Raw genomic sequence first — 72,089 nt, 5'->3', positions numbered from 1 at the left:
GCTCTTAGCTACTTTGGAGTGCTTGCCTCTTGAAAGTTTTTCCATTAAGAAAGACATTAAAGCAACCTTTGCGGTATCACTTTCTGCGTCTTTCGAAGTGTTGAAGGATCCAGAGCTCTCAAAAATTTGGTCACCAACGTATGCTTGTTGCCATAAACCGGAAAGTGGCCTCGGGACACCGATCACATTCACAAAAGTACACTCGGCAAACCGAAATTTCTCTCGTCTAGCATATTTCTGCAGTTGCTTCTTGACTGGACAATAGTTTTATATATATACATGAGTGAAATTTCATTAGTCTTAAAAAATTTAAGGGTTCAAAAGAACATTTCTAACAAAGACTAATGTGCTTTAGTTCAATTTTGTGTAACTTATAGAAGTTGACACCATGAACTTTGATAGTTTAAAATAAGAAACACATGAATACTATGGATGATTGCGAGATAATGAAAAATCTAAAATATTAGGACTAAAACATAATACTCTCGAGAAATTAAACTATTGACAATCCCAACAAAAATAACTTCACTTCAATAGATACTACCTAATTACCTTTCTGTATAACATAGAATTATATATACATATACTTTGAAATTATGTACCTTTAGTCTCCTCACCATCACCAACACTGATGCCCAAATCATCTGACTGCATCTTGAGAATCTCCAGTTTTTCTTCGATGCTTCGTTCTCCCTTGTTGGTTTTGATTATTGTTGAAGAATCTAAACCATAATGAAAAGCAAAAGGATGTTACGGCCAACAAATTTCAAAGATAATCTTTACAATCCTTTTTTATTCTATATCAATCTTTCACCACATATAAAGGTACATATGACCTTTTAATAGCAATATGATACTTATAAGAGACATGTTTCTACATCACTAGCCAAAGAAGTACCATCAAAAAATGATATGGTTTATAATCTCGCCTATTGTTTAACTTAACAAGCAATTATTATTATCATTATTTTTTTTTTGGAGTAGTTTCTGAGTATGGTAAATCAAGTTAGCTTAAGAAAGCTTTTAAAAACTTACTAAGTTGAAGCTCCTTACCACTTTTCAAGCCAGAAACATTCGATCGAATATCAAGATTCTGGTTGCTTTCTTCAACCATAGGTGTTGCAACGGCATGTTCGGCCTATGCCATTGATGACACAATCGAATAAGAATCAATATGCTTAATGAAAGAAACTAATTGGGGACAAACCATTATATAACACAAGAAAGAAGGAAAGAAAGTGAACCAGGAGGTGGAGAATTGAAGTGAAGAAAAGCAAGCATGGCACCATGGTTATGGGCTTGTTTGTTGGATTTGAAGACGACGAAAGAGTCAAAAGAAATGCCATTGACTCAAACAAAGAGGCTCCAAAGAGAGGGTTATGATTCGGCCCATATCTCATGAGGTGTACTTTGGTAAACCCCATTGATTCTTTGTGGCAAAGCTCCCGCAATTTCGACTTGTACATTCTTTTTCTTCTCTCGCTTAGTGTTGAAGTATTGAACTTGCTTCTTGAAGAACTCTTTAAGAAGATGAACATCAAATGCATAGTTTCCAAGTTTTTTTGTATGGTTGTTAGTTACCAAAGGACATCAAAGGCTTTTCCCACGTGTTAAAGACAACACACACATATTCTTTGTCTTTGTTTTCCATGTCTAACATATGAATTATATGAGCACCAATAAACTAATCGGTTCTACGAGAAATTAAGAGAATTATATTTCTTTATTCTTTTTAGGTGTACTACTACCTTTTCGCTAATCATGCTTATCAACCAAACGCCTTCACTTCCCATTCAATAAGTATGCGTTACTATACTAGTCTCACTCTTAACATACTTTTATATACAATTATTCCCAACAATTTCCAACCTTTAATTGGAGATGTTATTTAAATAAAGTAAAGGGATTATTAAATAACATTGTGCATTATGTACTATTGTTTTTTTTTTTTTTTTTTTTTTTTTTTTCGAAAGGGCACTTATACTATTGTATTTAAGCAGATTTAGGATAAATTTTATTTTTCTAAAAACTATATATAACATCGAATTAGTTATATTTCTTTAACCAGAGTGGCCTTAAAGCGCTTTCATCAAGTTAAAAAGTACATGTTGAATCAATTAAAATAAAAGGTTAAAAAATACATGACAAAAAGAAGAAAAAAAATTACCCAAAATGTGGTCACTAACTGTCCTTTCAAAAAGTTTTAAGTTTTAAAGTTTTATAATTCAATGAAATTCTGGTCAATTTATCAAACACAAAATTTTGTTAAAAAAAAACAAGAAGTGATATCATTTACAAAGCCCTAGGGGTTTATTTTTTATTGTGTAAAACTGCACACAAACAGTAACATCTCCAAAGGCAAGAGAGGGCATGAGAGGAAGACGACCCGAAAGTAATTTTAACAATCCAGACTCTACAAAAACGACTGAGACCAAAGTCACCAAACCAAGAAGCCATTCAGTTCAACATTCAAAGAAAATGGAAGATGACAACAGAAACTAAGTTTGGTGACTGGCAACAATCTTTCTGAACAAAAAATAATCATTAAATCCAAAACAACCACCCTATTCATGTATAATCTATACATGGCCCTATGACTCATCTATACACTTCCAAAAAGGCCCCAGTTGTTGACTTTAAACGTTGAGACAGCAAGTTTGAAGACCTCAAGCATTGGCACACATCCAGAAAGCTCAGCAGGAGTGGCAGCACCAGCCCCGACGGCGGTAGCACTTTCACTCAATGGACTGAAAACAATAAGGAAAGTGTGAGGGTGTCGGAAATATTAACACAACACAAAACAGTGTTGTTACCATCTATTTCTGTTCAAACATTTGGGAACTGAACCACAATCGGAGAATCTAACACAAGGAGGGTGCAGAGGAGGAAGATTATGCTCTGCCTCTTTACATTACTAAAGCACTGCTGGCAGGAAAATTTATGTTGAGAGGAAATAAATTTGTATCCTTGAAATTCAACATCTTAACATTTGGAAGAAAAAGATGCATTAATTTTACACTTGCAACTAATATGCATAAATTGACTGAATGTTGTAAGTATATTCATATGTGTAGATGCTCTTCTTTTAGGTGTTATTTATTCAAGTATAGGTGATAGCATTTAATCAATGATTTGTACTCTCAGAAAGAAAAGCAAAAAACCGAGAACTTGTTGCAGCAGAACACAAACTCCTAGTACTTACTTTATATGAATCGGCTCATATGCAGAAATTAGGATATCCGTGTTAACTTCTTTAAGACGAACATTTGCAACATATACCCACAAGATAACAATAAAATATTAATAGAGCACAGAAACACTAAACCGTTATTAGCTGGTGGAAAGAAAATCCTAAACTAGATTTAAAAAAGAAGAGAAATAACTTACCCTCACAACATTTTGTGCTTCCCTACCTTGCCGTCCCTTAGAGATAGCCTATGTTCAAGTAACCAAAATAATGAATTGATATGAGCCCAAAAGGTTAATACAGTTTAAATTTGAGATTCTTCAAAGGAAGTTTGATAAACAAAGAATATTTTCCATGCAATGGAGAAACTACAAGCCATGCTTCAAAAAGCACTTCTTGCAATCATCATAGTTCTTCGTAAATGTTTCTAATGGCAGTTCAATACAAATTATTTGGAAAGAAAATATTCAATACCGATAATGATTAATCAGGTGATGAAGCAGCACACTGTTTCACTATTTCTCTTCCATTCCATATCAGTCATCAGGAAAGGAAAAGGATATATTATGTAAGGTTACTTGAAAGAAAATGTTGAAATATATACATATTTGAACACAATTTCCCTTTTGTTTTTTCATCTTTGTCCCTACAGAAGAGGCACATTGAAGGAAGTAGAAGAACAGATACCTAGCATCAATAATCACAAGTTTACGACAGATACAAGGTTGGTGACATTTATGATTCCACACAATAGACCAAAGGCCAATCATCCATTACTTAAATGTGAAGGCAAACTAAAGAAAGTAAAAACCCATAACCAACAGCAAACACAACCTAAAAGATTACTATGGACACATACCATTTGGCCTACTGCAGTTATAATGACAGCAGGTGTGCTCCTATAGCACAGTCCAGGGGCCTAAGTCACTGCTGACTGTTCAATCACCTGAATTTTAATTTGAGGCAAATTAGTCTTTGGCACAATAGTTTGAATCATATCTCAGCTACTATTGGGGAAACTTTTCTCATATCCAAATATTGCGAAAGCTAGTATCATAATATATCGGCATTTAATTACCATCTTACATAGATAGAAACTAGAGAATAAGAACTGAAGAGGACTAAATTAACATGTACGCATTTATACGAAACAAATTGGATAACCCTTTCAAAATAAAACCATAAACAATCTAAGACAAGGAAAATATGATCAAGTTAGCAATTGATAGATGAATACACAATTAATGAGTGTGAACAATAATAGGGAAAAATTTAATTACCACGCAGCCTTCAGATTCTTGTTCAGAGGCAAGGTCTTGAAGAAACCATGAAGCACTTCCATCATCACCAACTTCTTCCTTCAATTCTAATATCTCAAAGATCAAACTTTCATCCCGGGAAGGATCCACAAACACCTCCTTTAAACCCACAAAATAATTAAGAAAAACAATCAATAATGCATAAATAAACAACATAAGTGAAAGAAAAAAAACAAATCTTTAATGCCCAGAAGCTTAAAATGAAAAATTGGGTATTCAAAGAAACGAAGTGAAAACTAGAAAGAAGCATAGCTCCTCAGTCCTCACCTGATGATCTGGAACTTCTCGAATATTACTTTTTTTGTGAGATAAAATTAAAATAAAATAAATAAATAAAAAGAAAAAAATACCTGGAACCTTTGAGGGAAGGTGCTAGTTAAGGCACCGGCGAACAGAGGGCGTTCTAAGTGGAAACCTTCAGGCATTTTATGCTATTTTACGATACAGAAAATGTTATACAGATTTAAATCCTAAAAAAATGGAATGCAACGAGTTAAAAGAAACACGAAGCCAAAAAAAATTAATTCTAAACTTGTATTGTATGATAAACCCAGCGTGAAGGAAGAAAATCAAGCCCTATGAGAACTAATACCGAGCAATAACAAAAATTCATACATAAGGCACGAAGAGATAGACATAGAAAGAAAGAAAGAAAGAAAGGAAAAAAAATACTAAAACGACATACACGGTCTTAGAGGACGAAGCAACTGCGCCGCCGCCGGTGATTGGGTTCCTTGGTCGAGAGGGAAAAAGAGGTTTTTGGTCTCTCTGACTCTGTTGTGCAGTGAGATGAGGAGTGGAGAGTCGGATAGCATCATTTTTACACTAACTGAGAAGAACAACTTTTGATTTGGTTTGGTTTAAGGAAGAAAAAATCCCACATCGACTTGTTATAGCTTTTTTAATATGTTTATATTGATTACTTTATACAGTCCTATCGCCGGGTCCAGTCACGTGGGCCTGTAACCAAGTGGGGCAAAGTAGTTGGGATGCATCTGGTGGGCCGTACTCCCTAGTCATATGGATGGTGCTCTCTCCGCCCACCCTTATAGGGACGTGGTACCATTCCTATAAGATGGTTAGGAGCTTCAAGTGGCTGAAGTCTGAAGCACCGCACGCTGCCAACCTGGGGAGTAGAGTTGACAAGCATGTGACCCTCTGAGGGTTCATTATAAAGCACCATCTCACCCTCAATTAACGATTCACACGTCAGTTTATCATTTTTTATTACATCACTAAATAATATATTTTTTTTTATTACACAAAGACCTTAGTATAATATTAATATTATAGTTTAATTTTGAAATTAACCTTAGGGAGTAGAGGTGTTGGCTTATTAGGAGGCATGCATACGATCGAAGATTCATAATAGAGAAATGCTAATTACAACTTCATAGTTAATCTCTATGTCCGAAATTACATGCCGAAATATTTTGTTTTAATTTTTTTTTTCATAGCAGTGTTCGTTATATTTACAGTATCATCCTTGTAAATTTTTGAAAAATTCTGAATAGTTTACGATGTAGAAAAGAGTTCTTGATATTACAGTTTACCACACGCGTTCAAAAAACTTAAAACGTATATTTTGTTGTACATATTGATCGATCCGTCGCCATGACTATCCGGCGCTAGATATAATCAAATTTGATTAATTAATAATAAAAAAAAAAATATATCTATTATATTATCACAAAATTAATCAAAGTTCATGATTGAAAAAAATGAATTAAAGTTCATTTGTGGTATGGAATTATTATTGCTTCATTCGAGGGTATCGTATATTCCCGAAAACAGAAATTACATATGTCCTAATCGAATTCTTTTTTTTCCCACCTAATATATATTACCAAATATATTGCAATTAATTTAGTTTACAATGCTAAAAAAATTAAATATTTTGTTGCATGCATGATATTTTTTTATATATGTATTAAGCAACTATTTTAACTTTATTTTTCGGCATGGTAAAACTATTCAGAATTTTTTAAAAATTTACGGGTGGTCCTAAATAACTATAACACGAGAGAATCATTAAAAAAATTGGACTAAAAAACTCTCCAAAATATCGAAACAAATAATGGCTTTACCAAAATACTCTTTTATGTTCCTACTACGGATTTTCTCTAATTTTTTTTTATTTTATATTATTTATTTAAATAAGTACATGTTAAGAATTTAGTAGTAGTATATATCTTAAAAAGTATCTACGGTGTAACCCTTAAAAAATGGTGCACCAATACACCCTTTACTGCTTTAATATTTAGAAATATTCTTTAACTATTTTTTTTTCATAATTGTCCACATTATAGTTATTGGGCTAATTAGGACATGCATACGATCGAAGATTCATAATAGAGAAATGCTAATTACAACTTCATAGTTAATCTCTATGTCCGAAATTACATGCCGAAATATTTTGTTTTAATTTTTTTTTTCATACAGTTGTTCGTTATATTTACGGTATCATCCTTGTAAATTTTTGAAAAATTACGAATAGTTTACGATCGAAAAAAGAGTTCTTGATATTACGATTTACCACACGCGTTCAAAAAACTTAAAACGTATATTTTGTTGTACATATTGATCGATCCGTCGCCATGACTACTCGGCGCTAGATATAATCAAATTTGATTAATTAATAATAAAAAAAAAATATAGCTATTATATTATCACAAAATTAATCAAAGTTCATGATTGAAAAAAAAATGAATTAAAGTTCATTTGTGGTATGGAATTATTATTGCTTCATTCGAGGGTATCGTATATTCCCGAAAACGTAAATTACATATGTCCTAATCGAATTCTTTTTTTCCCACCTAATATATATTACCAAATATATTGCAATTAATTTAGTTTACAATGCTAAAAAAATTAAATATTTTGTTGCATGCATGATATTTTTATATATGTATTAAGCAACTATTTTAACTTTTATTTTTCGGCATGGTAAAACTATTCGAAATTTTTAAAAATTTACAGGTGGTCCTAAATAACTATAACACAGAGAATCATTAAAAAAATTGGACTAAAAAACTCTCCAAAATATCGAAACAAATAATGGGTTTACCAAAATACTCTTTTATGTTCCTACTACGGATTTTCTCTAATTTTTTTTTATTTTATATTATTGTATTTAAATAAGTACATGTTAAGAATTTAGTAGTAGTATATATCTTAAAAAGTATCTACGGTGTAACCCTTAAAAAATGGTGCACCAATACACCCTTTCTTGCTTTAATACTTAGAAATATTCTTTAACTATTTTTTTCATAATTGTCCACATTATAGTTATTGGGCTAATTAGGATTTTTGCCCCAAATTTTAACATGTACCGAATCATGTTCCCTTGAACTTTTCTGGCCGTTAAAAATTTCTCCCGAACTATTGAGATTGTTAGATTTAAAGACTTTTGTCTAATTTCATTCAATTTTAGGTGATTGTTTAGGTACTAAACCATGCTCCTGAACTTTGATATCTACCAAATCATGTCCCTCAAACTTTGACATGTACTAAATCATGTCTCATGAACTTTCATCTATGTTAGATTTTTTTTTTACTAAAATTGGACAAAAGTCCTTAAATCTAACAATCTCAATAGTTCAGGGGGCATTTTTAACGACCTTAAAAGTTAAGGGGTATGATTTAGTACGTGTTAAAGCTTCGAGGGCAAAAATCCTAATCAGCCTAATTATTAAAGGTATATTACAAATTTTATTTTTAAAAAAAAGTAGAAAAAAGAAAACAATGTTCAAAAATCTATAATGCCCATTTTAAAGATTTATTCTTACTCTCTTATCTCCAATATAATAATAAATATATAATTTGTACTATAATTAAGATGCAAAATTTACATTATATAAAATTTTGTTACAATTATTTATAAAATAAAAGTTAAGCAAACAAAAAGTATAAATGAAATAAAATAAGAAAAATTACGCTGCATCTAGAATACTCACCTAGTATATATAAAAGATGTACTAGAACTATCTCACGATAAGTTTTTTTTTTTTCAATTATTAATAACTACATATAATAATAAGGCCTAGTTCATATATTAATTCTATAATTTCATTTTTTATAGGTATAATTTCATTAATACTTGGTTCCCTTGAGAAGAAAGAATCTCACGGTCGAGGTCGAGCATTATGTAAGAGACCGAGCTAGAGGTCGGGGGCGAGGAGGTGCTCGCGGTCGAGGTCGCGGTCGAGGCAGGGGAAACCAGCATGTACCTGTCGAGGCGGTGATCCAGGAGAATCAAAATGCCCCTGTAAATGGACAACAACCAGGTCAAGGTGGGGGCAACCACGAAGTCCCCGCCGGGGTAGTTGACGAGAACACCAAAACGCCCCTGTAGTGGTGCCACCACAACAAGAAGATTTGGCGCAAGAAGTTGCTCGTCTCAGGGAAGAAATTAGGAAGCGAGATGAAGAGGCTCACAACCGTCAGGAACAACCCAATCAAGGACAACATCGATTTTTGCCGGTGTAATACCTGCCTGTGCCGGAGGGTCGATGGGAACCAATATATGAAAGGTTCCGCAAGCAACACCCACCAAATTTTGAAGGGGGCTCAGATCCAATGGAAGCTGAGGAATGGTTAAGAACAGTGGAAGGTATTGTTGAGTACATGTAACGGAGATAGTGTAGCTTGTGCTGCTAGTTTATTGAAAAAGGATGCCCGCATTTGATGATCTTTATATCGTTAGAAAGGTCTTTCAATTAACTAAAAACTTTGTGAACAGTTTGACTTCTAATTCAAACGTTTTATAAGTCAAATTCTAGGCTAAAGTTGTTTGTACGAAAGAGTAATAAATATATTGAGTTTATCGGTGGACTAAGGGTTTCGTTAAATGTTATAGGGCCTAGAAGGTATCGTAGGAATTAATTACAGCGGAGTTGAGGTAAGGAAAAATAATTATACTTTATACTTGCTTTTTATATGGTTTGAGTACCTAGTATGAGTGCTTGAATAAATTGTATTGAAACTGTGGAATGTGATAGTTTCGGTGAAATATTAGTGTTTTGTCGATGGATTGTATATGGCTGTTTAATCATGTTCCAGGTACTTGGAAGTGGTTGGAAACCACACATGTATGGTGATGTGGTAAGTGAGGCAGTGTACGTAAGGGTGCACTGGTTATTGGTACTGCGTTCTGGTTAAGAACGTAAGACTTCCAGATTTGTATGGAAGCTGGAGTGTGAGTGTGTGGTATTTCAGTATTTGTGTGGCTGCCTCTATTTATACTTATGATTAGTTTATTGTATGTTTGATGTATATGTTTGTGCTATGATGTGTGAATGTTGGTACATAGTATTTTGTTTTTCCTTACTGGGCTTTGCAGCTCACCCCTTATTTACCCCCCTATGTGCAGATAAGTAAGTCTGTAAGCTTTCGGTGACAAGTTGAGTCCGGCAAAGATGGGGTGTATCTCGTGTGATCATGTAACTGCGTGTGGTCTTGGCCATCTTCCGCTGAAAGTTTTTTTTTAATTTATTAAACTTATCGAGGATGTTGTCGTTTAAATTTTCTATTAGTTTTCCCTAAGTGGTAATACTTTATTTTTAACTGGGTACCCATGTTTTGAAAATTGTTATTTTTTTAATAAAGGCAACATTAGTATCTTAACGCCAGTTTATTTATGGCATCTTATTTTACGTAAGTAAGGGCGTTACTGCGGTTTTATTATTGTATGATATTTGAACAACAATTTTTATTTTATTTTAAATAATCGATTTACGACACACATATTATTTTATTATTTTCATAATTGTTTTTTTTTTAAGTAACTAGTTTTCATAACTGTTTTTTTATTGTTGTTCATAATTGAGTTTTAAGTTTCAATTTTTTATTTGATTATTTCAAGAAACTGGTTTTTATTTGTTTGTTTTTATTTTGGTTGTTTTACTAACTGGTTTCTCACATTCCATTGTTTTTTTTTTTGTTATTCTTTTATGGTTTTTATTGCATTTTTGTCTCTTTAATTTTTTTTTGTTTCTTTTTTTTCTCTTTGATTTTAGTTTCTTTTTCTCTTTGTTATATTTGCTACATAATGTATGTTTAAATCAATTATATTTTTTGAGCAAGCAAATAAAAATTAAATGCCAAAATAAAGAATGAAGTTAGAAGTTTGGTTATTAGGTATTGATATAAAATTTATATGTTCAAAACTGGTTTTTAAATTTAGTATCGTTTGTAAAAGTTTAGTTCTATTAGGTATTGTGTATTTTTCATTATGTTATTGATGAAACTATTTTTTTTTTTTTTGCCTCTTTTAATGAAATAATTAGTTTCTTTTAATATTGATGAAACTAGTTTCTAAAGGTAGTATCGTTTTTAGATTGTAATTTTTTTCATTATCTTGTTGATGAAACAATTTTTTTTATTCTTTTAATGAAATTAATAGTTTCTTTTCAATGTTGATGAAACTAGTTTTTAAAGTTTGTATTCTTTTGAGATTATGATTTTTTATATTGCTTTTTTTTTCACGATGATTTTAATGAAACTGGTTTTTTTTTTCTGCTGTTTTTATTAAAATAATTAGTTTTTAACAAAAAAAAAACAAATAGTAGTTTAAATAAAAGAAAAACAAGTTTAATTTCTGTAAAAAAAATGAGATACAAAAATGTACACTAATTATATATAAGACTTTTTTCATAAATGTACAACAAAAACAAAATAATTACAAAAAATGTGGAAAAAAAAATTATTTAAAAAATTTATACATTTTGAAAACTTATTACATAAAACCATATATTTTAATTATTAAATAATATAAATCATTAATGATTAAACTAATTACCATAAATAGATTAATGTAATTAATATTGGTAATATTATTTTATAATATCTTATCCTTATATTTATTATATTAATATTTTAAATATTAGTAATAATAAAAATTCAAAATAAATAATTCCGTAAAATTAATTAAATAAATAATAAATAGTTTTATAAAAAATAAACAAATTAAATATTTATTTTATTAAATAATAAATATTTATTATATATTTTAGTATGAATTATTATAATCTAATAAGTTTTTTTTTTCAATAAAATAAATATAAAAATTATAAACATTAATGTATATAAATATAAATCAATGTTTAAAATTACTAAAAATAAACATGACACACATAGAGTGATATAATAAACATATGTGAATATTATTATTTTGTTTATTAAATTTTATGTTTAATAAATAGAAAATAAAATAAACATATATATACAAAGTATTTTATATTATTAGTATGTTTATTATAATTGTAAATATAAAAATAGACATAGCTAATTTATACTATACTAAAATAAATATTTTTTCTTTCTATTGTTTCTATAGAAATACAATTCTTACATCAAAAAATAAATAAACAAACATAACTTTATAAACTCTAAATATTATTTAATTAGAAAAAATAAACAAGACACAAAAAAAAAAAAAAAAGATAAACAATTTTTTTATGTATATTATTTATTTTCTAAAAAAATTACTAAAAAATAAACATGACACACATACAGTGATATAATAAACCTATGTGAATATTATTATTTTGTTTATTAAATTAATATGTTTAATTAATAGAAAATAAAAGAAACACATATATACATACAAAATATTTTATATTATTGGTATGTTTATTATAATTGTAAACATAAAAATAGACATATAGCTAATATTTATACTATACTAAAATAAATATATTTTTTTTCTATTGTTTCTATATGTTGATTATTTTCTAATGAGTTAGTGAATAAATTTATCTATTAAAAAACAATTCTTACATCAAAAAATAAATAAACAAACATAACTTTATAAACTTCAAACATTATTTAATTAGAAAAAATAAAACATAAATTGTAGATAAGTATATGTGCATATGATTTACTTAATGAACACAAAATTATTTATAGAAAAAATCAATATTGAGAATCATTTACAATAAATAAAAATGTGATAATATATCAACAAAATATAAACAAAAAAATTTGCATACATTTATAACACAAATAATAATACAAAAAATACAAATAAAAAGAAAACACTTGTAAATAAATAAAAATAAATAAAAAAAAACTAATCTTCTTATTATAATTTTTATAAACATAAATGTTTAAAATTTGAGTATATTGTATTTGGATATAGTATGTATTTGAATAATAGCTTTATAGGAAAAAATTAAATAGTGATTTAATCTAAATACAAACTTTCAATATTTATAATAATGGTTGATTTTTAAAATTATATAAAAATATAAAATAATTAATAATATATCATTCAATAACTATAATAATGAGTGATAATAAATTAAATAATCAAATACTTACGATTTATATATTGTATAATAAATTGAAAATAATTTTCTTCATAATAGATAAAATGTATGATTATATGAAAATAAATTATTATGCACATATATTGTAATAAAATTATATAATGTATATATTAGTGTAAATTGCCCTATATATTTATATATATACAAAGAGAAAAAAAATAGTTTGAGAAAAAAAAAAAAAAGAGAGAGAGACACAAAGAGAAATTAGAAAAAAAAAAAAAAGAAAATTAGAGAGAGAGAAGAGAAAGAAAGAAAGAAAAAAGTCAACAACTGACTTAAAAAATAAAAAGAAAAAATAGAGCCAAAATTGACCAAAAAATATATAAAAACGACAAAAAAAAGCTTTTTAAAACTTTAATAAGTAAAAAACTAAAAAAAAAAAGAAAAAAAAATTAAAAAAAGTATAAATGTAAAAATTTCTTTGTCAAATTATAACTGTAATGTGTGAAAAAAAAAAGTTAGTATTTCGTGTAAATTTTTCAAATAGAAAGAAACCCTAAAATGTACATGTAAAATAAACTAAAAAAAAAAATTAATTAAGTTAGAAACAAAACCATGAAATATGGGTTTGTATAATAGGTTTATAAAAATATGGCATATCAAATACCATAAAAAGTCTTAAATGTGAAAAAATGTCATAGAAGAGTGGCAAACCTATAAATGCCATATTTTTGTAACTTTTTTACAAAATCTCATATTTTATGTAATTTTCACTATTTATTTTATTTTAAAATTTAATATTCTTAATATCAAAAACTAAATATTATTTGTTTTTTTTTAAAAAATAAGAGAGATGCAATACTAAATTACCGTAGCTGAGTGAACCAGTGTAGTATATGGAACATTATTATCGAATTGAAGTGCCAATATCATATAAAAATTGTTATGAGAACAGGTTTTTTTTTTTTTGAAACAAGTAGCATTTAGTTTATGATATTAAGAATATTAAGTTTTAAAATAAAATAAAAATAAATGTAATGCATACGAACCATCCACGTGTCCATATTTATGAGTTAACGGAAGTGATAGTAATGGTGTAAGAGAATTGTAATATTAGGTATTTTTGCTTCCAAAAATAAACTAGCACCCTAATATAAAAATGTTGAAAAATTATATCAAACAAATTAAGTTTAAAATTAGGATTATTAGTAATTCTGTAATTGTAGGTGCCCTCCACAAAATAACCTACAAAATAACAAAATAAAACTCTATTACTACACAATATAACGAAAAGATAATGTGAAATAACAATAGTAAACAAATCCATATTTAATATAAGGACTTAAACTTAAAATACTTATCGTCAAAAAAGAACAAGTCGTTGAAATAGAAATCATATTTAATATAATGAAAAGATAATGTGAAATAACAATAGTAAAAAAATCCATATTTAACATAAGGACTTAAACTTAAAATACTTATACTCGAAAAAGAACAAGTCGTTGAAATAGAAATCATGAGCAAAATCACTTCTCTTGCCAATTGACCAAACTACAAAATTACCCTAAACAAATAGGGACAAGCCATAAAATGGCACAAAAGCCAAAAAAGGCACAAAAGTCGTAAAAGGTATCAAAACTATCAAAAAATAGTGCAAAAAACCCATGTAAACATTTAGTATTTAAGTGTATAAAATCTGAAACATTAAGTATTTATGCCGCAATTTACCAAAAAAAAAAAATATAAACTCAAATTTACCATATGAGATGTTATTGCAGGGTATGAGTTGTCCACTTCCATTGTGCTTACAGTGGTTTCGCCGAATACTGCTAATGTACCAAACTTCTCTTTAGCTTCAACATAAATGCGAGGTTGATGTGGAACCAAAATGCATTGGTGTTTTAGACTCTGCCCCAAGTCATAGGCCACACAAGAGCTCCAAGTTGATTTGGGAGTATGTGCTCCTAAACTAGAGGAAGTGAAGTTGACATTCTGAATTGATCCACTGAAGATAGATGTCATGAAAATAAACACATTATTCATTTCATAATTTACTATTTTCATGGTAATTGGTTACCTTTTTAATGTATATTCCGAGTTTCGATTTACTTGTAAAGGCTGCTACATCCTAACTAGTCAAACTACCAAAATAAGATTCACTTGAACATAGAAGATTAGAGTCGGCAAAAGGAATCAATTAGAAAGAATGAAGCTGCTTTTTCGGACTTACGTTCCCGAAGAGCGACATAGGCGGCCACTTGCGGCATCCAACTACTGCTTGTTTCTTGGATTTTCTTGCTTTCCCATGGAATATTTCTCCATCCCGGCTCCACACTAGTAAAGAAAATAGGCTTGTGGGGTTCACCACGTTTTATAGTTTTATAAACCGGAGTGCTTAAATCTTCTCTCGAACTAGCTCTTGCAAGAGATTCTTGTAAACTCGAGACTCGTCCCGTAGATGGAAAAAAGTAAATTAGACTAACAATTTTCTATATATTCATCCACACGAGATATGATCTTTAACGAGAACATGTAAGCGAAGCAAAAGTAGAAAGAAAATTCCAATATAGAAACCCATTCTAAACATTCTTCACTAAAACTAAATACAACTACGATTCTATAAAACACCGAAGCTTTGCGGCATCTAAAGATTTGTGAAGAAAAGAAAAAGCTCTTAGCTACTTTGGAGTGCTTGCCTCTTGAAAGTTTTCCATTAAGAAAGACATTAAAGCAACCTTTGCGGTATCACTTTCGGCGTCTTTCGAAGTGTTGAAGGATCCAAGAGCTCTCAAAAATTTGGTCACCAAGCATGCTTGTTGCCATAAACCGAGTGGCCTCGGGACACCGATCACATTCACAAAAGTACACCGGCAAGCCGAAATTTCTCTGTCTAGCATATTTCTCAGTTGCTTCTTGATGGACAATAGTTTTATATATATACATGAGTGAAATTTCATTAGTCTTAAAAAATTTAAGGGTTCAAAAGAACATTTCTAACAAAGACTAATGTGCTTTAGTTCAATTTTGTGTAACTTATAGAAGTTGACACCATGAACTTTGATAGTTTAAAATAAGAAACACATGAATACTATGGATGATTAGAGATAATGAAAAATCTAAAATATTAGGACTAAAACATAATACTCTCGAGAAATTAAACTATTGACAATCCCAACAAAAATAACTTCACTTCAATAGATACTACCTAATTACCTTTACGTATAACATAGAATTATATATACATATACTTTGAAATTATGTACCTTTAGTCTCCTCACCATCACCAACACCGATGCCCAAATCATCATTGCATCTTGAGAATCTCCGAGTTTTTCTTCGATGCTTCGTTCTCCCTTGTTGGTTTTGATTATTGTTGAAGAATCTAAACCATAATGAAAAGCAAAAGGATGTTACGGCCAACAAATTTCATAATCTTTACAATCCTTTTTATTCTATATCAATCTTTCACCACATATAAAGGTACATATGACCTTTTAATAGCAATATGATACTTATAAGAGACATGTTTCTACATCACTAGCCAAAGAAGTACCATCAAAAAATGATATGGTTTATAATCTCAGCTATTGTTTAACTTAACAAGCAATTATTATTATCATTATTTTTTTGGAGTAGTTTCTGAGTATGGTAAATCAAGTTAGCTTAAGAAAGCTTTTAAAAACTTACTAAGTTGAAGCTCCTTACCACTTTTCAAGCCAGAAACATTCGATCGAATATCAAGATTCTGGTTGCTTTCTTCAACCATAGGTGTTGCAACAGCATGTTCAGCCTATGCCATTGATGACACAATCGAATAAGAATCAATATGCTTAATGAAAGAAACTAATTGGGGACAAACCATTATATAACACAAGAAAGAAGGAAAGAAAGTGAACCAGGAGGTGGAGAATTGAAGTGAAGAAAAGCAAGCATGGCACCATGGTTATGGGCTTGTTTGTTGGATTTGAAGACGACGAAAGAGTCAAAAGAAATGCCATTGACTCAAACAGAGGCTCCAAAGAGAGGGTTATGATCTGGCCCATATCTCATAGAGGTGTACTTTGGTAAACCCCATTGATTCTTGTGGCAAAGCTCCTGCAGCCTTCGACTTGTACATTCTTTTTCTCTTTCTCTTAGTGTTGAAGTATTGAACTTGCTTACCGAAGAACTCTTTAAGAAGATGAACATCAAATGCATAGTTTCCAAGTTTTTTTATATGGTTGTTAGTTACCAAAGGACATCAAAGGCTTTTCCCACGTGTTAAAGACAACACACACATATTGCTGTGCTTTGTTTTCCATGTCTAACATATGACTATATGAGCACCAATAAACTAATCGGTTCCACGAAATTAAGAGAATTATATTTCTTTATTCTTTTTAGGTGTACTACTACCTTTTCTCGCTAATCATGCTTATTGAACCGGCTTCACTTCCCATTCAATAAGTATGCGTTACTATACTAGTCTCACTCTTAACATACTTTTATATACAATTATTCCCAACAATTTCCAACCTTTAATTGGAGATGTTATTTAACTAAAGTAAAGGGATTATTAAATAACATTGTGCATTATGTACTATTGTTTTCTTTTCTTTTTTTTTTTTTTTTTTTTTTTTTTCTCGAAAGGGCACTTATACTATTGTATTTAAGCGATTTAGGATAAATTTTATTTTTCTAAAAACTATATATAACATCGAATTAGTTATATTTCTTTAACCAGAGTGGCCTTAAAGCGCTTTCATCAAGTTAAAAAGTACATGTTGAATCAATTAAAATAAAAGGTTAAAAAATACATGACAAAAAGAAGAAAAAAATTACCCAAAATGTGGTCACTAACTGTCCTTTCAAAAAGTTTAAGTTTTAAAGTTTTATAATTCAATGAAATTCTGGTCAATTTATCAAACACAAAATTTTGTTAAAAAAAAACAAGAAGTGATATCATTTACAAAGCCCTAGGGGTTTATTTTTATTGTGTAAAACTGCACACAAACAGTAACATCTCCAGTGCAAGAGAGGGCATGAGAGGAAGACGACCCGAAAGTAATTTTAACAATCCATACTCTACAAAAACGACTGAGACCAAAGTCACCAAACCAAGAAGCCATTCAGTTCAACATTCAAAGAAAATGGAAGATGACAACAGAAACTAAGTTTGGTGACTGGCAACAATCTTTCTGAACAAAAATAATCATTAAATCCAAAACAACCACCCTATTCATGTATAATCTATACATGGCCCTATGACTCATCTATACACTTCCAAAAAGGCCCCAGTTGTTGACTTTAAACGTTGAGACAGCAAGTTTGAAGACCTCAAGCATTGGCACACATCCAGAAAGCTCAGCAGGAGTGGCAGCACCAGCCCCGACGGCGGTAGCACTTTCACTCAATGGACTGAAAACAATAAGGAAAGTGTGAGGGTGTCGGAAATATTAACACAACACAAAACAGTGTTGTTACCATCTATTTCTGTTCAAACATTTGGGAACTGAACCACAATCGGAGAATCTAACACAAGGAGGGTGCAGAGGAGGAAGATTATGCTCTGCCTCTTTACATTACTAAAGCACTGCTGGCAGGAAAATTTATGTTGAGAGGAAATAAATTTGTATCCTTGAAATTCAACATCTTAACATTTGGAAGAAAAAGATGCATTAATTTTACACTTGCAACTAATATGCATAAATTGACTGAATGTTGTAAGTATATTCATGTGTAGATGCTCTTCTTTTAGGTGTTATTTATTCAAGTATAGGTGATAGCATTTAATCAATGATTTGTACTCTCAGAAAGAAAAGCAAAAAACCGAGAACTTGTTGCAGCAGAACACAAACTCCTAGTACTTACTTTATATGAATCGGCTCATATGCAGAAATTAGGATATCCGTGTTAACTTCTTTAAGACGAACATTTGCAACATATACCCACAAGATAACAATAAAATATTAATAGAGCACAGAAACACTAAACCGTTATTAGCTGGTGGAAAGAAAATCCTAAACTAGATTTAAAAAAGAAGAGAAATAACTTACCCTCACAACATTTTGTGCTTCCCTACCTTGCCGTCCCTTAGAGATAGCCTATGTTCAAGTAACCAAAATAATGAATTGATATGAGCCCAAAAGGTTAATACAGTTTAAATTTGAGATTCTTCAAAGGAAGTTTGATAAACAAAGAATATTTTCCATGCAATGGAGAAACTACAAGCCATGCTTCAAAAGCACTTCTTGCAATCATCATAGTTCTTCGTAAATGTTTCTAATGGCAGTTCAATACAAATTATTTGGAAAGAAAATATTCAATACCGATAATGATTAATCAGGTGATGAAGCAGCACACTGTTTCACTATTTCTCTTCCATTCCATATCAGTCATCAGGAAAGGAAAAGGATATATTATGTAAGGTTACTTGAAAGAAAATGTTGAAATATATACATATTTGAACACAATTTCCCTTTTGTTTTTTCATCTTTGTCCCTACAGAAGAGGCACATTGAAGGAAGTAGAAGAACAGATACCTAGCATCAATAATCACAAGTTTACGACAGATACAAGGTTGGTGACATTTATGATTCCACACAATAGACCAAAGGCCAATCATCCATTACTTAAATGTGAAGGCAAACTAAAGAAAGTAAAAACCCATAACCAACAGCAAACACAACCTAAAAGATTACTATGGACACATACCATTTGGCCTACTGCAGTTATAATGACAGCAGGTGTGCTCCTATAGCACAGTCCAGGGGCCTAAGTCACTGCTGACTGTTCAATCACCTGAATTTTAATTTGAGGCAAATTAGTCTTTGGCACAATAGTTTGAATCATATCTCAGCTACTATTGGGGAAACTTTTCTCATATCCAAATATTGCGAAAGCTAGTATCATAATATATCGGCATTTAATTACCATCTTACATAGATAGAAACTAGAGAATAAGAACTGAAGAGGACTAAATTAACATGTACGCATTTATACGAAACAAATTGGATAACCCTTTCAAAATAAAACCATAAACAATCTAAGACAAGGAAAATATGATCAAGTTAGCAATTGATAGATGAATACACAATTAATGAGTGTGAACAATAATAGGGAAAAATTTAATTACCACGCAGCCTTCAGATTCTTGTTCAGAGGCAAGGTCTTGAAGAAACCATGAAGCACTTCCATCATCACCAACTTCTTCCTTCAATTCTAATATCTCAAAGATCAAACTTTCATCCCGGGAAGGATCCACAAACACCTCCTTTAAACCCACAAAATAATTAAGAAAAACAATCAATAATGCATAAATAAACAACATAAGTGAAAGAAAAAAACAAATCTTTAATGCCCAGAAGCTTAAAATGAAAAATTGGGTATTCAAAGAAACGAAGTGAAAACTAGAAAGAAGCATAGCTCCTCAGTCCTCACCTGATGATCTGGAACTTCTCGAATATTACTTTTTTTGTGAGATAAAATTAAAATAAAATAAATAAATAAAAAGAAAAAAAAATACCTGGAACCTTTGAGGGAAGGTGCTAGTTAAGGCACCGGCGAACAGAGGGCGTTCTAAGTGGAAACCTTCAGGCATTTTATGCTATTTTACGATACAGAAAATGTTATACAGATTTAAATCCTAAAAAATGGAATGCAACGAGTTAAAAGAAACACGAAGCCAAAAAAATTAATTCTAAACTTGTATTGTATGATAAACCCAGCGTGAAGGAAGAAAATCAAGCCCTATGAGAACTAATACCGAGCAATAACAAAAATTCATACATAAGGCACGAAGAGATAGACATAGAAAGAAAGAAAGAAAGAAAGGAAAAAAAAAATACTAAAACGACATACACGGTCTTAGAGGACGAAGCAACTGCGCCGCCGCCGGTGATTGGGTTCCTTGGTCGAGAGGGAAAAAGAGGTTTTTGGTCTCTCTGACTCTGTTGTGCAGTGAGATGAGGAGTGGAGAGTCGGATAGCATCATTTTTACACTAACTGAGAAGAACAACTTTTGATTTGGTTTGGTTTAAGGAAGAAAAAATCCCACATCGACTTGTTATAGCTTTTTTAATATGTTTATATTGATTACTTTATACAGTCCTATCGCCGGGTCCAGTCACGTGGGCCTGTAACCAAGTGGGGCAAAGTAGTTGGGATGCATCTGGTGGGCCGTACTCCCTAGTCATATGGATGGTGCTCTCTCCGCCCACCCTTATAGGGACGTGGTACCATTCCTATAAGATGGTTAGGAGCTTCAAGTGGCTGAAGTCTGAAGCACCGCACGCTGCCAACCTGGGGAGTAGAGTTGACAAGCATGTGACCCTCTGAGGGTTCATTATAAAGCACCATCTCACCCTTAACGCCCACACGTTGCAAGCAAATATTTTTTATTACATCACTAAATAATATATTTTTTTTTATTACACAAAGCACCGTATAATATTAATATTATAGTTTAATTTTGGGGCTAACCTTAGGGAGTAGAGGTGTTGGCTTATTAGGAGGCATGCATACGATCGAAGATTCATAATAGAGAAATGCTAATTACAACTTCATAGTTAATCTCTATGTCCGAAATTACATGCCGAAATATTTTGTTTTAATTTTTTTTTTCATAGCAGTGTTCGTTATATTTACAGTATCATCCTTGTAAATTTTTGAAAAATTCTGAATAGTTTACAGTACCGAAAAAAGAGTTCTTGATATTACAGTTTACCACACGCGTTCAAAAAACTTAAAACGTATATTTTGTTGTACATATTGATCGATCCGTCGCCATGACTACTGGCGCTAGATATAATCAAATTTGATTAATTAATAATAAAAAAAAATATAGCTATTATATTATCACAAAATTAATCAAAGTTCATGATTGAAAAAAAAAATGAATTAAAGTTCATTTGTGGTATGGAATTATTATTGCTTCATTCGAGGGTATCGTATATTCCCGAAAACAGAAATTACATATGTCCTAATCGAATTCTTTTTTTTCCCACCTAATATATATTACCAAATATATTGCAATTAATTTAGTTTACAATGCTAAAAAAATTAAATATTTTGTTGCATGCATGATATTTTTTTATATATGTATTAAGCAACTATTTTAACTTTATTTTTCGGCATGGTAAAACTATTCAGAATTTTTTTAAAATTTACGGTAGTCCTAAATAACTATAACACGAGAGAATCATTAAAAAAATTGGACTAAAAACTCTCCAAAATATCGAAACAAATAATGGGTTTACCAAAATACTCTTTTATGTTCCTACTACGGATTTTCTCTAATTTTTTTTATTTTATATTATTTTATTTAAATAAGTACATGTTAAGAATTTAGTAGTAGTATATATCTTAAAAAGTATCTACGGTGTAACCCTTAAAAAATGGTGCACCAATACACCCTTTACTGCTTTAATATTTAGAAATATTCTTTAACTATTTTTTTTTCATAATTGTCCACATTATAGTTATTGGGCTAATTAGGATTTTTGCCCCCTAAATTTTAACATGTACCGAATCATGTTCCCTTGAACTTTTCTGGCCGTTAAAAATTTCTCCCGAACTATTGAGATTGTTAGATTTAAAGACTTTTGTCTAATTTCATTCAATTTTACTATTTCGAGTGATTGTTTAGGTACTAAACCATGCTCCCAGAGACTTTGATATCTACCCAATCATGTCCCTCAAACTTTGACATGTACTAAATCATGTCTCATGAACTTTCATCTATGTTAGATTTTTTTTTTACTAAAATTGGACAAAAGTCCTTAAATCTAACAATCTCAATAGTTCAGGGGGCATTTTTAACGACCTTAAAAGTTAAGGGGTATGATTTAGTACGTGTTAAAGCTTGAGGGGCAAAAATCCTAATCAGCCTAATTATTAAAGGTATATTACAAATTTTATTTTTAAAAAAAAGTAGAAAAAAGAAAACAATGTTCAAAAATCTATAATGCCCATTTTAAAGATTTATTCTTACTCTCTTATCTCCAATATAATAATAAATATATAATTTGTACTATAATTAAGATGCAAAATTTACATTATATAAAATTTTGTTACAATTATTTATAAAATAAAAGTTAAGCAAACAAAAAGTATAAATGAAATAAAATAAGAAAAATTACGCTGCATCTAGAATACTCACCTAGTATATATAAAAGATGTACTAGAACTATCTCACGATAAGTTTTTTTTTTTTCAATTATTAATAACTACATATAATAATAAGGCCTAGTTCATATATTAATTCTATAATTTCATTTTTTATAGGTATAATTTCATTAATACTTGGTTCCCTTGAGAAGAAAGAATCTCACGGTCGAGGTCGAGCAGCTGTAAGAGACCGAGCTAGAGGTCGGGGGCGAGGAGGTGCTCGCGGTCGAGGTCGCGGTCGAGGCAGGGGAAACCAGCATGTACCTGTCGAGGCGGTGATCCAGGAGAATCAAAATGCCCCTGTAAATGGACAACAACCAGGTCAAGGTGGGGGCAACCACGAAGTCCCTGCTGGGGTAGTTGGCCAAGAACACCAAAACGCCCCGTAGTGGTGCCACCACAACAAGAAGATTTGGCGCAAGAAGTTGCTCGTCTCAGGGAAGAAATTAGGAAGCGAGATGAAGAGGCTCACAACCGTCAGGAACAACCCAATCAAGGACAACATCGATTTTTGCCGGTGTAATACCCGCTGTGCGGAGGGTCGATGGGAACCAATATATGAAAGGTTCCGCAAGCAACACCCACCAAATTTTGAAGGGGGCTCGAGATCCAATGGAAGCCGAGGAATGGTTAAGAACGAGTGGAAGGTATTGTTGAGTACATGTAACGGAGATAGTGTAGCTTGTCTTGCTAGTTTATTGAAAAAGGATGCCCGCATTTGATGATCTTTATATCGTTAGAAAGGTCTTTCAATTAACTAAAAACTTTGTGAACAGTTTGACTTCTAATTCAAACGTTTTATAAGTCAAATTCTAGGCTAAAGTTGTCCGTACAAAGAAGAGTAATAAATATATTGAGTTTATCGGTGGACTAAGGGTTTCGTTAAATGTTATAGGGCCTAGAAGGTATCGTAGGAATTAATTACAGCGGAGTTGAGGTAAGGAAAAATAATTATACTTTATACTTGCTTTTTATATGGTTTGAGTACCTAGTATGAGTGCTTGAATAAATTGTATTGAAACTGTGGAATGTGATAGTTTCGGTGAAATATTAGTGTTTTGTCGATGGATTGTATATGGCTGTTTAATCATGTTCAGGTACTTGGAAGTGGTTGGAAACCACACATGTATGGTGATGTGGTAAGTGAGGCAGTGTACGTAAGGGTGCACTGGTTATTGGTACTGCGTTCTGGTTAAGAACGTAAGACTTCCAGATTTGTATGGAAGCTGGAGTGTGAGTGTGTGGTATTTCAGTATTTGTGTGGCTGCCTCTATTTATACTTATGATTAGTTTATTGTATGTTTGATGTATATGTTTGTGCTATGATGTGTGAATGTTGGTACATAGTATTTTGTTTTTCCTTACTGGGCTTTGCAGCTCACCCCTTATTTACCCCCCTATGTGCAGATAAGTAAGTCTGTAAGCTTTCGGTGACAAGTTGAGTCCGGGCAGCATGGGGTGTATCTCGTGTGATCATGTAACTGCGTGTGGTCTTGGCCATCTTCCGCTGAAAGTTTTTTTTTAATTTATTAAACTTATCGAGGATGTTGTCGTTTAAATTTTCTATTAGTTTTCCCTAAGTGGTAATACTTTATTTTTAATCGGGTACCCATGTTTTGAAAATTGTTATTTTTTTAATAAAGGCAACATTAGTATCTTAACGCCAGTTTATTTATGGCATCTTATTTTACGTAAGTAAGGGCGTTACACTGGTTTTATTATTGCATGATATTTGAACAACAATTTTTATTTTATTTTAAATAATCAGTTTCTGACACACATATTATTTTATTATTTTCATAATTGTTTTTTTTTAAGTAACTAGTTTTCATAACTGTTTTTTTATTGTTGTTCATAATTGAGTTTTAAGTTTCAATTTTTTATTTGATTATTTCAAGAAACTGGTTTTTATTTGTTTGTTTTTATTTTGGTTGTTTTACTAACTGGTTTCTCACATTCCATTGTTTTTTTTTTGTTATTCTTTTATGGTTTTTATTGCATTTTTGTCTCTTTAATTTTTTTTTGTTTCTTTTTTTTCTCTTTGATTTTAGTTTCTTTTTCTCTTTGTTATATTTGCTACATAATGTATGTTTAAATCAATTATATTTTTTGAGCAAGCAAATAAAAATTAAATGCCAAAATAAAGAATGAAGTTAGAAGTTTGGTTATTAGGTATTGATATAAAATTTATATGTTCAAAACTGGTTTTTAAATTTAGTATCGTTTGTAAAAGTTTAGTTCTATTAGGTATTGTGTATTTTTCATTATGTTATTGATGAAACTATTTTTTTTTTTTGCCTCTTTTAATGAAATAATTAGTTTCTTTTAATATTGATGAAACTAGTTTCTAAAGGTAGTATCGTTTTTAGATTGTAATTTTTTTCATTATCTTGTTGATGAAACAATTTTTTTTATTCTTTTAATGAAATTAATAGTTTCTTTTCAATGTTGATGAAACTAGTTTTTAAAGTTTGTATTCTTTTGAGATTATGATTTTTTATATTGCTTTTTTTTTCACGATGATTTTAATGAAACTGGTTTTTTTTTCTTCTGCTGTTTTTATTAAAATAATTAGTTTTTAACAAAAAAAAACAAATAGTAGTTTAAATAAAAGAAAAACAAGTTTAATTTCTGTAAAAAAAAATGAGATACAAAAATGTACACTAATTATATATAAGACTTTTTTCATAAATGTACAACAAAAACAAAATAATTACAAAAAATGTGCAAAAAAAAATTATTTAAAAAATTTATACATTTTGAAAACTTATTACATAAAACCATATATTTTAATTATTAAATAATATAAATCATTAATGATTAAACTAATTACCATAAATAGATTAATGTAATTAATATTGGTAATATTATTTTATAATATCTTATCCTTATATTTATTATATTAATATTTTAAATATTAGTAATAATAAAAATTCAAAATAAATAATTCCGTAAAATTAATTAAATAAATAATAAATAGTTTTATAAAAAATAAACAAATTAAATATTTATTTTATTAAATAATAAATATTTATTATATATTTTAGTATGAATTATTATAATCTAATAAGTTTTTTTTTTCAATAAAATAAATATAAAAATTATAAACATTAATGTATATAAATATAAATCAATGTTTAAAATTACTAAAAATAAACATGACACACATAGAGTGATATAATAAACATATGTGAATATTATTATTTTGTTTATTAAATTTTATGTTTAATAAATAGAAAATAAAATAAACATATATATACAAAGTATTTTATATTATTAGTATGTTTATTATAATTGTAAATATAAAAATAAACATAGCTAATTTATACTATACTAAAATAAATATTTTTTCTTTCTATTGTTTCTATAGAAATACAATTCTTACATCAAAAAATAAATAAACAAACATAACTTTATAAACTCTAAATATTATTTAATTAGAAAAAATAAACAAGACACAAAAAAAAAAAAAGATAAACAATTTTTTTATGTATATTATTTATTTTCTAAAACAATTACTAAAAAATAAACATGACACACATACAGTGATATAATAAACCTATGTGAATATTATTATTTTGTTTATTAAATTAATATGTTTAATTAATAGAAAATAAAAGAAACACATATATACATACAAAATATTTTATATTATTGGTATGTTTATTATAATTGTAAACATAAAAATAGACATATAGCTAATATTTATACTATACTAAAATAAATATATTTTTTCTATTGTTTCTATATGTTGATTATTTTCTAATGAGTTAGTGAATAAATTTATCTATTAAAAAACAATTCTTACATCAAAAAATAAATAAACAAACATAACTTTATAAACTTCAAACATTATTTAATTAGAAAAAATAAAACATAAATTGTAGATAAGTATATGTGCATATGATTTACTTAATGAACACAAAATTATTTATAGAAAAAATCAATATTGAGAATCATTTACAATAAATAAAAATGTGATAATATATCAACAAAATATAAACAAAAAAATTTGCATACATTTATAACACAAATAATAATACAAAAAATACAAATAAAAAGAAAACACTTGTAAATAAATAAAAATAAATAAAAAAAAACTAATCTTCTTATTATAATTTTTATAAACATAAATGTTTAAAATTTGAGTATATTGTATTTGGATATAGTATGTATTTGAATAATAGCTTTATAGGAAAAAATTAAATAGTGATTTAATCTAAATACAAACTTTCAATATTTATAATAATGGTTGATTTTTAAAATTATATAAAAATATAAAATAATTAATAATATATCATTCAATAACTATAATAATGAGTGATAATAAATTAAATAATCAAATACTTACGATTTATATATTGTATAATAAATTGAAAATAATTTTCTTCATAATAGATAAAATGTATGATTATATGAAAATAAATTATTATGCACATATATTGTAATAAAATTATATAATGTATATATTAGTGTAAATTGCCCTATATATTTATATATATACAAAGAGAAAAAAAATAGTTTGAGAAAAAAAAAAAAAAGAGAGAGAGACACAAAGAGAAATTAGAAAAAAAAAAAAAAGAAAATTAGAGAGAGAGAAGAGAAAGAAAGAAAGAAAAAAGTCAACAACTGACTTAAAAAATAAAAAGAAAAAATAGAGCCAAAATTGACCAAAAAATATATAAAAACGACAAAAAAAAGCTTTTTAAAACTTTAATAAGTAAAAAAGAGTAAAAAAGAAAAATAAGAAAAGTATAAATATAAAAATTTCCTTATCAAATTATAAATGTAATGTTTGAAAAAAAGTTAGTATTTGGTGTAAATTTCCCAAATAAAAAGAAACCTAAAATGTAAGTGTAAAATAAACTAAAAAAAATAAAACTAATTAAGTTGGAAACAAAAACATAAAATATGGGTTTGGATAATAGGTTTACAAAAATATGGTATATCAAATACCATAAAAAGTCTTAAATGTGAAAAAATGTCATAGAAGAGTGGCAAACCTATAAATGCCATATTTTTGTAACTTTTTTACAAAATCTCATATTTTATGTAATTTTCACTATTTATTTTATTTTAAAATTTAATATTCTTAATATCAAAAACTAAATATTATTTGTTTTTTTTTAAAAAATAAGAGAGATGCAATACTAAATTACCGTAGCTGAGTGAACCAGTGTAGTATATGGAACATTATTATCGAATTGAAGTGCCAATATCATATAAAAATTGTTATGAGAACAGGTTTTTTTTTTTTTTGAAACAAGTAGCATTTAGTTTATGATATTAAGAATATTAAGTTTTAAAATAAAATAAAAATAAATGTAATGCATCTGAACCATCCACGTGTCCATATTTATGAGTTAACGGAAGTGATAGTAATGGTGTAAGAGAATTGTAATATTAGGTATTTTTGCTTCCAAAAATAAACTAGCACCCTAATATAAAAATGTTGAAAAATTATATCAAACAAATTAAGTTTAAAATTAGGATTATTAGTAATTCTCTGTAATTGTAGGTGCCCTCCACAAAATAACCTACAAAATAACAAAATAAAACTCTATTACTACACAATATAACGAAAAGATAATGTGAAATAACAATAGTAAACAAATCCATATTTAATATAAGGACTTAAACTTAAAATACTTATCTGTCAAAAAAGAACAAGTCGTTGAAATAGAAATCATATTTAATATAATGAAAAGATAATGTGAAATAACAATAGTAAAAAAATCCATATTTAACATAAGGACTTAAACTTAAAATACTTATCTGTCAAAAAAGAACAAGTCGTTGAAATAGAAATCATGAGCAAAATCACTTCTCTTGCCAATTGACCAAACTACAAAATTACCCTAAACAAATAGGGACAAGCCATAAAATGGCACAAAAGCCAAAAAAGGCACAAAAGTCGTAAAAGGTATCAAAACTATCAAAAAATAGTGCAAAAAACCCATGTAAACATTTAGTATTTAAGTGTATAAAATCTGAAACATTAAGTATTTATGCCGCAATTTACCAAAAAAAAAAAAAAATATAAACTCAAATTTACCATATGAGATGTTATTGCAGGGTATGAGTTGTCCACTTCCATTGTGCTTACAGTGGTTTCTGCTGAATCTGCTAATGTACCAAACTTCTCTTTAGCTTCAACATAAATCTGAGGTTGATGTGGAACCAAAATGCATTGGTGTTTTAGACTCTGCCCCAAGTCATAGGCCACACAAGAGCTCCAAGTTGATTTGGGAGTATGTGCTCCTAAACTAGAGGAAGTGAAGTTGACATTCTGAATTGATCCACCTGAAGATAGATGTCATGAAAATAAACACATTATTCATTTCATAATTTACTATTTTCATGGTAATTGGTTACCTTTTTAATGTATATTCCAGTTTCTGATTTACTTGTAAAGCTGCTACATCCTAACTAGTCAAACTACCAAAATAAGATTCACTTGAACATAGAAGATTAGAGTCAGCAAAAGGAATCAATTAGAAAGAATGAACTGTTTTTTCGGACTTACGTTCCTGAAGAGCGACATAGGCAGCCCTTGCAGCATCCAACTCTGCTTGTTTCTTGGATTTTGCTGCTTTCCCATGGAATATTTCTCCATCCAGCTCCACACTAGTAAAGAAAATAGGCTTGTGGGGTTCACCACGTTTTATAGTTTTATAAACTGGAGTGCTTAAATCTTCTCTCTGAACTAGCTCTTGCAAGAGATTCTTGTAAACTCGAGACTCGTCCTGTAGATGGAAAAAAGTAAATTAGACTAACAATTTTCTATATATTCATCCACACGTATATGATCTTTAACAGAACATGTAATCGAAGCAAAAGAGAAAGAAAATTCCAATATAGAAACCCATTCTAAACATTCTTCACTAAAACTAAATACAACTACAGTTCTATAAAACACCAAGCTTTGCAGCATCTAAAGATTTGTGAAGAAAAGAAAAAGCTCTTAGCTACTTTGGAGTGCTTGCCTCTTGAAAGTTTTCCATTAAGAAAGACATTAAAGCAACCTTTGCAGTATCACTTTCAGCGTCTTTCGAAGTGTTGAAGGATCCAGAGCTCTCAAAAATTTGGTCACCAACTGTAACTGTTGCCATAAACTGAGTGGCCTCAGGACACTGATCACATTCACAAAAGTACACTGGCAAACCGAAATTTCTCTGTCTAGCATATTTCTGCAGTTGCTTCTTGACTGGACAATAGTTTTATATATATACATGAGTGAAATTTCATTAGTCTTAAAAAATTTAAGGGTTCAAAAGAACATTTCTAACAAAGACTAATGTGCTTTAGTTCAATTTTGTGTAACTTATAGAAGTTGACACCATGAACTTTGATAGTTTAAAATAAGAAACACATGAATACTATGGATGATTGCAGATAATGAAAAATCTAAAATATTAGGACTAAAACATAATACTCTCGAGAAATTAAACTATTGACAATCCCAACAAAAATAACTTCACTTCAATAGATACTACCTAATTACCTTTCTGTATAACATAGAATTATATATACATATACTTTGAAATTATGTACCTTTAGTCTCCTCACCATCACCAACACTGATGCCCAAATCATCTGACTGCATCTTGAGAATCTCCAGTTTTTCTTCGATGCTTCGTTCTCCCTTGTTGGTTTTGATTATTGTTGAAGAATCTAAACCATAATGAAAAGCAAAAGGATGTTACAGCCAACAAATTTCAGCATAATCTTTACAATCCTTTTTATTCTATATCAATCTTTCACCACATATAAAGGTACATATGACCTTTTAATAGCAATATGATACTTCTAAGAGACATGTTTCTACATCACTAGCCAAAGAAGTACCATCAAAAAATGATATGGTTTATAATCTCAGCTATTGTTTAACTTAACAAGCAATTATTATTATCATTATTTTTTTTTTGGAGTAGTTTCTGAGTATGGTAAATCAAGTTAGCTTAAGAAAGCTTTTAAAAACTTACTAAGTTGAAGCTCCTTACCACTTTTCAAGCCAGAAACATTCGATCGAATATCAAGATTCTGGTTGCTTTCTTCAACCATAGGTGTTGCAACAGCATGTTCAGCCTATGCCATTGATGACACAATCGAATAAGAATCAATATGCTTAATGAAAGAAACTAATTGGGGACAAACCATTATATAACACAAGAAAGAAGGAAAGAAAGTGAACCAGGAGGTGGAGAATTGAAGTGAAGAAAAGCAAGCATGGCACCATGGTTATGGGCTTGTTTGTTGGATTTGAAGACGACGAAAGAGTCAAAAGAAATGCCATTGACTCAAACAGAGGCTCCAAAGAGAGGGTTATGATCTGGCCCATATCTCATAGAGGTGTACTTTGGTAAACCCCATTGATTCTTGTGGCAAAGCTCCCGCAGCTTCGACTTGTACATTCTTTTTCTCTTTCTCTGCTTAGTGTTGAAGTATTGAACTTGCTTACTGAAGAACTCTTTAAGAAGATGAACATCAAATGCATAGTTTCCAAGTTTTTTTATATGGTTGTTAGTTACCAAAGGACATCAAAGGCTTTTCCCACGTGTTAAAGACAACACACACATATTGCTGTGCTTTGTTTTCCATGTCTAACATATGACTATATGAGCACCAATAAACTAATCAGTTCCACAGAAATTAAGAGAATTATATTTCTTTATTCTTTTTAGGTGTACTACTACCTTTTCTGCTAATCATGCTTATTGAACCAGCTTCACTTCCCATTCAATAAGTATGCGTTACTATACTAGTCTCACTCTTAACATACTTTTATATACAATTATTCCCAACAATTTCCAACCTTTAATTGGAGATGTTATTTAACTAAAGTAAAGGGATTATTAAATAACATTGTGCATTATGTACTATTGTTTTTTTTTTTTTTTTTTTTTTTTTCTGAAAGGGCACTTATACTATTGTATTTAAGCAGATTTAGGATAAATTTTATTTTTCTAAAAACTATATATAACATCGAATTAGTTATATTTCTTTAACCAGAGTGGCCTTAAAGCGCTTTCATCAAGTTAAAAAGTACATGTTGAATCAATTAAAATAAAAGGTTAAAAAATACATGACAAAAAGAAGAAAAAAAAATTACCCAAAATGTGGTCACTAACTGTCCTTTCAAAAAGTTTTAAGTTTTAAAGTTTTATAATTCAATGAAATTCTGGTCAATTTATCAAACACAAAATTTTGTTAAAAAAAAACAAGAAGTGATATCATTTACAAAGCCCTAGGGGTTTATTTTTATTGTGTAAAACTGCACACAAACAGTAACATCTCCAGTGCAGAGAGGGCATGAGAGGAAGACGACCCGAAAGTAATTTTAACAATCCAGACTCTACAAAAACGACTGAGACCAAAGTCACCAAACCAAGAAGCCATTCAGTTCAACATTCAAAGAAAATGGAAGATGACAACAGAAACTAAGTTTGGTGACTGGCAACAATCTTTCTGAACAAAAAATAATCATTAAATCCAAAACAACCACCCTATTCATGTATAATCTATACATGGCCCTATGACTCATCTATACACTTCCAAAAAGGCCCCAGTTGTTGACTTTAAACGTTGAGACAGCAAGTTTGAAGACCTCAAGCATTGGCACACATCCAGAAAGCTCAGCAGGAGTGGCAGCACCAGCCCCGACGGCGGTAGCACTTTCACTCAATGGACTGAAAACAATAAGGAAAGTGTGAGGGTGTCGGAAATATTAACACAACACAAAACAGTGTTGTTACCATCTATTTCTGTTCAAACATTTGGGAACTGAACCACAATCGGAGAATCTAACACAAGGAGGGTGCAGAGGAGGAAGATTATGCTCTGCCTCTTTACATTACTAAAGCACTGCTGGCAGGAAAATTTATGTTGAGAGGAAATAAATTTGTATCCTTGAAATTCAACATCTTAACATTTGGAAGAAAAAGATGCATTAATTTTACACTTGCAACTAATATGCATAAATTGACTGAATGTTGTAAGTATATTCATGTGTAGATGCTCTTCTTTTAGGTGTTATTTATTCAAGTATAGGTGATAGCATTTAATCAATGATTTGTACTCTCAGAAAGAAAAGCAAAAAACCGAGAACTTGTTGCAGCAGAACACAAACTCCTAGTACTTACTTTATATGAATCGGCTCATATGCAGAAATTAGGATATCCGTGTTAACTTCTTTAAGACGAACATTTGCAACATATACCCACAAGATAACAATAAAATATTAATAGAGCACAGAAACACTAAACCGTTATTAGCTGGTGGAAAGAAAATCCTAAACTAGATTTAAAAAAGAAGAGAAATAACTTACCCTCACAACATTTTGTGCTTCCCTACCTTGCCGTCCCTTAGAGATAGCCTATGTTCAAGTAACCAAAATAATGAATTGATATGAGCCCAAAAGGTTAATACAGTTTAAATTTGAGATTCTTCAAAGGAAGTTTGATAAACAAAGAATATTTTCCATGCAATGGAGAAACTACAAGCCATGCTTCAAAAGCACTTCTTGCAATCATCATAGTTCTTCGTAAATGTTTCTAATGGCAGTTCAATACAAATTATTTGGAAAGAAAATATTCAATACCGATAATGATTAATCAGGTGATGAAGCAGCACACTGTTTCACTATTTCTCTTCCATTCCATATCAGTCATCAGGAAAGGAAAAGGATATATTATGTAAGGTTACTTGAAAGAAAATGTTGAAATATATACATATTTGAACACAATTTCCCTTTTGTTTTTTCATCTTTGTCCCTACAGAAGAGGCACATTGAAGGAAGTAGAAGAACAGATACCTAGCATCAATAATCACAAGTTTACGACAGATACAAGGTTGGTGACATTTATGATTCCACACAATAGACCAAAGGCCAATCATCCATTACTTAAATGTGAAGGCAAACTAAAGAAAGTAAAAACCCATAACCAACAGCAAACACAACCTAAAAGATTACTATGGACACATACCATTTGGCCTACTGCAGTTATAATGACAGCAGGTGTGCTCCTATAGCACAGTCCAGGGGCCTAAGTCACTGCTGACTGTTCAATCACCTGAATTTTAATTTGAGGCAAATTAGTCTTTGGCACAATAGTTTGAATCATATCTCAGCTACTATTGGGGAAACTTTTCTCATATCCAAATATTGCGAAAGCTAGTATCATAATATATCGGCATTTAATTACCATCTTACATAGATAGAAACTAGAGAATAAGAACTGAAGAGGACTAAATTAACATGTACGCATTTATACGAAACAAATTGGATAACCCTTTCAAAATAAAACCATAAACAATCTAAGACAAGGAAAATATGATCAAGTTAGCAATTGATAGATGAATACACAATTAATGAGTGTGAACAATAATAGGGAAAAATTTAATTACCACGCAGCCTTCAGATTCTTGTTCAGAGGCAAGGTCTTGAAGAAACCATGAAGCACTTCCATCATCACCAACTTCTTCCTTCAATTCTAATATCTCAAAGATCAAACTTTCATCCCGGGAAGGATCCACAAACACCTCCTTTAAACCCACAAAATAATTAAGAAAAACAATCAATAATGCATAAATAAACAACATAAGTGAAAGAAAAAAAACAAATCTTTAATGCCCAGAAGCTTAAAATGAAAAATTGGGTATTCAAAGAAACGAAGTGAAAACTAGAAAGAAGCATAGCTCCTCAGTCCTCACCTGATGATCTGGAACTTCTCGAATATTACTTTTTTTGTGAGATAAAATTAAAATAAAATAAATAAATAAAAAGAAAAAAAAATACCTGGAACCTTTGAGGGAAGGTGCTAGTTAAGGCACCGGCGAACAGAGGGCGTTCTAAGTGGAAACCTTCAGGCATTTTATGCTATTTTACGATACAGAAAATGTTATACAGATTTAAATCCTAAAAAATGGAATGCAACGAGTTAAAAGAAACACGAAGCCAAAAAAAATTAATTCTAAACTTGTATTGTATGATAAACCCAGCGTGAAGGAAGAAAATCAAGCCCTATGAGAACTAATACCGAGCAATAACAAAAATTCATACATAAGGCACGAAGAGATAGACATAGAAAGAAAGAAAGAAAGAAAGGAAAAAAAAAATACTAAAACGACATACACGGTCTTAGAGGACGAAGCAACTGCGCCGCCGCCGGTGATTGGGTTCCTTGGTCGAGAGGGAAAAAGAGGTTTTTGGTCTCTCTGACTCTGTTGTGCAGTGAGATGAGGAGTGGAGAGTCGGATAGCATCATTTTTACACTAACTGAGAAGAACAACTTTTGATTTGGTTTGGTTTAAGGAAGAAAAAATCCCACATCGACTTGTTATAGCTTTTTTAATATGTTTATATTGATTACTTTATACAGTCCTATCGCCGGGTCCAGTCACGTGGGCCTGTAACCAAGTGGGGCAAAGTAGTTGGGATGCATCTGGTGGGCCGTACTCCCTAGTCATATGGATGGTGCTCTCTCCGCCCACCCTTATAGGGACGTGGTACCATTCCTATAAGATGGTTAGGAGCTTCAAGTGGCTGAAGTCTGAAGCACCGCACGCTGCCAACCTGGGGAGTAGAGTTGACAAGCATGTGACCCTCTGAGGGTTCATTATAAAGCACCATCTCACCTGGCTAACGGTCCACACGTTGCAAGCAAATATTTTTATTACATCACTAAATAATATATTTTTTTTATTACACAAAGACCGTATAATATTAATATTATAGTTTAATTTTGGGGCTAACCTTAGGGAGTAGAGGTGTTGGCTTATTAGGAGGCATGCATACGATCGAAGATTCATAATAGAGAAATGCTAATTACAACTTCATAGTTAATCTCTATGTCCGAAATTACATGCCGAAATATTTTGTTTTAATTTTTTTTTTCATAGCAGTGTTCGTTATATTTACAGTATCATCCTTGTAAATTTTTGAAAAATTCTGAATAGTTTACAGTACCGAAAAAAGAGTTCTTGATATTACAGTTTACCACACGCGTTCAAAAAACTTAAAACGTATATTTTGTTGTACATATTGATCGATCCGTCGCCATGACTACTGGCGCTAGATATAATCAAATTTGATTAATTAATAATAAAAAAAAATATAGCTATTATATTATCACAAAATTAATCAAAGTTCATGATTGAAAAAAAATGAATTAAAGTTCATTTGTGGTATGGAATTATTATTGCTTCATTCGAGGGTATCGTATATTCCCGAAAACAGAAATTACATATGTCCTAATCGAATTCTTTTTTTTCCCACCTAATATATATTACCAAATATATTGCAATTAATTTAGTTTACAATGCTAAAAAAATTAAATATTTTGTTGCATGCATGATATTTTTATATATGTATTAAGCAACTATTTTAACTTTATTTTTCGGCATGGTAAAACTATTCGAATTTTTTTAAAAATTTACGAGGTGGTCCTAAATAACTATAACACGAGAGAATCATTAAAAAAATTGGACTAAAAAACTCTCCAAAATATCGAAACAAATAATGGGTTTACCAAAATACTCTTTTATGTTCCTACTACGGATTTTCTCTAATTTTTTTATTTTATATTATTTTATTTAAATAAGTACATGTTAAGAATTTAGTAGTAGTATATATCTTAAAAAGTATCTACGGTGTAACCCTTAAAAAATGGTGCACCAATACACCCTTTATCGCTTTAATATTTAGAAATATTCTTTAACTATTTTTTTCATAATTGTCCACATTATAGTTATTGGGCTAATTAGGATTTTTGCCCCCTAAATTTTAACATGTACCGAATCATGTTCCCTTGAACTTTTCTGGCCGTTAAAAATTTCTCCCGAACTATTGAGATTGTTAGATTTAAAGACTTTTGTCTAATTTCATTCAATTTTACTATTTCAGTGATTGTTTAGGTACTAAACCATGCTCCCCAGACTTTGATATCTACCAAATCATGTCCCTCAAACTTTGACATGTACTAAATCATGTCTCATGAACTTTCATCTATGTTAGATTTTTTTTTTACTAAAATTGGACAAAAGTCCTTAAATCTAACAATCTCAATAGTTCAGGGGGCATTTTTAACGACCTTAAAAGTTAAGGGGTATGATTTAGTACGTGTTAAAGCTTGAGGGGCAAAAATCCTAATCAGCCTAATTATTAAAGGTATATTACAAATTTTATTTTTAAAAAAAAGTAGAAAAAAGAAAACAATGTTCAAAAATCTATAATGCCCATTTTAAAGATTTATTCTTACTCTCTTATCTCCAATATAATAATAAATATATAATTTGTACTATAATTAAGATGCAAAATTTACATTATATAAAATTTTGTTACAATTATTTATAAAATAAAAGTTAAGCAAACAAAAAGTATAAATGAAATAAAATAAGAAAAATTACGCTGCATCTAGAATACTCACCTAGTATATATAAAAGATGTACTAGAACTATCTCACGATAAGTTTTTTTTTTTTCAATTATTAATAACTACATATAATAATAAGGCCTAGTTCATATATTAATTCTATAATTTCATTTTTTATAGGTATAATTTCATTAATACTTGGTTCCCTTGAGAAGAAAGAATCTCACGGTCGAGGTCGAGCAGCTGTAAGAGACCGAGCTAGAGGTCGGGGGCGAGGAGGTGCTCGCGGTCGAGGTCGCGGTCGAGGCAGGGGAAACCAGCATGTACCTGTCGAGGCGGTGATCCAGGAGAATCAAAATGCCCCTGTAAATGGACAACAACCAGGTCAAGGTGGGGGCAACCACGAAGTCCCTGCTGGGGTAGTTGGCCAAGAACACCAAAACGCCCCTGTAGTGGTGCCACCACAACAAGAAGATTTGGCGCAAGAAGTTGCTCGTCTCAGGGAAGAAATTAGGAAGCGAGATGAAGAGGCTCACAACCGTCAGGAACAACCCAATCAAGGACAACATCGATTTTTGCCGGTGTAATACCTGCCTGTGCCGGAGGGTCGATGGGAACCAATATATGAAAGGTTCCGCAAGCAACACCCACCAAATTTTGAAGGGGGCTCAGATCCAATGGAAGCTGAGGAATGGTTAAGAACAGTGGAAGGTATTGTTGAGTACATGTAACGGAGATAGTGTAGCTTGTGCTGCTAGTTTATTGAAAAAGGATGCCCGCATTTGATGATCTTTATATCGTTAGAAAGGTCTTTCAATTAACTAAAAACTTTGTGAACAGTTTGACTTCTAATTCAAACGTTTTATAAGTCAAATTCTAGGCTAAAGTTGCTGTACAGTAAGAGTAATAAATATATTGAGTTTATCGGTGGACTAAGGGTTTCGTTAAATGTTATAGGGCCTAGAAGGTATCGTAGGAATTAATTACAGCGGAGTTGAGGTAAGGAAAAATAATTATACTTTATACTTGCTTTTTATATGGTTTGAGTACCTAGTATGAGTGCTTGAATAAATTGTATTGAAACTGTGGAATGTGATAGTTTCGGTGAAATATTAGTGTTTTGTCGATGGATTGTATATGGCTGTTTAATCATGTTCCAGGTACTTGGAAGTGGTTGGAAACCACACATGTATGGTGATGTGGTAAGTGAGGCAGTGTACGTAAGGGTGCACTGGTTATTGGTACTGCGTTCTGGTTAAGAACGTAAGACTTCCAGATTTGTATGAAGCTGGAGTGTGAGTGTGTGGTATTTCAGTATTTGTGTGGCTGCCTCTATTTATACTTATGATTAGTTTATTGTATGTTTGATGTATATGTTTGTGCTATGATGTGTGAATGTTGGTACATAGTATTTTGTTTTTCCTTACTGGGCTTTGCAGCTCACCCCTTATTTACCCCCCTATGTGCAGATAAGTAAGTCTGTAAGCTTTCGGTGACAAGTTGAGTCCGGGCAGCATGGGGTGTATCTCGTGTGATCATGTAACTGCGTGTGGTCTTGGCCATCTTCCGCTGAAAGTTTTTTTTTAATTTATTAAACTTATCGAGGATGTTGTCGTTTAAATTTTCTATTAGTTTTCCCTAAGTGGTAATACTTTATTTTTAACTGGGTACCCATGTTTTGAAAATTGTTATTTTTTTAATAAAGGCAACATTAGTATCTTAACGCCAGTTTATTTATGGCATCTTATTTTACGTAAGTAAGGGCGTTACACTGGTTTTATTATTGCATGATATTTGAACAACAATTTTTATTTTATTTTAAATAATCAGTTTCTGACACACATATTATTTTATTATTTTCATAATTGTTTTTTTTTAAGTAACTAGTTTTCATAACTGTTTTTTTATTGTTGTTCATAATTGAGTTTTAAGTTTCAATTTTTTATTTGATTATTTCAAGAAACTGGTTTTTATTTGTTTGTTTTTATTTTGGTTGTTTTACTAACTGGTTTCTCACATTCCATTGTTTTTTTTTTGTTATTCTTTTATGGTTTTTATTGCATTTTTGTCTCTTTAATTTTTTTTTGTTTCTTTTTTTTCTCTTTGATTTTAGTTTCTTTTTCTCTTTGTTATATTTGCTACATAATGTATGTTTAAATCAATTATATTTTTTTGAGCAAGCAAATAAAAATTAAATGCCAAAATAAAGAATGAAGTTAGAAGTTTGGTTATTAGGTATTGATATAAAATTTATATGTTCAAAACTGGTTTTTAAATTTAGTATCGTTTGTAAAAGTTTAGTTCTATTAGGTATTGTGTATTTTTCATTATGTTATTGATGAAACTATTTTTTTTTTTTTTGCCTCTTTTAATGAAATAATTAGTTTCTTTTAATATTGATGAAACTAGTTTCTAAAGGTAGTATCGTTTTTAGATTGTAATTTTTTTCATTATCTTGTTGATGAAACAATTTTTTTTATTCTTTTAATGAAATTAATAGTTTCTTTTCAATGTTGATGAAACTAGTTTTTAAAGTTTGTATTCTTTTGAGATTATGATTTTTTATATTGCTTTTTTTTTCACGATGATTTTAATGAAACTGGTTTTTTTTTCTTCTGCTGTTTTTATTAAAATAATTAGTTTTTAACAAAAAAAAAACAAATAGTAGTTTAAATAAAAGAAAAACAAGTTTAATTTCTGTAAAAAAAATGAGATACAAAAATGTACACTAATTATATATAAGACTTTTTTCATAAATGTACAACAAAAACAAAATAATTACAAAAAATGTGCAAAAAAAAATTATTTAAAAAATTTATACATTTTGAAAACTTATTACATAAAACCATATATTTTAATTATTAAATAATATAAATCATTAATGATTAAACTAATTACCATAAATAGATTAATGTAATTAATATTGGTAATATTATTTTATAATATCTTATCCTTATATTTATTATATTAATATTTTAAATATTAGTAATAATAAAAATTCAAAATAAATAATTCCGTAAAATTAATTAAATAAATAATAAATAGTTTTATAAAAAATAAACAAATTAAATATTTATTTTATTAAATAATAAATATTTATTATATATTTTAGTATGAATTATTATAATCTAATAAGTTTTTTTTTCAATAAAATAAATATAAAAATTATAAACATTAATGTATATAAATATAAATCAATGTTTAAAATTACTAAAAATAAACATGACACACATAGAGTGATATAATAAACATATGTGAATATTATTATTTTGTTTATTAAATTTTATGTTTAATAAATAGAAAATAAAATAAACATATATATACAAAGTATTTTATATTATTAGTATGTTTATTATAATTGTAAATATAAAAATAAACATAGCTAATTTATACTATACTAAAATAAATATTTTTTCTTTCTATTGTTTCTATAGAAATACAATTCTTACATCAAAAAATAAATAAACAAACATAACTTTATAAACTCTAAATATTATTTAATTAGAAAAAATAAACAAGACACAAAAAAAAAAAAAGATAAACAATTTTTTTATGTATATTATTTATTTTCTAAAAAAATTACTAAAAAATAAACATGACACACATACAGTGATATAATAAACCTATGTGAATATTATTATTTTGTTTATTAAATTAATATGTTTAATTAATAGAAAATAAAAGAAACACATATATACATACAAAATATTTTATATTATTGGTATGTTTATTATAATTGTAAACATAAAAATAGACATATAGCTAATATTTATACTATACTAAAATAAATATATTTTTTTTCTATTGTTTCTATATGTTGATTATTTTCTAATGAGTTAGTGAATAAATTTATCTATTAAAAAACAATTCTTACATCAAAAAATAAATAAACAAACATAACTTTATAAACTTCAAACATTATTTAATTAGAAAAAATAAAACATAAATTGTAGATAAGTATATGTGCATATGATTTACTTAATGAACACAAAATTATTTATAGAAAAAATCAATATTGAGAATCATTTACAATAAATAAAAATGTGATAATATATCAACAAAATATAAACAAAAAAATTTGCATACATTTATAACACAAATAATAATACAAAAAATACAAATAAAAAGAAAACACTTGTAAATAAATAAAAATAAATAAAAAAAAACTAATCTTCTTATTATAATTTTTATAAACATAAATGTTTAAAATTTGAGTATATTGTATTTGGATATAGTATGTATTTGAATAATAGCTTTATAGGAAAAAATTAAATAGTGATTTAATCTAAATACAAACTTTCAATATTTATAATAATGGTTGATTTTTAAAATTATATAAAAATATAAAATAATTAATAATATATCATTCAATAACTATAATAATGAGTGATAATAAATTAAATAATCAAATACTTACGATTTATATATTGTATAATAAATTGAAAATAATTTTCTTCATAATAGATAAAATGTATGATTATATGAAAATAAATTATTATGCACATATATTGTAATAAAATTATATAATGTATATATTAGTGTAAATTGCCCTATATGTTTATATATATACAAAGATAAAAAACATAGTTTGAGAAAAAAAAAAAAAAGAGCCACAAAGAGAAATTAGAAAAAAAATTCAAAAAGAAAATTAGAGAGAGAGAGAAGAGAAAGAAAGAAAAAAAAAATCAACAACTGACTTAAAAATGAAAAGAAAAAATAGAGCCAAAATTGACCAAAAAATATATAAAAACGACAAAAAAAAGCTTTTTAAAACTTTAATAAGTAAAAAACTAAAAAAAAAAGAAAAAAAATTAAAAAAAGTATAAATGTAAAAATTTCTTTGTCAAATTATAACTGTAATGTGTGAAAAAAAAAAGTTAGTATTTCGTGTAAATTTTTCAAATAGAAAGAAACCCTAAAATGTAAATGTAAAATAAACTAAAAAAAAAATAAAACTAATTAAGTTAGAAACAAAAACATGAAATATGGGTTTGTATAATAGGTTTATAAAAATATGGCATATCAAATACCATAAAAAGTCTTAAATGTGAAAAAATGTCATAGAAGAGTGGCAAACCTATAAATGCCATATTTTTGTAACTTTTTTACAAAATCTCATATTTTATGTAATTTTCACTATTTATTTTATTTTAAAATTTAATATTCTTAATATCAAAAACTAAATATTATTTGTTTTTTTTAAAAAAATAAGAGAGATGCAATACTAAATTACCGTAGCTGAGTGAACCAGTGTAGTATATGGAACATTATTATCGAATTGAAGTGCCAATATCATATAAAAATTGTTATGAGAACAGGTTTTTTTTTTTTGAAACAAGTAGCATTTAGTTTATGATATTAAGAATATTAAGTTTTAAAATAAAATAAAAATAAATGTAATGCATCTGAACCATCCACGTGTCCATATTTATGAGTTAACGGAAGTGATAGTAATGGTGTAAGAGAATTGTAATATTAGGTATTTTTGCTTCCAAAAATAAACTAGCACCCTAATATAAAAATGTTGAAAAATTATATCAAACAAATTAAGTTTAAAATTAGGATTATTAGTAATTCTCGTAATTGTAGGTGCCCTCCACAAAATAACCTACAAAATAACAAAATAAAACTCTATTACTACACAATATAACGAAAAGATAATGTGAAATAACAATAGTAAACAAATCCATATTTAATATAAGGACTTAAACTTAAAATACTTATCTGTCAAAAAAGAACAAGTCGTTGAAATAGAAATCATATTTAATATAATGAAAAGATAATGTGAAATAACAATAGTAAAAAAATCCATATTTAACATAAGGACTTAAACTTAAAATACTTATCTGTCAAAAAAGAACAAGTCGTTGAAATAGAAATCATGAGCAAAATCACTTCTCTTGCCAATTGACCAAACTACAAAATTACCCTAAACAAATAGGGACAAGCCATAAAATGGCACAAAAGCCAAAAAAGGCACAAAAGTCGTAAAAGGTATCAAAACTATCAAAAAATAGTGCAAAAAACCCATGTAAACATTTAGTATTTAAGTGTATAAAATCTGAAACATTAAGTATTTATGCCGCAATTTACCAAAAAAAAAATATAAACTCAAATTTACCATATGAGATGTTATTGCAGGGTATGAGTTGTCCACTTCCATTGTGCTTACAGTGGTTTCTGCTGAATCTGCTAATGTACCAAACTTCTCTTTAGCTTCAACATAAATCTGAGGTTGATGTGGAACCAAAATGCATTGGTGTTTTAGACTCTGCCCCAAGTCATAGGCCACACAAGAGCTCCAAGTTGATTTGGGAGTATGTGCTCCTAAACTAGAGGAAGTGAAGTTGACATTCTGAATTGATCCACCTGAAGATAGATGTCATGAAAATAAACACATTATTCATTTCATAATTTACTATTTTCATGGTAATTGGTTACCTTTTTAATGTATATTCCAGTTTCTGATTTACTTGTAAAGCTGCTACATCCTAACTAGTCAAACTACCAAAATAAGATTCACTTGAACATAGAAGATTAGAGTCAGCAAAAGGAATCAATTAGAAAGAATGAACTGTTTTTTCGGACTTACGTTCCTGAAGAGCGACATAGGCAGCCCTTGCAGCATCCAACTCTGCTTGTTTCTTGGATTTTGCTGCTTTCCCATGGAATATTTCTCCATCCAGCTCCACACTAGTAAAGAAAATAGGCTTGTGGGGTTCACCACGTTTTATAGTTTTATAAACTGGAGTGCTTAAATCTTCTCTCTGAACTAGCTCTTGCAAGAGATTCTTGTAAACTCGAGACTCGTCCTGTAGATGGAAAAAAGTAAATTAGACTAACAATTTTCTATATATTCATCCACACAGATATGATGCTGCAGAACATGTAACTGAAGCAGTAGAAAGAAAATTCCAATATAGAAACCCATTCTAAACATTCTTCACTAAAACTAAATACAACTACAGTTCTATAAAACACCAAGCTTTGCAGCATCTAAAGATTTGTGAAGAAAAGAAAAAGCTCTTAGCTACTTTGGAGTGCTTGCCTCTTGAAAGTTTTCCATTAAGAAAGACATTAAAGCAACCTTTGCAGTATCACTTTCAGCGTCTTTCGAAGTGTTGAAGGATCCAGAGCTCTCAAAAATTTGGTCACCAACTGTAACTGTTGCCATAAACTGAGTGGCCTCAGGACACTGATCACATTCACAAAAGTACACTGGCAAACCGAAATTTCTCTGTCTAGCATATTTCTGCAGTTGCTTCTTGACTGGACAATAGTTTTATATATATACATGAGTGAAATTTCATTAGTCTTAAAAAATTTAAGGGTTCAAAAGAACATTTCTAACAAAGACTAATGTGCTTTAGTTCAATTTTGTGTAACTTATAGAAGTTGACACCATGAACTTTGATAGTTTAAAATAAGAAACACATGAATACTATGGATGATTGCAGATAATGAAAAATCTAAAATATTAGGACTAAAACATAATACTCTCGAGAAATTAAACTATTGACAATCCCAACAAAAATAACTTCACTTCAATAGATACTACCTAATTACCTTTCTGTATAACATAGAATTATATATACATATACTTTGAAATTATGTACCTTTAGTCTCCTCACCATCACCAACACTGATGCCCAAATCATCTGACTGCATCTTGAGAATCTCCAGTTTTTCTTCGATGCTTCGTTCTCCCTTGTTGGTTTTGATTATTGTTGAAGAATCTAAACCATAATGAAAAGCAAAAGGATGTTACAGCCAACAAATTTCAGCATAATCTTTACAATCCTTTTTATTCTATATCAATCTTTCACCACATATAAAGGTACATATGACCTTTTAATAGCAATATGATACTTATAAGAGACATGTTTCTACATCACTAGCCAAAGAAGTACCATCAAAAAATGATATGGTTTATAATCTCAGCTATTGTTTAACTTAACAAGCAATTATTATTATCATTATTTTTTTTTTGGAGTAGTTTCTGAGTATGGTAAATCAAGTTAGCTTAAGAAAGCTTTTAAAAACTTACTAAGTTGAAGCTCCTTACCACTTTTCAAGCCAGAAACATTCGATCGAATATCAAGATTCTGGTTGCTTTCTTCAACCATAGGTGTTGCAACAAAGATGTTCAAATTTATGCCATTGATGACACAATCGAATAAGAATCAATATGCTTAATGAAAGAAACTAATTGGGGACAAACCATTATATAACACAAGAAAGAAGGAAAGAAAGTGAACCAGGAGGTGGAGAATTGAAGTGAAGAAAAGCAAGCATGGCACCATGGTTATGGGCTTGTTTGTTGGATTTGAAGACGACGAAAGAGTCAAAAGAAATGCCATTGACTCAAACAGAGGCTCCAAAGAGAGGGTTATGATCTGGCCCATATCTCATAGAGGTGTACTTTGGTAAACCCCATTGATTCTTGTGGCAAAGCTCCTGCAGCTTCGACTTGTACATTCTTTTTCTCTTTCTCTGCTTAGTGTTGAAGTATTGAACTTGCTTACTGAAGAACTCTTTAAGAAGATGAACATCAAATGCATAGTTTCCAAGTTTTTTTATATGGTTGTTAGTTACCAAAGGACATCAAAGGCTTTTCCCACGTGTTAAAGACAACACACACATATTGCTGTGCTTTGTTTTCCATGTCTAACATATGACTATATGAGCACCAATAAACTAATCAGTTCCACAGAAATTAAGAGAATTATATTTCTTTATTCTTTTTAGGTGTACTACTACCTTTTCTGCTAATCATGCTTATTGAACCAGCTTCACTTCCCATTCAATAAGTATGCGTTACTATACTAGTCTCACTCTTAACATACTTTTATATACAATTATTCCCAACAATTTCCAACCTTTAATTGGAGATGTTATTTAACTAAAGTAAAGGGATTATTAAATAACATTGTGCATTATGTACTATTGTTTTCTTTTCTTTTTTTTTCCCCGAAAGGGCACTTATACTATTGTATTTAAGCGATTTAGGATAAATTTTATTTTTCTAAAAACTATATATAACATCGAATTAGTTATATTTCTTTAACCAGAGTGGCCTTAAAGCGCTTTCATCAAGTTAAAAAGTACATGTTGAATCAATTAAAATAAAAGGTTAAAAAATACATGACAAAAAGAAGAAAAAAATTACCCAAAATGTGGTCACTAACTGTCCTTTCAAAAAGTTTAAGTTTTAAAGTTTTATAATTCAATGAAATTCTGGTCAATTTATCAAACACAAAATTTTGTTAAAAAAAAACAAGAAGTGATATCATTTACAAAGCCCTAGGGGTTTATTTTTATTGTGTAAAACTGCACACAAACAGTAACATCTCCAGTGCAGAGAGGGCATGAGAGGAAGACGACCCGAAAGTAATTTTAACAATCCAGACTCTACAAAAACGACTGAGACCAAAGTCACCAAACCAAGAAGCCATTCAGTTCAACATTCAAAGAAAATGGAAGATGACAACAGAAACTAAGTTTGGTGACTGGCAACAATCTTTCTGAACAAAAAATAATCATTAAATCCAAAACAACCACCCTATTCATGTATAATCTATACATGGCCCTATGACTCATCTATACACTTCCAAAAAGGCCCCAGTTGTTGACTTTAAACGTTGAGACAGCAAGTTTGAAGACCTCAAGCATTGGCACACATCCAGAAAGCTCAGCAGGAGTGGCAGCACCAGCCCCGACGGCGGTAGCACTTTCACTCAATGGACTGAAAACAATAAGGAAAGTGTGAGGGTGTCGGAAATATTAACACAACACAAAACAGTGTTGTTACCATCTATTTCTGTTCAAACATTTGGGAACTGAACCACAATCGGAGAATCTAACACAAGGAGGGTGCAGAGGAGGAAGATTATGCTCTGCCTCTTTACATTACTAAAGCACTGCTGGCAGGAAAATTTATGTTGAGAGGAAATAAATTTGTATCCTTGAAATTCAACATCTTAACATTTGGAAGAAAAAGATGCATTAATTTTACACTTGCAACTAATATGCATAAATTGACTGAATGTTGTAAGTATATTCATGTGTAGATGCTCTTCTTTTAGGTGTTATTTATTCAAGTATAGGTGATAGCATTTAATCAATGATTTGTACTCTCAGAAAGAAAAGCAAAAAACCGAGAACTTGTTGCAGCAGAACACAAACTCCTAGTACTTACTTTATATGAATCGGCTCATATGCAGAAATTAGGATATCCGTGTTAACTTCTTTAAGACGAACATTTGCAACATATACCCACAAGATAACAATAAAATATTAATAGAGCACAGAAACACTAAACCGTTATTAGCTGGTGGAAAGAAAATCCTAAACTAGATTTAAAAAAGAAGAGAAATAACTTACCCTCACAACATTTTGTGCTTCCCTACCTTGCCGTCCCTTAGAGATAGCCTATGTTCAAGTAACCAAAATAATGAATTGATATGAGCCCAAAAGGTTAATACAGTTTAAATTTGAGATTCTTCAAAGGAAGTTTGATAAACAAAGAATATTTTCCATGCAATGGAGAAACTACAAGCCATGCTTCAAAAGCACTTCTTGCAATCATCATAGTTCTTCGTAAATGTTTCTAATGGCAGTTCAATACAAATTATTTGGAAAGAAAATATTCAATACCGATAATGATTAATCAGGTGATGAAGCAGCACACTGTTTCACTATTTCTCTTCCATTCCATATCAGTCATCAGGAAAGGAAAAGGATATATTATGTAAGGTTACTTGAAAGAAAATGTTGAAATATATACATATTTGAACACAATTTCCCTTTTGTTTTTTCATCTTTGTCCCTACAGAAGAGGCACATTGAAGGAAGTAGAAGAACAGATACCTAGCATCAATAATCACAAGTTTACGACAGATACAAGGTTGGTGACATTTATGATTCCACACAATAGACCAAAGGCCAATCATCCATTACTTAAATGTGAAGGCAAACTAAAGAAAGTAAAAACCCATAACCAACAGCAAACACAACCTAAAAGATTACTATGGACACATACCATTTGGCCTACTGCAGTTATAATGACAGCAGGTGTGCTCCTATAGCACAGTCCAGGGGCCTAAGTCACTGCTGACTGTTCAATCACCTGAATTTTAATTTGAGGCAAATTAGTCTTTGGCACAATAGTTTGAATCATATCTCAGCTACTATTGGGGAAACTTTTCTCATATCCAAATATTGCGAAAGCTAGTATCATAATATATCGGCATTTAATTACCATCTTACATAGATAGAAACTAGAGAATAAGAACTGAAGAGGACTAAATTAACATGTACGCATTTATACGAAACAAATTGGATAACCCTTTCAAAATAAAACCATAAACAATCTAAGACAAGGAAAATATGATCAAGTTAGCAATTGATAGATGAATACACAATTAATGAGTGTGAACAATAATAGGGAAAAATTTAATTACCACGCAGCCTTCAGATTCTTGTTCAGAGGCAAGGTCTTGAAGAAACCATGAAGCACTTCCATCATCACCAACTTCTTCCTTCAATTCTAATATCTCAAAGATCAAACTTTCATCCCGGGAAGGATCCACAAACACCTCCTTTAAACCCACAAAATAATTAAGAAAAACAATCAATAATGCATAAATAAACAACATAAGTGAAAGAAAAAAACAAATCTTTAATGCCCAGAAGCTTAAAATGAAAAATTGGGTATTCAAAGAAACGAAGTGAAAACTAGAAAGAAGCATAGCTCCTCAGTCCTCACCTGATGATCTGGAACTTCTCGAATATTACTTTTTTTGTGAGATAAAATTAAAATAAAATAAATAAATAAAAAGAAAAAAATACCTGGAACCTTTGAGGGAAGGTGCTAGTTAAGGCACCGGCGAACAGAGGGCGTTCTAAGTGGAAACCTTCAGGCATTTTATGCTATTTTACGATACAGAAAATGTTATACAGATTTAAATCCTAAAAATGGAATGCAACGAGTTAAAAGAAACACGAAGCCAAAAAAAATTAATTCTAAACTTGTATTGTATGATAAACCCAGCGTGAAGGAAGAAAATCAAGCCCTATGAGAACTAATACCGAGCAATAACAAAAATTCATACATAAGGCACGAAGAGATAGACATAGAAAGAAAGAAAGAAAGAAAGGAAAAAAAAAATACTAAAACGACATACACGGTCTTAGAGGACGAAGCAACTGCGCCGCCGCCGGTGATTGGGTTCCTTGGTCGAGAGGGAAAAAGAGGTTTTTGGTCTCTCTGACTCTGTTGTGCAGTGAGATGAGGAGTGGAGAGTCGGATAGCATCATTTTTACACTAACTGAGAAGAACAACTTTTGATTTGGTTTGGTTTAAGGAAGAAAAAATCCCACATCGACTTGTTATAGCTTTTTTAATATGTTTATATTGATTACTTTATACAGTCCTATCGCCGGGTCCAGTCACGTGGGCCTGTAACCAAGTGGGGCAAAGTAGTTGGGATGCATCTGGTGGGCCGTACTCCCTAGTCATATGGATGGTGCTCTCTCCGCCCACCCTTATAGGGACGTGGTACCATTCCTATAAGATGGTTAGGAGCTTCAAGTGACTGAAGTCTGAAGCACCGCACGCTGCCAACCTGGGGAGTAGAGTTGACAAGCATGTGACCCTCTGAGGGTTCATTATAAAGCACCATCTCACCTGGCTAACGGTCCACACGTTGCAAGCAACTATTTTTTATTACATCACTAAATAATATATTTTTTTTTATTACACAAAGCACCGTATAATATTAATATTATAGTTTAATTTTGGGGCTAACCTTAGGGAGTAGAGGTGTTGGCTTATTAGGAGGCATGCATACGATCGAAGATTCATAATAGAGAAATGCTAATTACAACTTCATAGTTAATCTCTATGTCCGAAATTACATGCCGAAATATTTTGTTTTAATTTTTTTTTTCATAGCAGTGTTCGTTATATTTACAGTATCATCCTTGTAAATTTTTGAAAAATTCTGAATAGTTTACAGTACCGAAAAAAGAGTTCTTGATATATTACAGTTTACCACACGCGTTCAAAAAACTTAAAACGTATATTTTGTTGTACATATTGATCGATCCGTCGCCATGACTACTGGCGCTAGATATAATCAAATTTGATTAATTAATAATAAAAAAAAAATATAGCTATTATATTATCACAAAATTAATCAAAGTTCATGATTGAAAAAAAAAATGAATTAAAGTTCATTTGTGGTATGGAATTATTATTGCTTCATTCGAGGGTATCGTATATTCCCGAAAACAGAAATTACATATGTCCTAATCGAATTCTTTTTTTTCCCACCTAATATATATTACCAAATATATTGCAATTAATTTAGTTTACAATGCTAAAAAAATTAAATATTTTGTTGCATGCATGATATTTTTTTATATATGTATTAAGCAACTATTTTAACTTTATTTTTCGGCATGGTAAAACTATTCAGAATTTTTTTAAAAATTTACAGGTGGTCCTAAATAACTATAACACAGAGAATCATTAAAAAAATTGGACTAAAAAACTCTCCAAAATATCGAAACAAATAATGGGTTTACCAAAATACTCTTTTATGTTCCTACTACGGATTTTCTCTAATTTTTTTTTATTTTATATTATTTTATTTAAATAAGTACATGTTAAGAATTTAGTAGTAGTATATATCTTAAAAAGTATCTACGGTGTAACCCTTAAAAAATGGTGCACCAATACACCCTTTACTGCTTTAATATTTAGAAATATTCTTTAACTATTTTTTTTTCATAATTGTCCACATTATAGTTATTGGGCTAATTAGGATTTTTGCCCCCTAAATTTTAACATGTACCGAATCATGTTCCCTTGAACTTTTCTGGCCGTTAAAAATTTCTCCCGAACTATTGAGATTGTTAGATTTAAAGACTTTTGTCTAATTTCATTCAATTTTACTATTTCAGTGATTGTTTAGGTACTAAACCATGCTCCCCAGACTTTGATATCTACCAAATCATGTCCCTCAAACTTTGACATGTACTAAATCATGTCTCATGAACTTTCATCTATGTTAGATTTTTTTTTTACTAAAATTGGACAAAAGTCCTTAAATCTAACAATCTCAATAGTTCAGGGGGCATTTTTAACGACCTTAAAAGTTAAGGGGTATGATTTAGTACGTGTTAAAGCTTGAGGGGCAAAAATCCTAATCAGCCTAATTATTAAAGGTATATTACAAATTTTATTTTTAAAAAAAAGTAGAAAAAAGAAAACAATGTTCAAAAATCTATAATGCCCATTTTAAAGATTTATTCTTACTCTCTTATCTCCAATATAATAATAAATATATAATTTGTACTATAATTAAGATGCAAAATTTACATTATATAAAATTTTGTTACAATTATTTATAAAATAAAAGTTAAGCAAACAAAAAGTATAAATGAAATAAAATAAGAAAAATTACGCTGCATCTAGAATACTCACCTAGTATATATAAAAGATGTACTAGAACTATCTCACGATAAGTTTTTTTTTTTTCAATTATTAATAACTACATATAATAATAAGGCCTAGTTCATATATTAATTCTATAATTTCATTTTTTATAGGTATAATTTCATTAATACTTGGTTCCCTTGAGAAGAAAGAATCTCACGGTCGAGGTCGAGCAGCTGTAAGAGACCGAGCTAGAGGTCGGGGGCGAGGAGGTGCTCGCGGTCGAGGTCGCGGTCGAGGCAGGGGAAACCAGCATGTACCTGTCGAGGCGGTGATCCAGGAGAATCAAAATGCCCCTGTAAATGGACAACAACCAGGTCAAGGTGGGGGCAACCACGAAGTCCCTGCTGGGGTAGTTGGTCAAGAACACCAAAACGCCCCTGTAGTGGTGCCACCACAACAAGAAGATTTGGCGCAAGAAGTTGCTCGTCTCAGGGAAGAAATTAGGAAGCGAGATGAAGAGGCTCACAACCGTCAGGAACAACCCAATCAAGGACAACATCGATTTTTGCCGGTGTAATACCTTGTAACGTCCCCGCTTCAAGCCTCCATTGGGTCCTTACACCCACGGAATAATGGCTCTTATACACGAGTACGCCACTGCAGGCCGCTTCCCGGATTGATGGTGACCCGACCCTAGACCAACACAGTTGTTTCCAGCGTGCTTTGTCCTCACTCGCACGCATCCTGGGAAAACTTCCCAGGAGGTCACCCATCCTTGAAATTGCTCCCAAGCCAAGCACGCTTAACTGTGGAGTTCTTTCGTGATGGGCTACCGAAAAACAAGATGCACCTTGTTGATATAGGTAGTACCAATCAATCCATTTAAGCCCTCTTCAACTGTGTAGTCCCATACCTACACAGTCTCAGAATCATCCCACTTGACCTTCCCCAGGCGGTGTGGGATTGCACAGCTTACCCGGTGTTTCCCCTAACGGATCACGGGACTACTGACTGTCACAATCACCCCCCCTTACGGGGTCCGACGTCCTCGTCGACCACACTTCCGGCTGGGTCAAGGCTCTGATACCATTTTGTAACATCCCCGCTTCAAGCCTCCATTGGGTCCTTACACCCACGGAAATAATGGCTCTTATACACGAGTATGTCACTCTGGCTGCATCATGGACTGACGACTGACCCTACAAACCAACACGAGCGTTTCCAGCATGCTTTGTCCTCACTCGCACGCTTCCTGGGAAAACTTCCCAGGAGGTCACCCATCCTTAAATTACCCCAAGCCAAGCACGCTTAACTGTGGAGTTCTTTCGAGATGGGCTACCGAAAAACAAGATGCACCTTGTTGACATAGGTAGTACCAATCAATCCATTTAAGCCCTCTTCAACTGTGTAGTCCCATACCTACACAGTCTCAGAATCATCCCACTTGACCTTCCCCAGGCGGTGTGGGATTGCACAGCTTACCCGGTATTTCCCCTTACGGATCACGGGACTACTGACTGTCACAATTATTGTAATAACCAAAAATATTTTGATATTATTTTTCTTTTACTACATTTTATGTATACATTTATTTAATCATCATTAGTAAACTCGATGTGGAAATAGTTGATTGCTTAGAAAATGTTATTTTGTTAAATTAAGAGAATTATGATATTTTTATAAATTAAACTTTCATAGTTATTATGGGCTTCGGACTAGGTGTACTTCAGATTGGGGTTAGAAAATTAAGAAATATTTTGAGTATTATGTTATTAAGTAAAAGTAATGAATATAGTGTTATATTATTGAGTGGTAATTATTCTTATATATGTATTTTTTTTCTTCCTTAAGCCATGCATGGAATATAGGAGATCTTGTAACTAAGTGGACGTGTGTAATGTGGTTTCAAATTTAAAATCAATCTTAGATTAGGTGGAGGTAGAGGCTCTCAAAGATATCTTATCTACCTTGGAATAAGGCTTGAACATGTGTAGAGTTAGTTAGAGTCAGTTGAATTAATAGAATAGATAAAAGATAAATGTGTAGATTTTAGTGGAGTTACCTTAATAGTAAGACTATATTAAACTGCCACATAGTTTGTGGTAACTGCAAATTATTCTCTTTGACCGAGTAGTGTGGTGAAAATAAGAGCTTGATTATTTATTTAAATATTTTTAAATATTAATTAGAGTTAGTAGAGTTATGGCATTGGTTAACTCTAAAGTCTATAAATAGAGAGTGTATGTTCATTTTTTTTTATCTGAGCCACACTCACCAATTACTCTCTCTTTCTCTCTCGTAACCATCTTCTTTCATTCCAATTTATCTCTTTGTTTTCATCAAGAGCCAAGCACCAATATCACCATCAAACTCTCATAGTTTTCTTTTTACTTCATTCACAGCCAATGCTTCAAACTTCCATTCATACCACCTCACACAACCATACATTACCATACGCCACTTTTATTTTCAAAATCACCATCATCTTCTTATAATTATCATATAGCCACAACACCATAATTTTTGTTATTTAGCCAAAACACATGAACTTCACCATTGCTACCAATTGTTCACCAAGTTATAGAGTTCTAAACTTAGGGCTGCAATTAGTTGGTGTTTTCATTTCCAAAAATTAAGGTATGATATGTTATTTTGAGAATTTATTTATAGTATAACTGGATTAAGTTTTATTGCCATTTTTGTGTTTCTAATCTTAATATTTGGAAACTAAGGTTTACGTGGTATGTATACAAGGCTTTGGTTCTACATATAATTTTCGTAATCAAGCTAGGATCTCCACATTCGAGGTAAGGAAATTAAGTAGAAAAAACATAAGTTTTCTGTATGTAATAACATTCATAGAAAGAGTGGGAATAGTAAAAGAGAAGTTAACTAAGGTCTTCTGCCTAACTCTTTATTGTCTGTTATTTAATGTACTGTATAATATATATTTAAATAATATGTTTATAAGATTCATGTTATTTATGTATGTTTACAGTATTAGAGCATGGCCATTGCTAAAGGTATATATTTAAATAATATGTTTATAAGATTCATGTTATTTAAGTATGTATGTAAATAGTGTGTTTATAAGATTCACATTATTTAAACTAGTTATGTTGTTTGGATAATGGACGGTACAATGGATTCGCATTATTTAAACAATGATATGATTATGGTATGATTATGATATGATTATGATATAGTTATGATATGATTATTATGTAGTTATGATATGGTTCTGATATGATTATGACTTATTTATGATAGGATTTATGATATGCTATTTAAATAATGTATAGTAGTTAAACATTATTTAAATTAGATTTATTGTAGATTATGTGACATGGTTTGACTGAGAAGATAATGGTTAAGTACTTGACTGTTGAGTCTATATGGTAGATAGGGGGCCATCTAGTAGTGGGTACGATTTTACTGAACCCAGCCCTCCGCCATTTAGTCTAATAGTTCGAGTTTATTTGCCAAAGTCGAACTCCGACATAACCATTATTATGTGACTTAGCTTAGAAACTAGTGATTAGTTAATAGTGATAAGATTAAGCTTATATGTATTGCTATTTGTCTAAATATGTGCATCTAAGTTTTTAGTTATATTTTTTTTTCTTTTATTTTATGTGACTACGTGACAAGCATTTCCTTACTGAGTTTAGTAGCTCACCCTTATCAAACTTACCATGTGCAGATTAAGGTTCTAAAACTTAGAGAGCCGGTGGCAAGTGAGACCTTGGAGGCTTGTGTGTGTACTCGCTGAGGACCATATAACTGAGGGTGGTCTAGGGCACGCTCCATTTATTTTATTTAGAGTTATTAGACTAATGTCGCAGTTATTTTGATTTATTAATTATTATGTCTTTTAAGTCCAAACTGAGCTCAAATATGAAATATTTTATGTTTATAAATAAAAGCGACATTATAGATTTTCCGCATTTTAACGCTTGTAACTAAATTAGTAATTTATGAAAAGTACGGGCGTTACAGTTTGGTATCAGAGCCACAGTTATATTGGTCCCGAACGTTCTCACGAGTTACACATATCGGCTGAAAAGGTTCCACTCGCTACCAAGTGAGTATTATTTTTGCATGATTCTATTTTATGTGCATTTTAGTAATTTCAAAAGTTCTTTTTATTTTCAGAACCCTAGAACCAACTAAGCACCAACATCATGAGACCAGAGCAAGTAGAGCACATTGTTAGGCATATTAAGGCCTTAAAGAGAGTCCCTAAGACCCCATCCATGCTGGAAGAAAACAAGATCTTTGATAGAATTAACAAAATACATGAGGGTATGGATAAGATAATAGATCGTTGGAATTGTTTATTGAAGTCACATGAGAAGTACATAGCCTTGAGGCACGCTCTCAACATGCCACAAGTCCAACATAGTCTAAGAGCAAATTGGGAACACCTAGGGTATGTCGGGGTAGATGAGGCCGAAAGATATGACCTACTCATGATCAACTTAGTGGATCAATATCAAATTACCGACATCATTTATCACCCTGATGGCTCTAAAGAAGAAATATATCATCGACCCAATAATGCTGTTAGGTCTGAATTCCTTCAAAAGTTACCAATTTCATCAAACTTGGTGTACTTAGAACTCGACTATGTAGATTTGACAGAGGATATGTTAGAGGAAGGGTCAGACATAGAAGAGTAGAAAAGTCAAGTTGCATTTTATTCTATGTGTTTATTTATTTTTTTATGTAATAAGGAGTGTTAGTATAGCTCCACTTTAGTTAGGAGTTTTAGTGTAACTCCTTTAGCTTGTTATCTTTTGGAATTTATAAATAAATAAAGAGGTTTTATATTTATAAAGATTTAAATATATATATATTTACTTATATTAAGTCTTACTGAATAGTTAAAGAAAAATTATTTCAGATATAGGAGATATGTCTCTTAGAATTAAGGCGTCAAACGAAACAGTACTTGCAGAAATAAAAAGTATTCTGTCACTTAAGATCGAAAATATCCGCCACGAAGAGGATAAGATTCTTAGAGCTCTACGAGAGGTCATCGCAATTAATGAAGAAATTAAAAGAGTAGTAGAGGTGAGGGGAGCCTTAATCAAATCACGAGAAAAGTTTCTAGTGCTAAGGGCTGCTTTGTCACATGTCCCCGAACTTCTTTACTATATCGATGAAGTCTGGCACCGTGTCTCAAATCTTGGTGACGCAATTAGATACGCAGCATTCATATGTGAGCTGACACTTGACTTCCACAACTTCGTTTTCGAAAAGACTTATATTGTGGAAACAAACGGCATGGAAGAAGAACGCATCAAGAACATACGATATAAGCTAAGTGACGACAGTGTGGAGGACATAACTGAATCTGTGAACGTAACTAATGAACGAGATTTGGAAGAATCAGAAATGCCAGACTATTTTGAAGTGACAGCAGAAATGTTAGAACTTGAACTAAAAAGCCCGCCTCAAATTGAAGCAGAGAAAATAGTAGAAGTAATAGAGATTCCTTCAGATGAAGAATCCAAAGATGAGGAAATGCCTGAAGGTCCCAATGAGCCAGATTATTCCCCAATACCGAAGAGCAAGGACTTAGATCTACCCACAACAACCAACATCCACGAACCAGAAGATGACATACCTGACTATCATTTTGAAGTAGAAATTGATGAGTCAGACTCTGAATCTGAGGATGTGCCAGCACCAATTCCAGCAGATGTGGAAATGGAAATAAACTTCGAGGAACACCCAGAAGAGGACCTACAAGAAGACCCTGAAGGATCTGAAGCCGAGTCATGCGTGGAGGACGAATAATAGTCTCTTTCAACTTGTCAAATTTTATCCAAAGAAGATATTTTTGTTCCTATTCCAATAATCTAGTGACTATGTAACTAGAGATTTAGTACGCTTTTAAGTAAATAAAGATTTATTTTCCTTCAATCAAATTCTTCTTTTATGACCAAAATAACTCCCTACAAAATTAACAAGGAAGACGGTTTGCCTCTACTTAGGAATCTACTTTTTAATAAAGCAATGTTAATTCTTAAATCGGGAAGAAATACTCAAACTAGACACCAAGAGCAAGAAGTACCAATGAGTGTGACATCTGAAGTAGTACTCAAACACCGGGGGACTAGAAATTTGGTCTTAAAATTATTCAATGCCCAGGGGATGGTGTGAGTGCTCAAAAAAAAAAAAAAAAAAAAATAGGTGGAGGAATTCGTTGTTGATGATGTTTTCCATACTCCAACATGTGAGAGGATGTTAAGGATACTTAAATACAACCCCAAACTGAGCTTAGAAGACTTGACTGAACTGGAGGATTAGGAGATCAAAGCTACTGGTTCAAAGAGCTAGCTTTCGAAAAATGCTTAATTCTTAATACAGAACTTGTGGTTGATCCTACAAGCGTGATAGTCTTCAAGAGCTGTCAGCGCACAAAGACCGAAGAAAGACTGAAAGATTCCTTGGCCTAATATGTAGTAGCCTACCCATTGACGAACCTCAAGGAGAGTATGAAACAAAGGATATGGCCAGAATTTGTAACCAAGAAAGCATCTATGTTAGTGTTGCTGCTCGAAGACAAGGAGAAAACGTACTGCAATGGAAACTTAAGGTCGAGAGGATGACAGAAGCACAACCTACACCATACTAGATGCATCCCCAGTTAGTTGTAAAATAGTACAATGATTAGCTAAAGGATGGATGAGTATTCAGAAAGTGGCAATTGGATTTGTGATTTGACGTCCTACATGCCAGCATGTAAAAGCGGAGCACTAATGAAAACGATACGATCCTTGTATTCCTAAAGAAGGTGACCTCGATATGAGTTTTAGTGTATATTCAAGTGTTAGGTCAAATACGAACCTTTAGATAACCATACGAAGTCATGTAAACTAGTAGAAGCATCATCCAGGAAGTAGCCAAAGTGACATACTCGTGTATAAGAGCCATCATTCCGTGGGTGTAAGGACCTAATGGAGGTTTGAAGCAAGGATGTTACAAATAGTATACTTCCTGGTAAGTTAGAGTAAGCGCTTGTAATTGATAACATTCTCTTATGAAGACAGTTTGTTGGCCACAATACGTATGGCAACCTATAAGATGTTTTATGAGTGCTAAATTTACTTGGAGCGAGGTACCACATATAAGTCGGCAAGAAGTAAGAGAATTATCAAAAATAGTAGACGAAATATGACAGAGTAGGCCCGCCGCCCTAGCAGATGAAGAATTATGAGGATTTAAAAGTGATAAAAGGTTAAGTACTGTTGGCGACCGTATGTTCTTAAAGTTCACTTCAATATAGAAATATTATGTAGGGCAAGTAAAGCTTGAAATATTTAGGTCCATCTACTATAGCAGATAGGTATAACAGAATTCCACATTTTCATGTGGAGAAGGTAGGTATCCAATCCCACACACAACCTTATGTATGAGGATTTTTAACTACAATAGGACAAGAGTTATATGACACGCTAGTATGCGTGATAGAAAGGGATAAGAGTAAACCCCTAAATATGGTCCTATAGAGTGACAATTCTAATAGAGGAATGTGAGAGTTGGGAAAGGACATGAAGAAATGATTCCCCAACTATATGTGGGTAGAAGTAAATTTCGAGGACGAAATTCCTTTAAGGAGGGTAAATTGTAATAACCAAAAATATTTTGATATTATTTTTCTTTTACTACATTTTATGTATACATTTATTTAATCATCATTAGTAAACTCGATGTGGAAATAGTTGATTGCTTAGAAAATGTTATTTTGTTAAATTAAGAGAATTATGATATTTTTATAAATTAAACTTTCATAGTTATTATGGGCTTCGGACTAGGTGTACTTCAGATTGGGGTTAGAAAATTAAGAAATATTTTGAGTATTATGTTATTAAGTAAAAGTAATGAATATAGTGTTATATTATTGAGTGGTAATTATTCTTATATATGTATTTTTTTTCTTCCTTAAGCCATGCATGGAATATAGGAGATCTTGTAACTAAGTGGACGTGTGTAATGTGGTTTCAAATTTAAAATCAATCTTAGATTAGGTGGAGGTAGAGGCTCTCAAAGATATCTTATCTACCTTGGAATAAGGCTTGAACATGTGTAGAGTTAGTTAGAGTCAGTTGAATTAATAGAATAGATAAAAGATAAATGTGTAGATTTTAGTGGAGTTACCTTAATAGTAAGACTATATTAAACTGCCACATAGTTTGTGGTAACTGCAAATTATTCTCTTTGACCGAGTAGTGTGGTGAAAATAAGAGCTTGATTATTTATTTAAATATTTTTAAATATTAATTAGAGTTAGTAGAGTTATGGCATTGGTTAACTCTAAAGTCTATAAATAGAGAGTGTATGTTCATTTTTTTTTATCTGAGCCACACTCACCAATTACTCTCTCTTTCTCTCTCGTAACCATCTTCTTTCATTCCAATTTATCTCTTTGTTTTCATCAAGAGCCAAGCACCAATATCACCATCAAACTCTCATAGTTTTCTTTTTACTTCATTCACAGCCAATGCTTCAAACTTCCATTCATACCACCTCACACAACCATACATTACCATACGCCACTTTTATTTTCAAAATCACCATCATCTTCTTATAATTATCATATAGCCACAACACCATAATTTTTGTTATTTAGCCAAAACACATGAACTTCACCATTGCTACCAATTGTTCACCAAGTTATAGAGTTCTAAACTTAGGGCTGCAATTAGTTGGTGTTTTCATTTCCAAAAATTAAGGTATGATATGTTATTTTGAGAATTTATTTATAGTATAACTGGATTAAGTTTTATTGCCATTTTTGTGTTTCTAATCTTAATATTTGGAAACTAAGGTTTACGTGGTATGTATACAAGGCTTTGGTTCTACATATAATTTTCGTAATCAAGCTAGGATCTCCACATTCGAGGTAAGGAAATTAAGTAGAAAAAACATAAGTTTTCTGTATGTAATAACATTCATAGAAAGAGTGGGAATAGTAAAAGAGAAGTTAACTAAGGTCTTCTGCCTGACTCTTTATTGTTTGTTATTTAATGTACTGTATAATATATATTTAAATAATATGTTTATAAGATTCATGTTATTTATGTATGTTTACAGTATTAGAGCATGGCCATTGCTAAAGGTATATATTTAAATAATATGTTTATAAGATTCATGTTATTTAAGTATGTATGTAAATAGTGTGTTTATAAGATTCACATTATTTAAACTAGTTATGTTGTTTGGATAATGGACGGTACAATGGATTCGCATTATTTAAACAATGATATGATTATGGTATGATTATGATATGATTATGATATAGTTATGATATGATTATTATGTAGTTATGATATGATTATGACTTAATTATGATAAGATTTATGATACGCTATTTAAATAATGTATAATAGTTAAACATTATTTAAATTAGATTTATTGTAGATTATGTGACATGTTTTGACCGAGAAGATAATGGTTAAATACTTGACTGTTGGGTCTATAGGGTAGATAGGGGGCCATCTAGTAGTGGGTACGATTTTACTGAACCCAGCCCTCCGCCATTTAGTCTAATAGTTCGAGTTTATTTGCCAAAGTCGAACTCCGACATAACCATTATTATGTGACTTAGCTTAGAAACTAGTGATTAGTTAATAGTGATAAGATTAAGCTTATATGTATTGCTATTTGTCTAAATATGTGCATCTAAGTTTTTAGTTATATTTTTTTTTCTTTTATTTTATGTGACTACGTGACAAGCATTTCCTTACTGAGTTTAGTAGCTCACCCTTATCAAACTTACCATGTGCAGATTAAGGTTCTAAAACTTAGAGAGCCGGTGGCAAGTGAGACCTTGGAGGCTTGTGTGTGTACTCGCTGAGGACCATATAACTGAGGGTGGTCTAGGGCACGCTCCATTTATTTTATTTAGAGTTATTAGACTAATGTCGCAGTTATTTTGATTTATTAATTATTATGTCTTTTAAGTCCAAACTGAGCTCAAATATGAAATATTTTATGTTTATAAATAAAAGCGACATTATAGATTTTCCGCATTTTAACGCTTGTAACTAAATTAGTAATTTATGAAAAGTACGGGCGTTACAGTTATTGTGACAGTCAGTAGTCCCGTGATCCGTTAGGGGAAACACCGGGTAAGCTGTGCAATCCCACACCGCCTGGGGAAGGTCAAGTGGGATGATTCTGAGACTGTGTAGGTATGGGACTACACAGTTGAAGAGGGCTTAAATGGATTGATTGGTACTACCTATATCAACAAGGTGCATCTTGTTTTTCGGTAGCCCATCACGAAAGAACTCCACAGTTAAGCGTGCTTGGCTTGGGAGCAATTTCAAGGATGGGTGACCTCCTGGGAAGTTTTCCCAGGATGCGTGCGAGTGAGGACAAAGCACGCTGGAAACACTTGTGTTGGTCTGTAGGGTCAGTCATCAATCCAGGAAGCAGCCAGAGTGGCGTACTCGTGTATAAGAGCCATTATTCCGTGGGTGTAAGGACCCAATGGAGGCTTGAAGCGGGGACGTTACAAATGGTATCAGAGCCTTGACCCAGCCGGAAGTGTGGTCGACGAGGACGTCGGACCCCGTAAGGGGGGGTGATTGTGACAGTCAGTAGTCCCGTGATCCGTAAGGGGAAATACCGGGTAAGCTGTGCAATCCCACACCGCCTGGGGAAGGTCAAGTGGGATGATTCTGAGACTGTGTAGGTATGGGACTACACAGTTGAAGAGGGCTTAAATGGATTGATTGGTACTACCTATGTCAACAAGGTGCATCTTGTTTTTCGGTAGCCCATCTCGAAAGAACTCCACAGTTAAGCGTGCTTGGCTTGGGGTAATTTAAGGATGGGTGACCTCCTGGGAAGTTTTCCCAGGAAGCGTGCGAGTGAGGACAAAGCATGCTGGAAACGCTCGTGTTGGTTTGTAGGGTCAGTCGTCAGTCCATGATGCAGCCAGAGTGACATACTCGTGTATAAGAGCCATTATTTCCGTGGGTGTAAGGACCCAATGGAGGCTTGAAGCGGGGATGTTACATACCTGCCTGTGCCGGAGGGTCGATGGGAACCAATATATGAAAGGTTCCGCAAGCAACACCCACCAAATTTTGAAGGGGGCTCAGATCCAATGGAAGCTGAGGAATGGTTAAGAACAGTGGAAGGTATTGTTGAGTACATGTAACGGAGATAGTGTAGCTTGTGCTGCTAGTTTATTGAAAAAGGATGCCCGCATTTGATGATCTTTATACCGTTAGAAAGGTCTTTCAATTAACTAAAAACTTTGTGAACAGTTTGACTTCTAATTCAAACGTTTTATAAGTCAAATTCTAGGCTAAAGTTGCTGTACAGTAAGAGTAATAAATATATTGAGTTTATCGGTGGACTAAGGGTTTCGTTAAATGTTATAGGGCCTAGAAGGTATCGTAGGAATTAATTACAGCGGAGTTGAGGTAAGGAAAAATAATTATACTTTATACTTGCTTTTTATATGGTTTGAGTACCTAGTATGAGTGCTTGAATAAATTGTATTGAAACTGTGGAATGTGATAGTTTCGGTGAAATATTAGTGTTTTGTCGATGGATTGTATATGGCTGTTTAATCATGTTCCAGGTACTTGGAAGTGGTTGGAAACCACACATGTATGGTGATGTGGTAAGTGAGGCAGTGTACGTAAGGGTGCACTGGTTATTGGTACTGCGTTCTGGTTAAGAACGTAAGACTTCCAGATTTGTATGGAAGCTGGAGTGTGAGTGTGTGGTATTTCAGTATTTGTGTGCATTTTGCCCTCTATTTATACTTATGATTAGTTTATTGTATGTTTGATGTATATGTTTGTGCTATGATGTGTGAATGTTGGTACATAGTATTTTGTTTTTCCTTACTGGGCTTTGCAGCTCACCCCTTATTTACCCCCCTATGTGCAGATAAGTAAGTCTGTAAGCTTTCGGTGACAAGTTGAGTCCGGGCAGCATGGGGTGTATCTCGTGTGATCATGTAACTGCGTGTGGTCTTGGCCATCTTCCGCTGAAAGTTTTTTTTTAATTTATTAAACTTATCGAGGATGTTGTCGTTTAAATTTTCTATTAGTTTTCCCTAAGTGGTAATACTTTATTTTTAACTGGGTACCCATGTTTTGAAAATTGTTATTTTTTTAATAAAGGCAACATTAGTATCTTAACGCCAGTTTATTTATGGCATCTTATTTTACGTAAGTAAGGGCGTTACACTGGTTTTATTATTGTATGATATTTGAACAACAATTTTTATTTTATTTTAAATAATCAGTTTCTGACACACATATTATTTTATTATTTTCATAATTGTTTTTTTTTAAGTAACTAGTTTTCATAACTGTTTTTTTATTGTTGTTCATAATTGAGTTTTAAGTTTCAATTTTTTATTTGATTATTTCAAGAAACTGGTTTTTATTTGTTTGTTTTTATTTTGATTGTTTTACTAATTGTTTTCTCACATTTCACTGTTTTTTTTTTTGTTTTGTTATTCTTTTATGGTTTTTATTGCATTTTTGTCTCTTTAATTTTTTTGTTTCTTTTTTTCTCTTTGATTTTGATTTATGTTTCTCATTGTTATATTTGCTACATAATGTATGTTTAAATCAATTATATTTTTTGAGAAAGCAAATAAAAATTAAATGCCAAAATAAAGAATGAAGTTAGAAATTGGGTTATTAGGTATTGATATAAAATTTATATGTTCAAAACTGGTTTTTAAATTTAGTATCGTTTGTAAAAGTTTAGTTCTATTAGGTATTGTGTATTTTTCATTATGTTATTGATGAAACTATTTTTTTTTTTGCCTCTTTTAATGAAATAATTAGTTTCTTTTAATATTGATGAAACTAGTTTCTAAAGGTAGTATCGTTTTTAGATTGTAATTTTTTTCATTATCTTGTTGATGAAACAATTTTTTTTTATTCTTTTAATGAAATTAATAGTTTCTTTTCAATGTTGATGAAACTAGTTTTTAAAGTTTGTATTCTTTTGAGATTATGATTTTTTATATTGCTTTTTTTTTTCACGATGATTTTAATGAAACTGGTTTTTTTTTTTTCTGCTGTTTTTATTAAAATAATTAGTTTTTAACAAAAAAAAAAAAAAACAAATAGTAGTTTAAATAAAAGAAAAACAAGTTTAATTTCTGTAAAAAAAATGAGATACAAAAATGTACACTAATTATATATAAGACTTTTTTCATAAATGTACAACAAAAACAAAATAATTACAAAAAATGTGCAAAAAAAAATTATTTAAAAAATTTATACATTTTGAAAACTTATTACATAAAACCATATATTTTAATTATTAAATAATATAAATCATTAATGATTAAACTAATTACCATAAATAGATTAATGTAATTAATATTGGTAATATTATTTTATAATATCTTATCCTTATATTTATTATATTAATATTTTAAATATTAGTAATAATAAAAATTCAAAATAAATAATTCCGTAAAATTAATTAAATAAATAATAAATAGTTTTATAAAAAATAAACAAATTAAATATTTATTTTATTAAATAATAAATATTTATTATATATTTTAGTATGAATTATTATAATCTAATAAGTTTTTTTTTTTCAATAAAATAAATATAAAAATTATAAACAGTAATGTATATAAATATAAATCAATGTTTAAAATTACTAAAAATAAACATGACACACATAGAGTGATATAACGACCTTAAAAGTTAAGGGGTATGATTTAGTACGTGTTAAAGCTTGAGGGGCAAAAATCCTAATCAGCCTAATTATTAAAGGTATATTACAAATTTTATTTTTTAAAAAAAAAGTAGAAAAAAGAAAACAATGTTCAAAAATCTATAATGCCCATTTTAAAGATTTATTCTTACTCTCTTATCTCCAATATAATAATAAATATATAATTTGTACTATAATTAAGATGCAAAATTTACATTATATAAAATTTTGTTACAATTATTTATAAAATAAAAGTTAAGCAAACAAAAAGTATAAATGAAATAAAATAAGAAAAATTACGCTGCATCTAGAATACTCACCTAGTATATATAAAAGATGTACTAGAACTATCTCACGATAAGTTTTTTTTTTTTCCAATTATTAATAACTACATATAATAATAAGGCCTAGTTCATATATTAATTCTATAATTTCATTTTTTATAGGTATAATTTCATTAATACTTGGTTCCCTTGAGAAGAAAGAATCTCACAAAAAGGCATGGGAAAAGATCTCCGATAAGAGATAGATTTTTCAGTTTTGGATGTGCAATTGTGAATTTATAAACTTATTAAATATATAATTTTTGTTAAATTATCATTTTATTTTCATTGTCTATAATATTTTGGCATGGATATATCCTTTAGTTAGCTTTGCCTAATATCAAAGAAATACATAACATTTACCTCAATCTTTAATCTTCTACACCAAAGCACACCTAATTAGGATTAGTATCAGGCAAACCCTTTAAAAGAAATACACTTAATTAGGAACATACTAAATGGAAATGGTATCATTTTCTCTCGCACTTTATGAAAACTTAAACCTTTTTTATTATTATTATTTTTTTTTTTGAATTTATGAAAACTTTTATCGAACAAATATTATATGTTTACGGGAGAACATGTACATACCAGTACTAATTATTTCTTTCTCACTGAAAAGCAAATTATTAATGATAATAATATCGATTGAGGAAGCAATCCGGTTGGTAGCAAGAATAATAACTAGTGGATCATCAGTGAATCTGCAAAAATGCCAAAGTGAAACAAAGCAAAGATCAAACCTGAAAGTTGTTATCAATGAAACTGGACAAAAATAAAGAGATAAGCCTAACAAAATAACAGACAGGAATGGCAAGCTGCACATCTTTTGGCTCAATTATGGAAAGGCTCAGTTGATATCTACTGTTGTCGGAGGAAAATAGACAACACCAAATATAGCGAGTATTCAAGGTAAACAAGAACACTCTTTTGCAAAACTGCGAGTATTCACCTAGAATAGTGAATACTCAAATATAAATAGCGAGTATGTGAATAAAGACAACATAAAATGTAAAAGAGACAGAATTATAGTGGTTCAGTCAGAACTTAGTTTGCTTAGTCCACTTTTTGCAAGAGTTTGTGATCCGATTTTATTCAAATTCGATCACTCTTTTATATAGAAAGCAAGTGGTCCTTTGGATTACATAACCGGTCAGATAGGACCACATTACAGTATTAGTTACATTTGATTTAGATAAAAAAAGGTTTACAGAATAAATGAAAGAACTGTTTCCACCGTTCTTAATTAATACTTGAACGTATGCGACTTTGGAAGTTACATATTGACCATTCATTTTCCTGAGTACCATATGAATTTTCGGGCTCTCGATGTTATCCACATATAAGGTCTTTGGACCACTTAAAACCACTCGGGGTAATCTATAAGGTAAAACACCCGCGACCATACGGGTCGCGTATTGAACATTGATGTACTGACAGCATAGAACTCGTGGGTTCAAGATGAGTTGTCGCGTATATTAGTTATTCAGACCAGACGTCTGAAAAGATACGGTCTTTATGTGTTTGTTGGGTTTTATGCCCTAAATAAAACTCATTTCAATATAATCAGATTTACTTATTAATATAGATCAGAAATAACATTTAATGTTGCATGGTTCACATGATTTATTTCATGATTATATGTACATAATGTATAAATTCATCTGAAACCCTTTTCACATACTTGATCCTGTTTATTGTGCCGTCAACACATTGGAAAGTAAACATGTAATATCCCGATAAGCCTAATGGTAAATAATTAGAGTTTATATTGTACTATGAGTTAATCAGGTAATTAGTGGGATTATGATCTTACTAATCTATTTCAGTATAAAATTTAAATTTTGCTATAAGTAAGTAAATAATCGTAATTTGTTAATTACGGAGATTTATATAGCATGTGTGAATGTAATATGAGCTATATGTGAAATAAAAATATTTTCAGGTTGGGCGACCCTGGAGACTTAATAAGTGGATACATAAGCGTAATTTGTTAATTACGGGGATTTATTTGAAATACGTAGATATAATATGAGTTATTTGTGAAATAAAAATATTTTCAAGTTTGGCGACCCTGGAGACCCGATTGGAGGCCAAAAATGTCACAACAGTTTTAGTTAGAAATATTGATGAGATTATTGGGATAAGTTGATTTTAGAAATATCGGGGTATTTTAAAGTACTCGAAGTTGACTAAATACCTTAGAAATAGAAATTTCTTAATGGCTAAGAAATTATAAGATAACTATTAATAATAAAATTTTTATTAATATTATTATATTATTATTATTATTATTATTATTATTATAATATTATTTATATATATAAGTTAGTTAACTTATATATATATATATATTAAGTTATCAGTGAAACAGAACAGTTCGACGAACGAAACCCTCGTTCTCCCTCCTTCGATAAAACCTTCTCCCCTTATATCTATTTTCTTCAATTTTCAATCCAAAACTTAGCGATCTAAGCTCTGGTAGTAGCAGGATAGCAAATCTTTGAAGAGGGAAAGCTTAAGGTATGGTTTAATTTCGTTTTAAGTTTAAAAACAATTGGTTTCGTATAGGGGTTTTGTGAATTAGAATAGTTATGAAGGTTCTGACCTTATAGAATTGTTCTTGGGTAGTCATGGGACTAGTTTCGATATTTTCTTGTTGAATTAGAAGTGATTTTTGAGTTAGAAATCGAGTTTGGAACTTTTTAAAGCTTAGTGCGAACGTTAATGGCGTTTTTCATTTAAGGGGTCGATTTTTATTTCTGTTACGTAAGGATGGTAGTATTTATGGCATACATGCACCCTGTGAAGTTTGGAGTGATTTGGATAAGTTTTGGTAGTGTTTCGGTGAGTGCGAAAATTGAAATTTTCGTATTTCACAGTTTATAGAAATTCCTAAGAGATCAGAAATCGTATTTTTGTCATAACTTTTGACTCAGGTGTCCGTTTTGGACATTCTATATACCGTTTCGAAGATTGCGACGAGCTCTACAACATGGTGTATGTTTTAGAGCCAAAATATAAGTTTTATTTTAGTGTATTTATACTGCGGGGTTCGGTAGAAAACCCTCGATTGTCTTATGTGAATATAAGCAGTGTTTTGGGATAAACACTTATTGGTTTATCGTTGTTGTGACATAGGGCTGAGATCATCGGGGATAGTTCTCCACTTGGGTTGGCTGAAACATATGAATCTGGATTAAAGGTAAGAAAAGTATATTGTACTGCATAGTACACTGTATGTAATACAATTAGTATTGTTATGAATTGATCCATATTGAGATATAGTTAATATTGTTATATATAGAAAAGTATATTGTACTGCATAGTACGTTGTATGTAATACCGTTAGTATTGTTATGAATTGATCAATATTGAGATATAGTTAATATTGTTATATATAGAAAAGTATATTGTACTGCATAGTACGTTGTATGTAATACAGTTAGTATTGTTATGAATTGATCAATATTGAGATATAGTTAATATTGTTATATATTGAAAAGTATATTGTACTGCATAGTACGTTGTATGTAATACAATTAGTATTGTTATGAATTGATCAATATTGAGATATAGTTAATATTGTTATATATTGAAAAGTATATTGTACTGCATAGTACGTTGTATGTAATACAATTAGTATTGTTATGAATTGATTAATATTGAGATATAGTTAATATAGTTATATATTGAAAAGATTGATTAGTTGAGTATTGATAATGTGATAATATTATGCATGTGATATGTTGGCTCACCTGATTAGGTGATGCAATTTTCCTGGTAACGTACTGGGCGTAAGTACGGGTGTTAGTGATATATGATAAGTACCGAGTGTAGGTACGGGCTCACCTGATTAGGTGATGCGATTTTCCTGGCGACGTACTGGGCGTAAGTACAGGCGTCAGTGACATGATAAGTACCGGGCGTAGGTACGAGCTCGTCTAATTAGACGATGCGATATATTGGTGCCAGATTGTGGCACGGGCTCACCTGATTAGGTGATGCAATTGTATGATATATGGGTGCAGGTTTTTGGGCATAGGCTCACCTGATTAGGTGATGCAGTTATGCGACATATGGGTGCCAGGCTATGGCATGGGCTTGCCTGATTAGGCGATACAATACAAGATCATCAGATTAAAGCATCGACTTGCCTAATTAGGCAACATGATGTCATGAAGATGGTTGCTTTATGAGGTAACATATATATTATTTATATGATTAAATGAATATGAATTCCATTATTGGTATAATGGTTTTGTATTACCAAATATTTGTATACTAATGTTTATTCGTGGCAGATGCCAGTAGTGATTTGGATTTCATCTTATGAACAAAGTGTGATGGTTTGATTCTTATTGTGTATAAATGACAATATTCAAATAATAAGCTATATGATTGTTATTATTACTTTTCTTGCTGAGTCATTGTGACTCACGGGTGCTATGTGGTGCAGGTAAAGGCAAAGAAAAGCTAGATCAACCATGAGGTGGCAGTCTTCTCCATCAATGTACATATTGACCTCACCGGCCTACGTGCCGAGTTGCTAGGAGTTGTTTTGGAATGGCTCTATCTGTTGTGTATTTTGATTTTATGTTTAAATGGTTGTCGTATATATTTCTTTAGCAAAACTTTTTACAATAGGGATTCCCGGAACACACTTTTTATGCCGTTATAATGTCCATTTTTAGTGTTTTATTTTAGTCAAGTTTTTAATATTATCACGGTTTTTAATAATTAATTATTCTATTAGTATTAAACTAGTTTATAAAATCACACACGTGGCGTCCCTATAGATTAGGGCGTTACAACTTGGTATCAGAGCAGCCATGGTTTTAAAGGTCCCGAAGATCGGTCGAATACGTACATTCTTTGCGAGGACAGGTCAACTCATGGTATAGTAAGTTTTTATATTAATTGCTATTGGATTACCTGCCTAGGCTATTATAAAGTATGTTGGAAAGTAGCATAATGATAATTTTTATAAGAATATGTGTATGGTATATGCATATTGATATTAATATCCGTTTGAGTTTTAAATAGTTAGAAGATGTGGACTAAATATGTGATAAGTTATACAGTAAGGGCAATCAAATAGTCTGATTAGCGAGCTATTTGGGCTCAGGGCAAACAATATGGAAGAGAATTATTTATTGCCATAATGCTGGGAACATGTAAATTCTGTTATACAGGACATGATTAGACGACAAGGAAAAAAAAAATAATCTAAGATTTAAAAAGATGGCAGGCTCATCTTATGTCTGTTCTTATACTACTGACACTTCCTGTTGTACCACTGGATGTGGTGGAATATATGAAGCCAACTTACTAGTAGATCAAGAAGCAAAAACTAAATGAACCACAAATTATGGGATAGAACGAAAGGTTCTAGGGTGACCATGATAGCGGTCAAAGTGAGTATAAGAAATGGCGACCTTATCCTGAGTGTTCAAGATGCAAAAAGGCGCCATTTAAGCCAATGTAGAGCCATTTCTTGTTTTTTATGGGGTAGTGGGTCATCTGAAAAGAACCTACACGTAGTTAAGAAGGACTTATGTTAAAGGAGAAAAGTGTACGGGTCTTGCCCAAGTGATGGTTATGACTCAAGGGGACATGGATATCGGTCCTTCGGCCGACTCAAGTTAGAATTTATGGGCAATATTATAATTGCTATTGATATTAAACATTATACATTTAGTTAGAGATATTAAGAAATCTGAATGAACTGTGCATGTATGTTATTTAGTGGTAACCCATTTAACAGGGTAGACAGATTAGAAGGATGACAATATGAGTTAAATTGTTAATATTCCCTAGTGGAATATAGAAAATGAGTAGTTAATGGAGGCATCGATCTAATTGATTCAAATAACAAAATCTTTTGTTTAGAAGTGATCTAGCGTTACCAAAGGTGGGACAATTTATGAGTATTGTCTGGAATCCTAGATGAATTAAAGGTGACGATTGTGTAGTAATTTTGAGATTATGTAGGAGTGGGACTACCTATGTTAGCAAGAAGCATCTTTTTTTGGTAGCTCATCATGACGGAACTCCATGGTTGAGTGTCCTTGACTTGGGGTGGTTTCATTTAAGAAAATTTCCCATGAAGCGTGCGAGTAAGAGCAAAGCACGTTAGAAACACTTGGATTGGTCCGTGGGACCAGCCGTCAGTCCAGGAAACAGCTAGAGTGATGCAGTCATGTATAAAAGCCATTAATTTGTGGGAATGAGGGCTCAATGGAGGCTTGAAGCAGTGACGTTACTGAGGTAACGTATAAAAGAACATCAGGAAG

At 30.9% G+C, this 72,089-nt stretch overlaps 4 protein-coding genes and 3 pseudogenes across 7 annotated transcripts; 1 reads left to right on the top strand and 6 right to left on the bottom strand.

Moving 5' to 3' along the window:
- Window positions 1–2,371: 2,371 nt before the first annotated feature.
- On the bottom strand, window positions 2,372–5,687 carry LOC133034731 (uncharacterized; annotated as a pseudogene).
- An 11,986-nt stretch (window positions 5,688–17,673) lies between these two features.
- Window positions 17,674–21,111, bottom strand: LOC133034728 (uncharacterized; annotated as a pseudogene).
- A 7,139-nt stretch (window positions 21,112–28,250) lies between these two features.
- On the bottom strand, window positions 28,251–35,579 carry LOC133034727 (double-stranded RNA-binding protein 3-like). Its single transcript, XM_061110067.1, has 9 exons — window positions 35,056–35,579; window positions 34,720–34,839; window positions 34,329–34,466; window positions 33,908–33,994; window positions 33,065–33,297; window positions 30,477–32,611; window positions 29,909–30,129; window positions 29,449–29,668; window positions 28,251–29,225 (listed from the first exon to the last, which is right to left on the bottom strand). The coding sequence occupies exons 6-9, from the start codon at window positions 30,526–30,528 to the stop codon at window positions 28,921–28,923; spliced, it is 798 nt and encodes a 265-aa protein (XP_060966050.1). The 5' UTR covers window positions 30,529–32,611; window positions 33,065–33,297; window positions 33,908–33,994; window positions 34,329–34,466; window positions 34,720–34,839; window positions 35,056–35,579; the 3' UTR covers window positions 28,251–28,920.
- LOC133034104 (uncharacterized) lies at window positions 32,467–35,188 on the bottom strand. Its single transcript, XM_061109124.1, has 6 exons — window positions 35,056–35,188; window positions 34,919–34,953; window positions 34,720–34,800; window positions 34,329–34,466; window positions 33,653–33,735; window positions 32,467–32,611 (listed from the first exon to the last, which is right to left on the bottom strand). The coding sequence occupies exons 1-6, from the start codon at window positions 35,186–35,188 to the stop codon at window positions 32,467–32,469; spliced, it is 615 nt and encodes a 204-aa protein (XP_060965107.1).
- Window positions 35,580–43,393: 7,814 nt separating the features above from the next.
- Window positions 43,394–45,414, bottom strand: LOC133034725 (double-stranded RNA-binding protein 3-like). The gene is made up of 2 exons (XM_061110066.1): window positions 44,910–45,414; window positions 43,394–44,562 (listed from the first exon to the last, which is right to left on the bottom strand). The coding sequence occupies exons 1-2, from the start codon at window positions 44,959–44,961 to the stop codon at window positions 44,324–44,326; spliced, it is 291 nt and encodes a 96-aa protein (XP_060966049.1). The 5' UTR covers window positions 44,962–45,414; the 3' UTR covers window positions 43,394–44,323.
- Window positions 45,415–46,582: 1,168 nt separating this feature from the next.
- LOC133034724 (uncharacterized) lies at window positions 46,583–49,898 on the bottom strand (annotated as a pseudogene).
- Window positions 49,899–53,309: 3,411 nt separating this feature from the next.
- LOC133034722 (uncharacterized) lies at window positions 53,310–62,644 on the top strand. Of its 4 annotated transcripts, none has more exons than XR_009686096.1 (4): window positions 53,310–54,376; window positions 54,472–54,546; window positions 55,443–55,823; window positions 55,895–56,581. XR_009686096.1 is itself a non-coding variant. In XM_061110064.1 (3 exons), the coding sequence occupies exon 3, from the start codon at window positions 56,657–56,659 to the stop codon at window positions 57,542–57,544; it is 888 nt and encodes a 295-aa protein (XP_060966047.1). In that variant the 5' UTR covers window positions 53,324–54,376; window positions 54,472–54,546; window positions 56,646–56,656; the 3' UTR covers window positions 57,545–57,675. The 4 variants fall into 4 exon arrangements, 1 of the variants encoding a protein (XP_060966047.1); XR_009686095.1 differs by lacking the exon at window positions 55,895–56,581 and adding an exon at window positions 61,539–62,644 and having other exon boundaries at window positions 53,311–54,376; XR_009686097.1 differs by lacking the exon at window positions 55,443–55,823 and having other exon boundaries at window positions 53,319–54,376.
- The last annotated feature ends 9,445 nt before the right edge of the window (window positions 62,645–72,089 follow it).

This window comes from Cannabis sativa, chromosome 2, assembly GCF_029168945.1.
Source record: "Cannabis sativa cultivar Pink pepper isolate KNU-18-1 chromosome 2, ASM2916894v1, whole genome shotgun sequence".
NCBI lineage: Eukaryota > Viridiplantae > Streptophyta > Magnoliopsida > Rosales > Cannabaceae > Cannabis > Cannabis sativa.
This window is presented reverse-complemented; position numbering and strand designations above follow the sequence as displayed.

Coding starts and splice junctions, on each gene's coding strand:
- LOC133034725 (XM_061110066.1), bottom strand. CDS start 44,961: ATGCAGTCAGATGATTTGGGCATCAGTGTTGGTGATGGTGAGGAGACT. Junction 44,563..44,909: donor TGATGGTGAGGAGACTAAAG/GTACATAATTTC, acceptor ACTATTGTCCAG/TCAAGAAGCAACTGCAGAAA.
- LOC133034104 (XM_061109124.1), bottom strand. CDS start 35,188: ATGATGCTATCCGACTCTCCACTCCTCATCTCACTGCACAACAGAGTC. Junction 34,954..35,055: donor GCTTCGTCCTCTAAGACCGT/GTATGTCGTTTT, acceptor GCTCGGTATTAG/TTCTCATAGGGCTTGATTTT. Junction 34,801..34,918: donor ATTTTCTTCCTTCACGCTGG/GTTTATCATACA, acceptor ATCGTAAAATAG/CATAAAATGCCTGAAGGTTT.
- LOC133034727 (XM_061110067.1), bottom strand. CDS start 30,528: ATGCAGTCAGATGATTTGGGCATCAGTGTTGGTGATGGTGAGGAGACT. Junction 30,130..30,476: donor TGATGGTGAGGAGACTAAAG/GTACATAATTTC, acceptor ACTATTGTCCAG/TCAAGAAGCAACTGCAGAAA. Junction 29,226..29,448: donor CTATGTCGCTCTTCAGGAAC/GTAAGTCCGAAA, acceptor ATCTATCTTCAG/GTGGATCAATTCAGAATGTC.
- LOC133034722 (XM_061110064.1), top strand. CDS start 56,657: ATGTCTCTTAGAATTAAGGCGTCAAACGAAACAGTACTTGCAGAAATA.